This window comes from Dermacentor variabilis, chromosome 2 (genome assembly GCF_050947875.1).
Source record: "Dermacentor variabilis isolate Ectoservices chromosome 2, ASM5094787v1, whole genome shotgun sequence".
NCBI classification, from domain to species: Eukaryota; Metazoa; Arthropoda; class Arachnida; order Ixodida; family Ixodidae; genus Dermacentor; species Dermacentor variabilis.
Window position 1 is genome coordinate 96,670,496 of NC_134569.1, and position 51,954 is coordinate 96,722,449.

General features: G+C 46.1%; 1 protein-coding gene across 1 annotated transcript; it reads left to right on the forward strand.

Annotated features, from left to right (window-relative positions):
• The first annotated feature begins 8,628 nt into the window (after positions 1-8,628).
• LOC142572351 (sodium/potassium/calcium exchanger 5-like) lies at positions 8,629-49,710 on the forward strand. Its single transcript, XM_075681403.1, has 9 exons — positions 8,629-9,102; positions 18,136-18,339; positions 31,593-31,676; positions 32,037-32,143; positions 33,981-34,081; positions 36,824-36,914; positions 39,611-39,824; positions 41,247-41,582; positions 49,190-49,710. Exons 1-9 carry the CDS (start codon positions 8,895-8,897, stop codon positions 49,510-49,512), a joined length of 1,668 nt encoding a protein of 555 aa, XP_075537518.1. The 5' UTR covers positions 8,629-8,894; the 3' UTR covers positions 49,513-49,710.
• Positions 49,711-51,954: the final 2,244 nt, after the last annotated feature.

A 51,954-nucleotide genomic window follows, 5' to 3' on the forward strand; every position in this document is an offset into this window, starting at 1 on the left:
GCTTCGCCAGCACGTTAGCGTGCATACGCCAGAAGTATTACTGGCCGTAGCGGTTCTCGTCCGTTCAGCGCTACGTGAGTAGCTGCCGTGATTGTCAGCGGCGCAAGGTTCATCCTTCGAAACCTGCTGGTCTTCTGCAACCCCTGGACCCTCCTCAAGCCCTGTTTCAACAGGTTTGATTGGATTTTCTCGGTCCATTCCCCACGTCGTCCGCAGGCTACAAATGGATAGTCGTCCCAACGGACTACCTAAACCGGTACGCAGAAACAAAAGTTATACCCCGCGGAACCTGTACAGAAGTCATGTTCTTTGTCGATGACATCGTATTACGTCACGGGGCCCTTCCTTCTTAATAACAAATCGAGGAACTGCATTTACTGCTGACTTAATACAGGAGATCGTCACACTGACCCACGCCAATCATCGGAAAACTACGCCCTATCACCCACAAACTAATATACTTATGTAGCGCCTCAATAGAACTATCGCCGATATCATCCCGATGTACTTTGACGTAGAGTACAAGTTATGGGACCAAATTTTACCGTACGTGACATTCGCATACAATACGGGTGTTAAGGAAACCACCCGATTCACACCGTTTGAACTGGTTTATGGGCGCTGCGTAACAAAGCCAGTATACCCAGGGGCGCGTGCCTCGTTGCTCTTTTAAACACTAGTTCGTGTAATTGGATCAGGACGTCTTGGGTGCTCAGGTGCTGGCGGAATCCATACATGGTCGCCGGCATCTGACTTGTCTCGTCCAGGTGTGCTTGAAGTCTTCTGAGAACCATGCGTTCCATGGGAAATGGGTGCCCACAACACGGTGGAAGAGCTGGTGGAAGCACACCTATCCCAGCAGAGAGTAAGGCTGAGCCGGACAGAGCACGGTCGGGCCGTCCTACGCAAGATAGGATGGCAAATCGAACAGCTACCGACAACGGAGCCGCTCCCCACAACGTGGAGAGACATTATTAACACCAAGCCCCTCCCCCGGAACATGCAGCCGGGGAGGAACAACGAGAGACGCTCTGCGCGGGCCAAGGCACTGGCTCGACAGCTGGAAGAGGACCCCGAGGTCCTCTACGCGGACGCCTCGCTTCCCAAGCACGGAACCAGAGCAACGGCGGTCGTCACCGTCATTGATAAACTGGTCACAGGCGCGTCGATACGGACGACGAATACAGCCGAAGCAGAAGAAGTGGCCGTGGCCCTCGCACTCGCACAACCGGGAGTGAGGACCGTGGTCACAGACTCCCAGACCGCCTACGCAAGCTACCGCAAGGGGAACATCTCTCCCGCGGCACTAGCGATCCTCACCAAATGCAAATCACCGGGACGGGCCGTTGAGCTCGTGTGGGTCCCGGCTCACTCGCAAGTGGAAGGCAACGCACTCGCCGACCACTATGCCCGAGAACTTTCAATCCGGGCCGAGGACGAGCCAGAGCTACCGCACCCCGTGACAAGCTACAAAGAAATCACGCAAATGTACAGAAGCGGCAGATGTAGGCTTCCCCGTCGGCATCCGCAACTCAACCGAATGCAGCAAACGATCGTGCGACGCACGCAAGCGGGGTCGCTAGCGCATCCCGTGCTCTTGCACAAGATGTTCCCAACAGAGCATGACACTTCATGCCCTTTTTGCAGACGGTCAAAAGGCACTCTAGCACACATCCTTGCAGAGTGCACTAAGCTCAAGAACCCCCACCATCCCTACCCCCCACCCTCCCCAGTCCCCCGAGCGATGGGAGACCTTGTTGTCCAGCCCCGACCTACCGACCCAGCTCGCGCTGGCGGCAGGGGCCAGGAACTGCTGGACGCATATGGGACCTGAGAAGAAGGTTGCACCCCATCTGGTGCCAGCGCGCCAACCGTCACTAAGGGCTCAGCACAAAAGTTGATTCTCTCTCTCTCTCTCTCTCTCTGCGTAACAACACTTTTAGATGCCATGCTCCTGGTCGACAACGAAACAAGAAGCCACAATGCTGACGACATCGTCCAGAAGGCCGAAGAAGCTCGACAGCTTGATCGCAACCGCATCCGCCTCCAGCACAGTACTGACGCCCGCCATTACAACAGTGGCCGAAGGAACATCCAGTACGAACCCGGCGACTACGTTTGGGTCTGGACACCCATCCGTCATCAGGGGCTGTCGGAAAAATTACTGCGTAGATACTTTGGACCGTACAAGATCGTCAGGCGACTCCATGACGTGAACTACGAGGTAGTCCCTCAGAGTACTACTATGAGCTCGAGCCGTCGATGGCCACGAGCCGAGATTCTCCATGTAGTACGGATCAAACCGTACTACGCCCGTGAAGACGTGTCCGTCTGATAAACTTTCTCCCCCGCTCTCTGTCGCCCTTTACTCTCTCCGATCACCGACCGGGACGGTCGCTTTTCACGTGGGGAGTAATGACGCGACGTAAGCTGCCCACTACGACTCCCGATGGCCAGAAGTCAGCCGCCCACTACAAGCACTGATCGCCAGAGGGAAGACGATGAAGAGCGAAGTTGTGCCCCGAGTTTTTTGGGTGTTGGCCATCATTAAAAGAAGACTGTTTTGTTTCGGCGAGCACGTCTAAGTTATCTTCGTGACAATATCTTCTATTCTCTTATTCTCCCCCCGTCCCTCCCGCACCATTACCACGTGCAGAGTAGCCAATGGGACATAATAATATTTGGGGTTTTACGTGCCAAAACCACTTTCTGATTATGAGGCATGCCGTAGTGGAGGACTCCGGAAATTTTGACCACCTGGGGTTCTTTAACGTGCACCTAAATCTAAGCACACGGGTATTTTCGCATTTCGCCCCCATCGAAATGTGGCCGCCGTGGCCGGAATTCGATGCCGCGACCCCGTGCTCAGCAGCCCAACACCATAGCCACTGAGTAACCACGGCGGGTAGCCAATGGGACAGTTATACTCAGGTTAACTTGTCTGCCTTTCACTTCTTGTATTCTTCTCTCGAGTTTCGTGGCTGGTATTGAAGGGACACCAAAGAGAAAGGCTAAACCAATTCTAACCGACAAATATTTCTTTCAAAGCCCTACTTTGATGATTTCGCGGCAGGAGCTTGAATACCAGACGAGAAAATGACGGCCACACTTCTATTCCTTGAATTTCGCGCCGAAACCAAAGCGCCGGTGCGTGAGTGTGACGTCGCGGATTCCAAAGCGTTCCGTCTCATTTGAGCCTGGTGTGGCTCTGGACAAGTTCTCGAAACTCGCTAAATTCAGCCTTTGGATTTAATAGAATGCATTGTGTTTCATGTTTACCAATAAATGCCTTACTTTCATATTTACTAACACATCCGTCAATATCCACGACGTCGCGGCAAGCTGGAGCGGGAGCTTCAAGGCGGTGTTACGCAACCTGTGTTCTTCGTCTTTGCGTCTTTTCTGAATTATTGAGCCTCCTCCAAACGGCGAGAGCGGCTTTCCGGCATTGTACAAGGACAATTTATTAACACAGTTTAACCAATCTTTCCCCTTTAGCATCCCTCCAAGTTTTCTTTCTTTTTATACCCCAGCTCCTTCGAAACTACCTCTGGTTAACCTCCCTGCCTTTCTATGCATTTCTCTTTCTCTCTATCTCTCTCTCTCTCTCTCTTGGCTTCCCGTGGAAACGGCGCTCGACCAAGTCAGCACAGAGCGCGGTATCTGAGGCGAGAGACCATTGGATGCGCTTTGTTAGGCATATTGGTGAACATGATGTCGTTATGTTTTCTCTTGTGGAGCAACTGCGCACGTGAAGAGCGATAATAAACGTAGTATTTGAACAATGATCTTCTAGTTCGCCTATGTTTTTCGCTTCCAAGTCGACCTTATCAACGGTGAGCGAACGGAAGCGGCCGCTTTGTCTTCAGCGCAATTTCGTTTGCAGATTGGACAATGCTATCTTATCGATACGGGCAGGTGGCCTCTCTCCCAACTCTCTTTTTTTGATATTGCTACAATTTTTACTCGGCTAGAAGATATTAGTTACAGGCTAGTAGGCCGCGCTCAATGTCGACTTGTAGAAATTTTACGTGGCCAAGTTGTGCAGCTCGGGAGTGGAGCTAGTGATTAAGTGAGTGGATGAGTGAGTTACTTGTGTGCAGGCCTATAGCCTTACACAGCTATGCCGACACGGCTCCGAGACTACGTTAACTGCAGGCAAGCGCAATTACCATGAAATTAACTTTTCTGGCAGCTAACTCGTGCTTCAAGGTAATGATACACTCGGTAAAGCCTCAGCGGATTTACAAGCGTTTGCTAACGCACCGCGAGAGAATTTATATGCGTAACCCACGTTGAGCAAGTGCCAGCATTATTTGGGTGATTAAATAAATAAATTTATATATATATATATATATATATATATATATATATATATATATATATGTATATATATATATGATCTGGTTACGAGGCACTCCGCGAAATGCGAAGGTTGTGGGTTGGGTTCCCACCTGCGGCAAGTTGTTTTTTCATCCACTTTAATTTCCATTAAGTTATAGTTTCTTTATTTCATTTATTAAGCACAAGTAATTTCCCCTATGTTGTCCTTGGTGTCAGTGTTTGTTAGCTTCTTATATATATATATATATATATATATGTGTGTGTGTGTGTGTGTGTGTGTGTGTGTGTGTGTGTACTGCCAATTCCACAGAGGGATTATTGCAGGGAGGGCCAAAATGTACAATACGAAAATACAAATCGAAGAGTGAATATACAGGCGGACTAATTTCTTGTGGAGTGGTGAAAGTATTAGAGTGTTGTTCATGGAAAACATGCAATATTAGTCATCAAGAATACATCATCAATATGCACAAATACAAGGTGTCGTACAAAGTGTATTAGGCGAAAAAAATTTTTTGTGCATTATGTAATGTAGAAACCAAGAACCACAGATAACTTTTTTAGTGGTATTGCAACACAATGGAATAAAGTCGACGAGTCATGTTTGCGGGGCATGTAGGTGAATCTCATAAGATTGTAAAAAGGTTTCTAATGAGGGACAGGACAATATGTGAAGGTAAGTTGTTCCGTTCTTTGGTTGCGAGTGGAAAGAATGAAAATCTAAAACAGTCGGTGCTAAAACGGTAATTTTGTAGTGATTGGAGATGATTATGACGTGCCTGGCTATATTCAGATTTAGTCAAGTAGCGGGAACTATCTATAAACAACATCTTATTTAGTAGTTTGTAGATTACTTTAAGACGAGCTAGTTTGACACGATTTTGTAAAGTGAGTATTCCGGCTCTGTTAATTACTTGGGCTGGAGAGGAAGTTAGGCTGTACTCGTTGTAAATAAATTTGATTGCCTTTCTCTGCACTCTCTCTAGCGTTGTTATTAGTTTATTAGTATGAGGAAACCAGGAGACATTTGCGGGGTATTCTAGGATAGGTCTAACAAATGTGGTATAGGGGATTAGTTTAATTACTGGTGTAGTTTGATGGAGGCACCTTCGGCAGAAGGAGTCTTATCAAAGTTTTAGATGTTACGACTTCAACAGGAGAGTCCCACCTGAGAGTTTCTGATATTACCAGGCCATGTTATTATATTTTTAACTGCTGTCAATGGAGTGTTGCCAACTGTGTAAGGGTATGTAGAGACGTTCTGCTTTCTAGTAATACGCATGACGGCTGATTTGCTTACATTAACACTCATTTGCCAGTTGCAACACCAGTCTGTTATTGATTTTAGCGCATAAGTCAGTATATCATAATTCTCGGATATGTTGATTTCTTGATAAATTATTGAATCGTCAGCAAATAGCCTTATGTCAATACTGACAATACCAGGCAGGTAATTAATGAATATGAGAAATAAGATTTGCACAAGGACACTACCTTGCGGAATACCGGAGGTAACCGCGGTAATTTCTGAACACTCGTGATTCACTTCGACAAGCTGAGTCCTGTTAGATAGTTTTTAATCCATTTCGTAATTAGTCCGTCGCCTATTGTTAACTGAGGCTTCCTAATCTTTTTTGGATGGGATACTCCATCGAATGCTTTAGAGAAGTCAGGTCGGATTAGGCATATTTGCTTCTGGAGATCGATACTTGAGGATAGGTCATGGATAAACTCTATTAGTTGGGTGACTGTTTTGATATTTTCGTGCTTCAGAATCACTTCGCGTATAGTAGAGGACATTATGCTTGAACGTCTTTAAAAAGAATGATGCGCAATGCCATACACCATGCACAATGGGTTGAAATATCCTTGGTACTTTACGATTGCTGTTTGCTTCAGGGAAAGAGTTGCGGAGAATTTTATGAATAATCGTAGTATTTCTTGTTGGGCTAATCGGTGAAACAAAGCTATTAAAATACATGCGCAAATCGACACACCGTGTTCACACAAGTCCTAAAACTCATTCCTTAAAAATAGCGTTGTCTGTCCTTTCCAATGCATGTGTGTAAATTTACGCCTCTTGCAACAGAAATTTTAGGGGAGGTTCTTACGCTGCAGCAGGAGGGGCGCATGAAAGCCCAGATGGTTCGGGAGGTAGCATTTATTTCCCCGACACCACAACGAGTATGTCTGATTTGACTCACATCAGCGAATTAGTTTTGTCCTCTGTGTTGCGCGTGTGTTGTGTGTCTGTGCGTGCGTGCATGCGAGTGTTATAGTTCTACATATGCAACCTATGAAAACTGAAAACTGTTTACTGCATCCATAAAAAAAACGAGCAAAAGAAAACCTGATGTATTTTAACGTATTATTATTATTATTATTATTATTATTATTATTATTATTATTATTATTATTATTTTGCATTTTGAATTCGAACGTTAGTAGGATAGTTTTATGATCCGACATAAATATAACCATGCGAAAAACGCCTTTCGAACTTAACGTTTTTATTGCCTAGGCCGCTGAAGTCAAATTCTATTGCCTAAGAATTTAGGAGGTAAAACTTTTTGTCGCAAATTGGATTTTGTTGTTGAAGATGATTACAGGCTCTATTAGATGCTGCTCCATCACAGGCTAAGTCTATTATATTCGCGTTCACCAAGATTTATACAAGTTTTGTCTAAGCGTTGCGTCATCTCATGATTGATGAAGGGATTAATAAAGGCGAAGATAAAGTGCAACGGAACAAGTGAAGTTTTGATAAGTATGTCCCAGTTTTACTCATATTTGCATTAAAAAAGAACAACATCGTTATCACTTACTTTCAGTGCTCTTGTGCTTATCACGCAGTCCAAGGTCAGGTGACAAAATTGGAATATGAAAATAAGATGACCGCGTGGGGCTACTGAACATAAATATAGTACGGGAGCGCGGCTGTGGTTCCTGAGTCGAGTTTCGCTTTATTTGATTTTCTGTTACAGAGAAGGTTTGATTACAGAAAAAGCGATGGAAAAGCTAAAATATATGCGCCTGACAGTGGCTTTTTTCTCCAAATGCTGCCGGGCAAGTGTAAAAATGCACAACACAATGAACGTGAGCAGTTAACACTACTGCTATTACATTATTTTCTTTCGCTCCCTTGGATCTGCTGGCTCGATCGGCACTTATGAAAGGTGCTGTATATGGAGAATCGGATTAAACGACGGAATCGTGGGCCGTACAATTCGCCTCGATGTTTAGAAACAAAGTAGCCGTGACGCTACTTTCTCGTTGACCAGAAACGGTAGACGTCTCTCTTTGGCACTCTTCTTCATTCGGTTGGATGATGCTGTTCCTCATTGATGATTGACGAAAATGAAGCGGTTTAATTATTGGAATATTGTGTAAATTTAAACGCCTCTTGTAGTAGAAATTTTAGGAGGTCTTTTTATACGCTGCAGCATGCATACAGAACTGTCCACTATACGAGCTTTGCATGAACTTTACGCTCGTTCGTGCCGCCTTCCACAACCGCCGCTGTGGAGGATCTGTTTGTGAAGAAATGTCGTGACTACAGAGTTTTTGTTGGCTGACGCTTCACTGATATCAGAGAGTGGGGTAGTGAAGAACAAGCTTCCCAAGAACTGGTATGCAAAGTCGTCGTTTAAGCAAAGAGCATGGCCGTCAGGTATAAGCCAGCAAAATCTTATCGTTTTTTTATCACTGCAACCCGTCCCGTCATTTCGATTGCGTTATCCATTTCTGAACACTTGATTTTCTAATGCGCTCTACGTACAGACTACGAGTAACGACGCATTTAAAGCATTCACAAGTCTACGGCTTCACGTAGGTTTTTCTAGAGCGCGCCAACAAGGGGCGGGGGGGGGGGAGCGTATTCAGCAAAGAAAGTACGCTAGTATACATCTGACCGGGACGTAGGTATACTTGGTTCGAAGCATGTATGAGGTTCGCGTCTGCCCATTTGCGCGCAAGCACCGGCTCTGACAACCACGCACTAGCTCGCGTTCTTTGATCCGCAGACCAATGCTCGCGGGCTCCAGCCAAGTGTTACTACTCGGAGACCGTACTACGAAAAAAAGGAAACGAAATCGGCCGTCGAAATCGATGACGGCAGCAGCGGGACGATATCTGCGGCAAAGTCCACGACCCGATGGCGGGAGAAGGGCGGGCTCGCAGACAATGCAGCCTTGTGTTTGGAACCGCTCGACCATTTGAACCGCACAGGGTGCGAGAAGGCAGTTGGGTGCGAGGGGGGGGGGGGCGGGTTGTTGCGAACGACGGACGGCGGCCAGCGGGTATCGCATCAGCCCAGTTGATGACGCACTAGCGTCCGCTGCCATATCGTAGCGGGGACGGGAGTGGGAGCGAGCACGGAGGCACGCGCACGCGGTGTGGGCCGCGCTGTCCGGTGACTGCGAAAGGTAGACGCTGGTGCAGGCGTATGAGTCGCTCGCTACGGTGCCACAACGCATAGCAGCGCCGCTGCGGGCTTTGCCATCTGGGCAAGACGAAAATTTGGACTGGGCGTATATGGCCTGGAAGTGACCATGCCGGACTCGATGAGCGTTGGGACGCGAAGGACGGGGCTCTCGCGGCCCTCGAACCTCGCCGCCTCGCTGCCGCGCTTGAGCGGCAAACGACGACGCCTCCTCTGGCTTGTGCCCGTGTTCGTGATCGTCCAGTTCGCGTTCTTCCAGCGACAGCAGGCCTCGTCCCATGCGGCGCGCCTGGAAGACGGACAGCTTTTGACTTCGAGTAAGGATGCTCGCTACTTTTCCCTATCTCTTGCCGACGGCGGGACGAAAGTAGTCGTAATCTACTTCTTAAGTCGCGCGAGCATCCTATAAAGCTCTCGTTGAAGACTTTCGGCAAATGACTGCGCTTTTTTGTTGAAATGTTGATAATTCATTGTGCGTCTTGACTTGAAGGCCCAATTTCTTAAAAGAAGATTTCTGCCTTTCTTCTTTAACCACAAGCCAGGCCTGAACGTTGTACTTTGGTTTAGGAATGCAAACTGTGCAGTGGAACAACCGCGGACAGTATTTCTCATGCAAACATTGACAAAAATGTTGTCGGCAGAAATATGCCGAAGTTATAATCGTCGGGAGCGTGTAGATCGCGCCCCATTCTTTGTGTGTGTGAGTGTGTGTGTGTGTGGACGTTACAATGTTCGAATTTCATTGATATTGATGCGCATGAAGTTAATCTTCGCATGCACATTCAAAGGCATTTTAATATGGCCTACCACGAAGTGCAGATATCGTGAATTTGACGTTAAAAGAAAATGAAAAAGAATGCAATGTCTATATAATTTGAACGTCAAGAGATCGAATTGTGGTGCCTGTCCTGTTCGGAATGTTATTCAATTTTTCCCGCTGCATAAATTTAACGCAGCGGTAATTTGAACGGAAGAATGCTGTTTGCCGAGAGCATTCCAGGTTTTTCGAAACTGGTGCTCTTAACTGCTTCGTACCGGAGTGTCATTAATGTAGAGCGAACAAGAAACCTATACACATGCATACATACAAACGAGTTAGCACAAAATCGTATCGAGAAGTTTCACTGCGCCTTGGTGAGCGCATTCCATGTTCTGACGGAGACGCACGCTACGCGTGACGCTATACTTTGCGCGAAATTCCGGCGCTAATGCCACCGTGTTCTTTTTAAATGTGTTATTGTTATGCCGCTTGAGATAACAGTTAAGTTGCTATAACGAAGCTGCTATTGCAAGTGCAAGTATCCCGGCCACGGCGGCCGCATTTCGATGGGGGCGAAATGCGAAAACACCCGTGTGCTTAGATTTAGGTGCACGTTAAAGAACCCCAGGTGGTCAAAATTTCCGGAGTCCTCCACTACGGCATGCCTCATAATCAGAAAGTGGTTTTGGCACGTAAAACCCCAAATATTATTATTATTATTATTATTAAGTGCAAGTGTGTCGATGGGCTTTTCGTTCTTTCTAAAGACCAAACATAAAATGCGCTTTTACAAACCTGGGCGGCGCGCATCTTCGGTTGCACAATTTGCATCCATCGCAGGCGCGCACTTTCTTCGTTCGGCTAAGATTCAGCGTAACCAGTTCTCCCGAGAAACGAAGTTACGCACCAACTCCCGACTTACTTTAGTGTTATCGAGGCGACGCACTTTCTCCCGATCAGTTTTGCTTATCAGCGCGTCCGGCCCTCGGACCGTTGCCGATCGATTCTGCAGGTTGCGATAGAGCGAGGCCGTTGCAAAACAGGGCATGGGGCGTCAGCTTCACCACCGAGAACGTGTCCCGAAAAGATAGCCAGCTTTTCGATCAGTCTATCAATTTCGTAACGGTGCCGGCCATAGTATTCCGGAACAAACGCCGAATGCCTCCACGACTTCTCGTGATATCAGTGCGCGCTCGCGACGCCGCTGCTCGGGCGCACGATATACAGGCCGTTGTGCTGGGCGACTTGCAAGCGTTACACAAAGCGCGTGAAAAGCGCAGAAAATGTGTGAGAGAGAGAAAAAACCGCGCGCACGTTTCATAAGCCATTGCTCTTTTTCTCTGTATTGTTAATTTTGAATCGGCCCCTACGCGGGGATTATACGTAGTTGTCTTCGACTTCTGTTTAATATGCAGGGCAAATTCCAACGGTTCTCTTCAGACTTCGAAGCAGTTTGAGAAAGCGTGAAAGGGTCGAACGACAAGGAATGAAGTACCCTTTGCGTTGTGTCAAAAATTAACGTTAACCTATACTTGCCCAATTCTACACAGCGCTGCAGCTAATTTAGTTTGAGTGGATTTAGGAGGATTGCGATGAACTTTAATTATTTTGGTTGTAAGACTTTTTTGAAGCCCCACTGAAAAGTGCCAGGAAAGGGGTCGCTGAGGCGGAACCGCCACCAAATGTCTCGTTCGCGCAAGTATGAAGGCACGGGAAGTATTCTACGTCATGCCTTAGGCTGCATCCTATACCTTCAAAGTTCTCATCACTAACTTTCGCAATTGCACTAAACGAATACAGCTTACTCAGCAAGTCACCTAAGTCGTTTTCGATCGTCGGTCAGTACATTTATCGTTACCACGAGCAATAACGGCAACACATAAAATAACGGATGAAGCAATGCAAGGACACGTGGTAACCGGTTTGAGGCATTATGAGCATGATATACCGTAACTTTAAGGTAGGTAACTCTAAATCGAATGTACTTGAAGCTGGAGAGGAAATCCGTCTATAAATGTCAATACAACAACAAATACCAGTCACTTCAATAGCAGTGGCCCTCGAACAACTTCCTGAAGCGAGATGATTTGAAGAACGGGTTAAGGTGGTCTATTATTGTAGTACTGGTGCCCCAGCCTAAAATACCGCCCGCACCTTACCTTTTCCTCTCGTACCCTAGAAAATAGGGAGAGATTGTTTCGGAACTTTGCGGTATTGAAAAATTGTTGTCCAGTTAGAAAGCGCGGTAACTCTTTCAAGACTTGAAGGGGTAGACAAAGCTGCTAGAATTTACACAACCTAGTAGGATCCCATTCACCTGAAAAGCATAAGGTTTTCAAATGACGATTTCGGTCTGGCGTATACAAAAAAAAAACTAGAAAGAAAAGAGAGCGAAAGAACAAAGAAACGTGGTGAATCAGAGGTGGCGTCGGGAGCCGTTGTCGGTTTTCGGAAGACTCTGCAGCTGCTGTGATCTTGGATAGGAGTAAACGAAGTGATATGTTGTCACTACTGCAAAGTTCCTTTTTCCAAATTTTATTTGGACAGTGTAAGAAAATCTTTTTCTTAAATTTTTTTTTATTGGGTTTAACGCCCAGAAACTGCGTAGTGGTTTGTCAGGGCTGCTGTATTCGATGACTACAGATCAGCTTTGGCCACCTGGGGTTCTTTAACGTGCACCTAAACCTAAGATCATTATTGCATTTCGCCCGTACTGAAATACGGTCGCCGCGCACGGGAATCGCACCAGCGACCTCATGCTCAGCAGCAGAATGCCATAGCCACTGAACCTCCGCGGCGGGTAGTCTAGAGAAAGTCTACGGACGTTTGACGATACGGTTTACAGGTTTCCGGTAGACAAATCGTACAGACCAAATTATAGACAGTATATACTTAACACTTTACGCATGTTATTGAATGTTGTCCATGTAATGTCTACAGATAAACATCTACTGGCTATCTATATACTTGTGACCCTATATGTACAATTGCCTTTGAACTACTTAGCTCAAGCAACGAAATTAATAAGGTTCTGCATGCCCTGCGACGTGGTGAGTTGCCTTCCTCTTCTCAATCTCTGTCTCCGTGGTTTTATACAGCGTGAAAATTAATTTTCGTGCCTTATCTAGATGATTTCAGGTGTCGCCGACAGAGGGCTATACCATTCTTTCTTTCAGCCTTGCATTGCAGTGCGCGGAGCTTGTCAATCATCGGAACCTGAACGATCCGTCACTGTTTGCAATTTATGTAAATTGACTAATACGAGGGTGAACTGCCTAATTAGGTGGTTAAGACATATCCCGTCGTAATCCCGCTTGCAAATAAAACATTGGTGAGCCCCTTGGACCACCAAGGTGATGGTCTCTCAGCCCGCGCCGCAAACTTTCTCGTGCAGTGAGTGACTAGCAGGGCTTTTGACAACAGCGCTCTTTGGCGAGCTGTCGCTTCCATTTGTGCAGGAGAGAGCCTTCTAACAGACAGACAGACAGACAAGAAACTTTAATTGGTCCGAAGGGACTACGTTGTCGTAGTCGCGGGCCGCACCCGCGCCGGGGGCGGAAGACCGTGATCTAATGAAGTAAAAAAGAAACAAACAAAATTAGTAGATAGATGCGAACTTCCTATCTTTACTTATTTATCTCATCAGCAAAGATGAGATAGATAAGTAAATATCGGAAGTTCGCATGGATCTACTAATTTTGTTTGTTTCTTTTTTCGCTAGTCACTCACTGCACGACATAAAGTTTGCGGCGCGGGCTGAGATACCGCTTATAGTGTCCCTGTGCATCCTCCCACGTACACTCAGTGCTCACTCTCTCCATCTTTTCCCCTTTCTATTCCCCTTTTCCTTACCCCCAGTGTAGGGTAGCAAACCAGACTCTCACCTGGTTGACCACCCTGCCTTTCCCCCCCCCCCTCTCTCTCTCTCTCTCTCTCTCTCTCTCTCTCTCTCTCTCTCATATTTCTGATACTGGAGTCCACAGAAATCGCTCGTCTGCAGAAGTTTGAATTGAATTTATTGAACTGAATTGTGTGGTTTTACATACCAAAACCACGATTTGATACGACGCACGGCGTAGTACACGATTCCGGTTTCATTTTGGCCACCAGAGGATATTTAACGGGCCCCCAATCCACGGGACATGGGCGTTTTTGCATTTCGCCTTCATCGAAACGTGGCCGCATCGGCTGGAGTTTGATCCCACGACCTCGTGCTTGGCAGCGCATCACAACAGGCCTCCCTAAGCCACCACGGCAGGTTGCAGAAGTTTACGCAATGAATGCTAGAAACATTCTGCGGGACAGGACACCGCGGCGCCCGCTCTATCAAGAAACATAACCGCCGGTGGTTGAAATTTGTCAGTTGCTGTCTTCCATAATCTCCCAGACACGATGAAGAAACACGCCGGTGCAGGTGTTCTACTCATTGTTTGCAAAGTTTCAACCCACTGCCTGTACTGCCGTTGTTTGTGCGATTTCTCTGGAAATCGTCCCTGCACCGATGAAAACCGCATGGAGGACTCGCGCGGACAAAGCCTAGACCAGCTCATAACAACCGAAACTGTCACAAACTAGCGCAGAAATGTGAATCTTCCACGAGAAAATTCTAGAATAACAATAAAAACCAAACGTGATTTTCTTTTTCTTTTCACCTGCGGCATTGTCCACCATACACTGTCATGAGTGTGCGCACTACGGATAGCAGTGCTCACGTGTGCAGCATGGGGACGGCACGAAGCGGTGTCACTTGCGGTGTCGGTGAGCGTTGTTCCATTGACGGTGGCGATGTTATCTTCGGCGCACGCGGATTGTGCGCGTAAGCGATGTAGCGGCCGTAGAGGTGGCTATTCTATTTTCTGTCTGCTGCGCTCTCTTTGTCGATAGCTGGAACGGCGCTCCTGGATAGCCGCTAACGGCAAGCACAATTCGCCAAAATGATAGCGCGCGTGATGTCCGCACCACACCGGCAACTCTGCGGGATCGCACACAAGAGTACGAATGACGTAATAGGGTCCAGCGGGAACCGCTCTCTTATCTTAGGATGTTTGCTGTGGACAGTGGCCAGCGACGCTTGCAGAAGTCAAGGGTTCACTTCTGGGCTTCGGAAATCGGCCTTTTATTGCCTATCACTTCGTGCCTACGTGGAGTTGGCTCATAACGCACGTTCTTTGTTTTGCCGCGAGAAACGTGTCGAGTCGACGCTGTTTAAAATAGTCGATTTGCGATAAGAAATGGGATGCATGACCTCGGTCGCAAGAGAGTGCGCTATCACGTGGCTGTCTAACACGTGTATTTGTGGTCAGCAGGGACCAAACGAGAGATATTTCTCCTTTACTAGCTGGGAATTACCCGCCGTGGTTGCTCAGTGGCTATGGTGTTGGGCTGCTGAGCACGAGGTCGCGGGATGTAATCCCGGCCCAGGCGGCCGCATTTCGATGTGGGCGAAATGCGAAAACACCCGTGTGCTTAGGTTTAGGTGCACGTTAAAGAACCCCAGGTGGCCAAAATTTACCGCAGTCCTCCACTACGGCGTGCCTCATAATCAGAAAGTGGTTTTCGCATGTAAAACCCCATAATAATAAATAAAAAATAAAATAGCTGTGAATTATGGGCAGCTGGCTCCAGAGTAAGGGCCAGCTATCCAAAAATGCTATATATCTGTGAATTTTGGACATTGCCCCTTCAGCTATATGCAGAACTTCACCGCAGTGCACTGACCTAGCTCAGTCGGTTGCATTTTCCAAAACTGACATTTCAGAAAGCCACCCTAATTTTGACAACTTTAAGTTACGAACATCAAGAGCGTGCGCTGTTTTATGAAAATGCGTATTTACTGTACTTAGTCACTTAGTACTTTGCTTCGTTATAATATAATATTGGTCAGGATTAAAACTGCTATAACGCAGCGAGAAAGTTACAACAAAGTGCCGTAAATATGCATGTTTTTAGGAAGGCTTACCCTCCTAATAACATGCTGCCAACTCTAAGCTGTTGAAATTTGATCGTCCTTTTCAAAGATCCTTTTCAAAGAAATGCTGCCCATTGAGCTAGCTGTTGCATTGCGGCGAAGATCCACAGATGTTCGCGGGGGCAATGTCCAAAATTTCTGGGTATTGCAAACGTATTAAGAAGCAGACTTATGTTGCAACTAATTTCCTTGGGTTTATTGGGATAAATGCGTTTTACGATGGAGCATTAAACAAGGAAATATATGATTATTTTATGTAAACAACATAAAAACACCAAAAGAACAGTTTTAATTTTCTGAAAAGGTAAAGTAATGAGAAGCGTGTCGTTCCTAACCTCCCCGCTTAGTATTCCAGCTTAAACCTATATGTCTGTGGACAAACAAACACTACAGGGTAAATAATAGTCTCTTATGAAATAGTTCCGAATGCAATCCAATATATTACTGTTTTTCGTAACATTCTCACGGGAGCGATGTGGATTGATACCAGACTGGTATGATTTGGCCTTAGTGAAGTGCATGTGAAATACGAAAAAGGAAAAAAAGCATATTGGAGGGCATTCTACTGGCGAGAAAGAGAGAGAGAGAGAGAGAGAGAGAGAGAGAGAGAGAGAGAGAGAGAGAGAGAGAGAGAGGAAACACAAGGAGGTTAACTAGACTTTGTCAACTGACGATTTTCTGGTGGCCGTATGCGGTGTCCGAACGCTGACGAAAACACACAACGAAAGCGTAAGCGGCAGTTCTAGGCAGTTGCTTCCTCTCGAATGGAAACAGATGAAGGGAAACACACGATTTAACGAGGATTTCTTTGGTGAGATTCTCTCTAGACGCGGTTCACGCAATGCGATTTCAGCGAAGATCGACAATGGCTTAGTCTCTCTGGAATACGCAGCATCGGGCTCTAGCATATTTGGTGAGTATGTGAGATTACCGAAACACGTGCAGGCTGATTTGTTTATTTAACGGGGACACTGCACCTTTTTGACGGAATGTTTCCGTTGGCAAGCATTCATAAACGTATGCGAGGGGCGGTGGAGACGACGACGCAACGTATAGTGTGGTTCTAAGAACGATTTTCAACACGCGTGGAGTGACGGAATTTCATGCGTGTATGGACGGCTAACTTTCACCCGTAGTACCTATGCGCTAATGCTCCTTACATAAATTTTTTAGCTCGCTAGGTGCCTTAAAATAACAAAGCACGCTGTTCCCGCAGTCGTAATTGCTCTTCAAGCGGCTACTGCCAAAACGGCGCCGATCTTGTACATGCATCTTCGTACACTTCTTGTGAACAAGTGCGGGGAAGTGAGGTCATGAAAACAAAACAAAAAGAAATGTTTTCTCGAAGTCGCAAAACGAATGCGCCGATTGAAAGGGGCTATCTTCACGTGTGTGCCCGACCAGAAAAGTGGTCTCTGAAATTTCAAACCGCGCAAGTCTCTTGGGGAAGTAAGCTGTGATGCCAATGAGCGCTGTTTGTTGAATACGCGCATTCAAGTAGTTTAGCTGGCACTAGCCGTGAGCTCGTGTATGCCTAATATTAATAGCTCATATAGGAACTTAGTGTAGCATTTGACGCTTTGCATAGAAATAGGAAAGGCTCACAGACGGGGGCTGTCGACATGCACCGGTGTGTGTATGTTTTTCACATGCCGAATTTTCAGTAATCATTAGACGATAAGTCCCGTAAGCGTAAAATGCAGGCGCGTACACGTGAGGTCAGTGATCGACTTGTACTCACAGAGTGATGACGAATAAAAAGAAAAAAAAAGAAATGCTGATAGCTCCTATGCGTACGGGGAGTGGCTTTTTCGCATAATATTGGAGCTCAAGATGGCAGACCTTGGCGCAACTATTGCTTCCAAGGAAGGCTGATTTGAAGTCATTTGACGACTTCGACGAGAACAAATAAGCGTTATGCTTATAATGTAATATAACCTTCGTATGCGAAACTAACTTGTCCTGATGGCGATTGCATAAGAGCACATCATGAGCAAGGTAAGTGCAAGAAAAAGAAATTGTGGTTTTATGTATGTGGTTGAAAGTAAAGGGCCGACGGCATTTGTCCGCAACGGCTGACTGGCCTTTGCATTCTTGGTATTGATTGTACTACATTCAAAGATAACAGGCAAACGAATGTTTTGAAAGCACTTCTCACCAAGCGCTTCAAATATGCAATAAATAAAAAAACAAATTGGCCTCAAAAATTAAGAGCAAGATCAAAAAACTTTTTGAAAGCAAACCATCACCAGTAATACTTTTCTACAGCTTTGCAGAGTATGAGAACCATGGAGCTGTTATTGCTGTTTTTTATATGATCTCTTCCTTACTCCTATCATTCGCGCCACCTCCGATCAGTAAATGTGACTGATTATAGCCACAGCTTTAATGTAGCCTACCTTCCCATGTATCACGCTTAATGGATTGCGATACTGCCTGTGCGCAAAGCTCTGGTTAACCTCCCTGCCTTTCCTTTGCCTTTCTCTCTCTCTCTTTCCCGGTATGCACAGTTAAAAATAACATCTTGTTCATTAAGTTACATGCAGTATTGTGGAAGGAGTTGATGGACTTCGTAGCGTTATGCTAAACGTTTTCGTCTCTGATCGCCCACTGCCGGCACAGGTCGACGACTGCTGCAAGATAGCAAGGGTCGACCGGAATGCGTGCGGCCTTCGATCGAAGACTTCCCTGGTGACTTCTTCACCCAGGAGGAGCGGCGACAAGGAGGCGTGGTCATTCATTTCATCATAGTCATCTACCTATGCGGTGTCCTGGGATACATCTGCGACGACTACTTCGTTCCTTCTCTGGAGATCATTGCCGAATGTGAGCCACTTCCTTTTGTTTATGCGCATATTCGCTCATTTGTACGTTTGGTGCATGCTGTTTGTAACTATTATACGTACTGCCCGATGAGAGATTCACGAAAGGGAAAGGTGATATTCACTTGATGGTCACACGATGATGCAACGCTTTCATAATGCATCGTCTCTCTTACGTGTTTTTACACACTTGGTTTGGTTAGTCAACATTCCACGTCTTGACTTGTAAATTAATTCGCCTTCGCGCTGCCATCGGCTAGCCACTTGGTAAACTCGGTAGGTATACAGTGACTGCTCCAAAAGGAGCAAGAGTACCGGTTTGACCGAATATCTGTCACTAAACGTATGCAGACGACATTTGCATTTGTAAACGGGGACAAACAGTTTAGGTCATAGAAGAAACCTTGCAAGAGGCGCTTCACGAAGCAAATGAGTTCTCACAGGACTACAGAAACGGGGAATCAGCTTGCCTGCTGAAATTTCAGCTGTTCTAGCGTTCGCACTAAAAGGCCTTGAGAATTTTAACACCTGTCTTGATGGTCATGAGTCGGAAGCAGTCAAAATCCTCAAAATCTATCCCTTTCTTCAAGTTATGTTTTCTCTGCATTTAGTATGGACCCAACAATTGGAACTATAAAAGAAAAGCAAACCGGATTATTGCAATTCTAAAATATCTATATCAAGCTCGATGGGAAAACTTCACCGATAATCAGAAGATGAGTGCTAGCTATGAACAACGTTGTTCATAGTTAGCGCTTGTCTTCGTCTCCAATTCTATTTGTGTCCGTGTTTTGCTAAGCTACACAGATACTATTTCATGATGACCAACCACCAAGCCCATATCGCCACCCTCGTCGATTCACCGGTAACCTGTTGAAGATTCACGTCGCTTTAGCATGGTTAGGTTAAGGATATTGATTACCAGTACTCCATTGCATATGACGCTCAGAAGACAAGTTGCATCTATTGATTGTAAGAAGCCCGACTTTGTCTTTGAGTTGCCAAGATAACGTCGCGCACACTAGTCATCACAGAAGGATGAGAGCCTCCAGTCACTGAGTTGAGGGAAAGAAAGACTTTGCAGTATATTTTTTTTGTATACTTACTCAGCATCAGTGCCACACAAACAATTGAATTTGTTGCCACAGAGAAATTAATGCTCATTAAGAATTAAATAATATTCACAACTGGTCGGATGCGAATAAGTCGTTCCCGTTTTTTACCGCTATGATCTCCTGCTCTTGTTCAACAGCTCCTGGCAGACAGGTACGGTTCCCCAGGAATGGAAGACCAGTCGCCTAATTCCACTGCTCATGCCTGGCAAGTCTCCTGTAGAAATTGCATCATACCGACCAACTTCGCTTGCCATTTGCAGCGGAAAACAAATGGAGAGGGTGGCTCTAGCACGGCTTGAATGGTACCTCGAATATTACCAGGTATATCCAGATGCAATGGCCGGTTTCAGGCATGGCCGTACTTCCATAGATAACGTTATTGACTTGGTGACGTACGTCGAACACCAGAAGTCACGCAAACGATTATCTGCTGCCCTGTTTCTGGAGGTTAAATGAGCATACGATAACGTAACGCACGAAGCGATTTTCAACGTGTTGGAGGTAGTAGCACTTGACGGCAAGGCCTATTTCTGGATTAGTAGCTATCTACATAAGAGATCCTTTTTCATGCTTACCGAGGGTGACCCAAACTCCCAGCCTTGCAGTAACCGTGGGGTGTCTCAGGGCGGGGTACTGAGTTCAACACTCTTCAATCTAACAATTATTGGACTCGCTGACACCTTTCCATGCCCCGTTAGGCCGTCCATTTATGCCGATGACATTTGTATTTGGACGTCAGGTGTGACGCGACTGCAGGTTCGCGCGCGGCATCAGAAGGCAGCCACTTTAACATAATCCTATTTTCGAGAACAAGGACTTCATATAACATGTGAAAAGTGTGCAGTGGTGGCATTGGTGGTGGTGTCCAGGAAATCAATGTCGCCGTACGGGGTATTCGTCGACGGACAGCTGATCTCATACAGCGCAAGTCGTAGATTTTTGGGTGTGGTCATTGACAGTAATCTTCCCTGGACCTTTATGGGAATTATGTGAGAAAACGCCTGTCAGGAACTCGCCATATGTTTAAGTTCTTAGCAAGAAAGGCCCGGTGAGTGCCACTACAATATATACTACCACTATACAGGGTCCTCTTTACTGGATTCTTGCGGTACAGCCTACTGGTCATCCCCAACACCTGTAGAACTAACCTGAATATAATCCAAACCATCCATTCCCAAGCCCTCAATATATGCCTTGGTCTACCGTGGAGGGCGTAAACGACTGAAGTTATTGCAGTTGCTCAAGGTTACACCATTAGAACGCACATTGATGTTTGCGGATGCGAGGAGAACATTGACCACTTATTGTGCCATTGTACTCAATTTCAAACACAAAGACAATCTTTGTCCAACGCATTCAGGAAATTTGATGATCGTCCTCTGAGTGAACAGACATTACTAGTGCCCCGTCCCCACCGATCATCGGCTCAGACGGCAGCGAAGGCACTTTTGAGCTTTCTCAGAACGCCTGGTTTGCGAGAGCGGCTTTAACTCAAGTACTGTCCGTACACGTATCTACACCTTCTCTCTCCCTTCTCTCTCTTTCCCTTCTCCCTTCCCCCAGCGTAGGGTAGCCAACTAGACCCTTGACTGGTTAACATCCCTGCCTTCCTATATTCCTCTCTCTCTCTCACTACGATTGAGACAATGCGTGGGCACATAAGACACTGCGCTCAGACCCATACCCACCACCTCGCAAGTCTCCCAGCAGAAAGGCCCCACACGACATTCAGTGCAACTGTCTTCGCGTACCGTGCCTATCTCAGGTCAGGTTATGCACCTGCGGCAAGAGCTTCGATTCCTCCATGGTGTGTGAGCCGTATTCAGTAAACCTTACAATCTCAGGATTTCAGAAAAAGTCGGATTTGCCGTCATCAGCACTCAAGCAACTTACTTTAGTTCTCTTGTACGAGAAATAAAGCGACTACACACACGTCTATACTGATGGATCAACTACATCAACGAGTTTCAGTGGCGCTGTAGTTATGCCAACAATGGGACTAACCCGGCGGTTCAAGACTTGTCATATTACTACGTCTACAGCTGCAGAGCTCCCGGCTCTCCGCGACGCGCTTCATGTGAAAAATGCTGAAAGTCCTAGAAAATGGGCAGTGTTCTGCGATTCAAGGCCGACCTTGCAATGTGTGCAGTCGTTTCTCCGACATGGAACTCGCGATCAGCTCACGTGCGAAATCGTGGAACTTGTCCATCACTTGACATAAAAAGGCCATGATATCTCCCATCAATGGATACCAGGTCATTGCGGTATCACTGAAAATGATGACGCAGATAAGGCAGCTCGGACGCCAAAGAAGACCGCTGCGTCTCCATTCCTCTCTCAAGCACCGACGCTGCGAGAGAACTTCGCAGTCTAGCAGGTACACTCTCTTTAGTAGAGTGGAATACCGCACATACAAGGCGCACAAGACTGCACAGACTAAACCCTCCATAGCAACTCGGACCTCCAGCCGGGCGCGAAGCATCTCTTCTGTGTCGGTTGTGGCATAGAGTTGCCTTCACGAAAGCTTATTCAGCACTAGTTAGAATGGCTGATAGTCCTGCATGTGACGTTTGCAGATGCGAGGAGAACGTTGACCACGTTTTGTGCCACTGTCCTCCATTTCAAGCACAATAACAATCTTTGTCCAACACACTGAAGAAACTAGATGATCGTTATCTGAGTGAATAGACAGTTCTAGAGCACCGTCTCCACCGATCATCGGCTCAGAAGGCAGTGAAGGCGCTTTTGTGCTTTCTCAGAACGTCTGGTTTGCACGAGCGGCTTTGACTCGGTGACTGTCTGTGCACGTCTCTATACCCTCTCTCTCCTTTCTCTCTCTCTTCCCCTTCTCCCTTCCCTCAGCGTAGGGTAGCCAACCAGACTCTTGACTGGTTAACAACCCTGCCTTCCTTATCTCTCTCTGTCTTCCACTCCCTCTCTCTCAACGCTATGATGCACCAGTGCCATGCCAGATATATCCAGAGCTACGAGATTTTACCCGCCGTGGTTGCTCAGTGGCTATGGTGCTGGGCTGCTGAGCACGAGGTCGGGGGATCGAATCCCGGCCACGGCGGCCGCATTACGATGGGGGCGAAATGCGAAAACACCCGTGTCTTAGATTTAGGAGCACGTTAATGAACCCCAGGTCGTCAAAATTTCCGGAGTCCTCCACTACGGCGTGCCTCATAATCAGAAAGTGGTTTTGGCACGTAAAACCCCAAATATTATTATTATTATTAGCTACGAGATTTTGTAAACACCGAGGGAATGAAGAAAAAAGTGTGACGCTCCACCAGTCATCGCGGGAAAATTAGTACTATTATTTCAAATTTACAACTACCATGCTGGACCAAAACAGGCGCCCACACATGGATTGCGCACTAGAGGCCGTACAGCGTATGCTCTTTATATACCGACTTCAATAGTAGAACACATGTTTAATCTCTGTCGTGCTGCGGTACCGACGATGGCAGAACTCTACGCGATTTTGAAAGCGGCGAGGTTTCTTGCGGCAAGTCTATCCAGGTTAGTGGGTAGTTTACACATATTCGCATTCTGCTCTTGACCTTATTTTCAACGTTGAAGCAAAAAGTTCCCACAGTAAAATAACATGGAAGACTTGCTGAGTTAACACATGTTCAAGAACTCGCGGTAATGAAATTGCATTTTAGTGGGTTCCCAGTTATACTCTCATAACAGCAAATGAACGAGCGGACCAGAAAGAGAAAGAGAAAAGGATGCATAGAAAGGCAGGGAGGTTAACCAGATGTTGTTCCGGTTGGCTATCTTGCACGAGGGGAAGGAGTAGGGAGTGAAAAAAAGTGGAATGGGGAGATAGAGAGAGTGAAAGAGAGACGGGCACAAACAAACCGCCTGCGGTATGGAGCGGTAGGGGGCGGCGTTTTTAAAGTCTATCGTGAAGGCCCGTAGACCGCAGGAACCTTAGTAACGCGAGTAAGGCCTTCAGCTCGGTTGTTCTTTGGGAGCCCTGACCTTACGCTTTTAGTTCTGATAGTGGAGGATTGTTCAACTGGTCCAGCACTCTGCACATCACTTGTCTCTGGGCACTATATCACGGGCACACACAGATAATGTGTGCGAGCGTCTCATCGCTGCTGCATGTGTCGCACATGGGGCTGTTTGCCATTACAGTAAGCAATGCATATGAGTTCGTAAAAGCAACGCCTAGCAACAGACGGTACAGCATGGTCTGTTTACTTTTTTTTCCTCGCTTGTTCTCGTTTTTCTAGCGCCCCTTGTCCCTGCTTCGCGCTGTACCACACAATCTAAAATGGGAAACCAACTAGCCCACACTATCACCCTTCTAAGGCCTGTTCACGTCGTGTTAACCCTTGCGGTAGATGCATCCTTATATCCGGAGACAACGAACGCAAACGACACATGGTGAAAACGTTCGAGTCCTACAGGGGCAAAGTACATTCACGGGACATCAATCGCAGCCCAGACGCAGCGTCTGTTCGTGTAAGCGGAATGAAGACTCGTTGACCACTTTCATGCGCAGATCGGGCGGCTTCGTCGGCGTGCTCATTACCGCTGATTCAGTAATATTCTCGAAGCGTTGAAAGAGTATGTTGCGTCCCTTGTCATGGCTGCGAGGATATATATGTCAAATTTTTGAGACCAGTTGTTCATTGGGTCCATGGCGCATTGGGCTTTGTATGCACAGAAGAGCTGCCTTGGAGTAATTAAAGACCATCCATTATTGCGGGTGTATGATCAATGAAATCAAGTGCAGCACGGAGTGCCGCAAGTTCTGCACCCGTCAGTCGGGCCACACCTGAAGTTTTTATTTGATTTATTCAGATTTTGCCAGGAAGATGGCTGCAACAGCAGAGCTGTTGAGTTTCACCGAATCATCTGTGTAGACATGTTTGCGGAATCTGTGTACGTTGTGAACGTGTCCCAAAGTTGGTTGCTTCAAAGCTTGAAACGGCGCTCCAGCTTCCTTTTTGATGGCCGGAATTTTCAATTGCACTTGCGGCTGGTGCAGACGTCACAATGGGTCTCATAATAGTGTAGCAGGCGTTAATTGTGGTGGCGTGTAGGATTGATGTCTTACAATACTTTTGGCAAATGTTGAATCTTGCCTCTTTTCTATCAAGCATGCAAGATGGTGTGAGGGAATCCGATTCAGGTGTCGGATCGGTGCTCTCAGGACATCTGTATCTATACAGACTGTCAAAGGAGTGTCTCCAGCAATGGCCAGCCACTGTCGAAATCGATGACGTAGTTTTGGGGAGACCGAGACAAGTTTTGAGGTCTTGTGCTTGCGCACTTTGAAGTTTTCGGATATCTGTAGTGCAAGTATTTCCTAGTACAGGTGAGCTGCACCGCAGGAAGCCCAAAAAGAGCGATTTATATAGCTGTAGCATTGATGGTAGTGCAGCGCCCGAGGACACCCCGCCGAGAAATGCAAGAAGGTCCACGATGGCGGCTAATCGCTTTGTCATGTACGAGACTTGAGGGTTCCAACACATGTCCCTATCAATGATGACGTATTTCCTAGTACAGGTAAGCTGCACCGCAGGAAGCCCAAAAACAGTGCTTTATATAGTTGCATCAATGATGGTAGAGCTGCGCCCCATGACTCCCCGCCGAGAAATGCAAGAAGGTCCACGATGGCGGCCAAAGGCTTTGTCATGTACGAGTCGTGAGGGTTCGAAGACAAGTCCCCATCAATGATGACGCCAAGGAAGCGGTGCGTTCGTCTGTATCGTACAGTTTGGTCCTTAATCCGGAATGCATACGAAGCCATCGCTTTGCTACTAAGAGCAACGCGTGCACACTTCTCAGGAGAAAGCTCCAGGCTTTGCCTTCTTAGGTATGTTGACACGGCCGTTGAAGCCTTCTGAAGTCGTGCGCGAAGTTGTACGCTTGTCACTCCTGTAGCCCACACGCAAATATAGTTTGCATATTTGAATAGCTGTACAGTTTGCGGTAACGAATCGGCCAGAACGACGAGCACCAGGTTGAACAGGGTAGGGCTGAGTACTCCGCCTTGTGGTGCACCACGAATGGTATAGCTAGACGACGTCGGTCCATCTTAAGTCAAAATAAAAATAAAGGTCTTCCACTCAAATAGCTGCGTATCCAGCGAGAGGCATGTCCCCCAATCCCTACAGATCCTAAGGCGTTCATAATTGCATGATGATCTACATCGTCGTAGGCACCTTTAACACCAAGGAATAAGGCCACAGTGATTCGTTGTAGACGTTTCTTGTGCTGTACATAGGTTACAAGGTCAATAACGCTATCTACAGACAAGCATCCGCGTCGAAAGCCATCCATTACCTCTGGATAGACGTTGTAAAATTCCAAATACCATTCTAACCCTGTAAGGATCATTCTCTTCATTACCTTGCCGACACTGCTGGTGTGTGCGATTGGATAAGATGACAATTCCAATGGAGATTTGCCTGGCTTGAGGAGTGGAAGAAGGCGACTGGATTCACACGTGGTAGGGACCAGGGCGTCACTCCATGATGTGTTGTATAGGCCAAGAAGTGCATATCTGGCTTCTTGACCAAGGTTCGCAAACGCAGACTACGTGATGCCATCGGATCCTGGTGACGAAGATCGTCTGCGCCCAGCAAGTGCGGCCTCCAGTTCTTCGATGGAGAAAGGAGCGTCCTTACGAGGATCTCAGGAGCCAGGGGGGACAATAGGAATAGGTGTGCCGGGCTGGAACGTCGGGCCCGCGATCCTTGCGCAGTAATCTTCGACTATGTCGACTTCCCGGCGTCCTTGATGGAGAGCTAGAGATTTAAATGGACGGCGCTGTTGCGGAGCTGTTCCAAGTCCGAGGACTGTTTTCCAGACAACCGACAGAGGTTTACGCAGATCTAGAGACTCACAAAAAATTTCCAACATTGATTTCGCAGTACAGCAAGGCGACGCTGAATTTTCTTCTGAATGCGTCTCGTCTATCTAAGGTTGTACACCGATGTAGTGCACCTGTGCCGTCGTTCCGCTCTCCGGTGGATTGAACGGAGGCTCTGTATTTCTGCCTCAAAATCTGTGTATTTCTCCAATGCCCTAAATGAACGCATAGCATCTTGCATGGCCTTAACGATCTGAATGTCCAGTGTGGACGAAAAGCCTCCGCGGCATGAGTCTTCCATAAGTGATATAAAGACGGGTCAATCTACTGTTTGTTTAAAATTTGATGAAATCGATTTGATTAGGCCTTTTATCTCCAGGTAGGTAGCAATGGTGGTCGCTTCCGTCGATTTGTATATTTGCGTACCAATGGGCGCCGCGAGTGAGGCATCGTGAGACAAAAGTTAAGTCTAAACAACTACTGTTCGTTCGGCCGCGCAGAAACGTGAACACTGCCATGGTTTAGACAGCGATCCTCATGGTCGCATGCAAAGGAAACTAAGTTTCTTCCTGTGGAATTCACCTTGATGCTTCCCTAAAGTGAAAGATGTGCGTTAATTTCCCCAATAATAATCCATAGACCAGGACTCATATCTAAAATGTCACACAATCTCTGTCTGCCGAAAGACTTGATGGAGAAAGGTGAGCGCCCACTAGAGTAAGCGCAAGTTTGTGTCTTTTCAAGGTCAAACAGACATGCTGATTACTGTCATGAGGCCGCACTGGGTGAACAATATGTCAGTTCGCACCGTATGTAGACGATCAGCTTACTAATGTCATTACAAGTCGATTAAACATAAGGTTCTTAGCCTGAGAGCCGGGCGGGTTTCTGTAGGTTCGGCCCACAGATGAAAATAATGGGGAATCGATTGGCTAAAACGTAATGACGAAAATCAGCAATACGGGATATCAGTCCACGGGCATTCCATTGCATAATAGACGCTTCTTTCCTTGGAGTCAGTCGCACGGCAAGCATCAGCGCTGAGCTACTCAGAGCATTTTGCGCACGTGGTCGAATTTTAGAATATACCACTGACATGTCTGATCTTCAAACAATTACTGCATTGAAGTGATCTTGGAACGAAACGTCGCACTGAATGACGAAAAAAATCAAATTTTCACGTATGGCGGCAAACTTTCTCCCTTGAAGGTTACCTCCACACACCGTTATTCTCCCAGGTGAGGGATTTCAGTAATAATTACATCTGCCGTGGCGGGTTTAACCAAAATAGGCAGGTCGTTTTCGGTGATTGACTCATCGACATCATAACTCACACTTGAAGGAGTATCGCTGTCCTGTGTTATTATGTTGCGAACATTTATCTTGCCGAGCACTTTGACTGTACTCAAGATATCCAGCTCTGCTCTGTTCTTGACATCGACCGCGAGAATGTGTTTGCGGGTGTTAATTCTCACATCCATAATCTCACTCGGAGCAAGAGCCTCCAGTGTGACAGATATGGATTCAGATCGTTGGTCGACGTCTCGGGCAAGAAGAGGATGCTATAAGCCGTGTCAATGTTTTTTTTTATTGATATGATATAAGGAGATGCTGGCGCACACTTTAAGGCGCCGGCTACTCCACATCTCTTGAGTGGTTCCGTCATACATCGTACAGGGTTCAATGTTACATATCAAATAGTCTTTTCACACAAGCACCAGGGCTTATCACGCAACATTTCCACAGGAAGACTATGACGTACGGAACACATGGTACATACAATATACAATGTAAATGTCTCCACACTTATGTAGATGAGTCTCAAAAGTACAAAATATATTGTCGCCTAATAACACATTGTCTAGTCAGCGGGTGGTACATACATCGTGTCAATGCATTATCACATACAGTCACATGTTCTTTGCCATTGAAGTCATCCTTGTTGAAGACGAGGAGCAGTGACGATTCTCCTCTTTCCTTTTTTGCCTTACAACTGTCAAGTAGTCACCGTCATCCGACACATCTTCTGAAGCAGAGTAGTACAACACGGGGTTCTCCCTGCATCTGTCGCTCATGAGGTGATTGCGCTTCCTTGGAACACTTGACGCTGTGACGTCTGTCTCGTCCGGACGTCTAGCTGACTCCGCTTCCATCGCTGAAGGTCTCGCGTGCGGCGCCTCCCGAAAACACGCAAGTATACTCGTAAAATGAGAGCAGTGGAAAGCGGGGTTCCACACAAGAGCCATTTCTTCGACCAGATCGGAAAATGTGCATACGAACATAAAGAAGAATACACTATTCCGCTGTTCATCAGCGAGGTTAGAATGAGGAACACATTAAATGCGAAGCAGTCCTTTGCCTAGTTGGAGCCAAGGTCAGAACAAGGACGCGCCAATTTTGCCTAAAATATGCGGGCCGATCCCAGAGATTGTGCAGCTCGAAAAGGCGAGGCACCCGAAGACCAGGAGTGGGCCGTCCAGCGGGCCAGGGCCGTTGCCGAGGATCTCGAAAGATTTTCCTCGGGCGATGGACCCCTGGCAGCCTAGCCCCGGGCACCAACATCAACAACCATTGGACAAATAAAGTTTATTCCTATCCTATCCTTCATCCCTGACTTAAGAATTTTCATTCCTAGTGAAAGTATTGTGGGCTTCCTCTAGTGAACCAGTTAATGAATTACAGGGGTGATATTTGGCTATTTTTAAAAATTCTTTGCAGTCTCAAAAAAGGCACTATATATTTACGCCCAAGTAAAAAACTGATGTAAGTCACCGTTTGTACTTCAAAGCCTCGAAGCATATGTACGAGGGGATAGAAACAGTTCCCTGGACTATAGTTTCTTTATTGAAAATAGGGACCGGTTCCGACCTACTTAGTCGAAAGAATCAATAGACAATCGCCCAGCTGTCGCATTTTTCACCTGCGTGCGTAAATCGACAGGAGTAAGAGGCGCACAGTCGTTGGCAATCAATGCGCAAAAAGTGCACGAATGTCTAAATTAAACAAATAGGGATTGCTCAGAAATAAAACCCTGCAACTGAAGATGAATTTTTACTGTTTCAGGGATCGAATCAGGTTGGTAGGGTTAAATGAGGCCTAGCTGGTGAGGTTGGAGACGGCAGGACTCCGGCTACACTCTTTCACTTTTGTGTAAAAATAAATAAATGAATAAATAAATAAATAAATAAATAAATAAATAAATAAATAAATAAATAAATAAATAAATAAACAATGAAAAGCACCCTTTAGTGAGAGAGAGAGAGAGAGAGAGAGAGAAATGAGATGCGAAAGGCAGGACGTTAGCCAGAAGACAGGTATCCAGTTTGCTACCCTGTACTGCAGGATTGTCAAGGGCAGACACAAAGACAAAGCAAATATTGCACACACATAGAATGGGAGAAAGGAAAAAATTCACTGACAATTGCGATACTCCCTAATGAGAAATTTAAGCGCAACCCTACACGTGTTTTCATTTCGCGATATATTGGCTGGCGTGGACAATCTGTCTCGTGCGGCACATTGCAAACGGAGCGAAGCGTGGCGCGATTGCCTCGCTAATCAGGAGATCGCGGAATACAGCGCGTGGGTGACGTGTGGACGCGATTCACAGAAGCCGCTGCAGACAGACCTCCACTCATGCAGCGCTTTGTGTCCGTATATGGTATCGGTCGAGGCTATAGCCGCATGCCATCGGTGAACAGAGGACGACTCGCTAATCTGGGGACATGTCGTAGCGGTCGACGTCGCAGAAGCCGCCTTGCGCGGCAGTTCGCTTTCCTTCGCACCCTTTCGCCATACTCTTCCCACTCCGCTTTCCGCCTCATGTTTTTTTCACTGTAGCCTCCTTTTTCGCTTTCCTCCTCGCGCTCTCTTCGCTAGCCCCGTTTTTCATCACCCGCTGCGCTCCGCTTTCGCTCTTTCATCCTTCGCTGTGCTCGGTCCCTGGGTTACGAGGGACGCTGAGGCACGCCGACGCTCAATGCAGGAGCGGTCGCCTAAGAGTTGCGCTCTAAAACACGAACACACACAAAGAAACGCGTGAGTGTCACAGTTGGTCAGCTAGCTTGCTTGACCGGAAAAACTTCGTTTCAGCCTTGCTCGCCTTCTGATGTGAAGACCATATCAGCCGGCACTCTAAGATCGTCTGCTCAGAAAGAGCACTTTAACGCGTGCAGTCACTAACATATACAAGAATTAAAGGAAAAAAAAAGGATGAAACATCAACAACGAAGACCTCTACATAGGCCTCAAGGCCTTGTATATTAAACAGGGGGTTACTTCTGTTAGTTACCATTCCCCTCCCCACGTGTAGGGTAGCAAACTGGACTCAGTCTAGTTAACCTCCCTGCCTTTCCGTCTTCCCTTCTCTCTCTCTCTCTCTCTCTTTGTAGATATATAGCTTGTTCTTGCGAGTGTACAGAATTTTTAAGAAATCACCATTGACAAATAAGACCATTCTAATCCATGAACTGGATTACTCGAACAGGCAGACATTGCTTCCATGAAAACTGACAATACGTAATTGTCTAATTAAAATAAAAGCACTCAAGCTTTTTTAATAGTTACATATGGTGCAAACTGCAACTTACGCGTTGTAGGCGTTGAGTATGCAAGGCCGGCATATCGACTCGCAACGAATTATGACTATGGCACCAGTTTCGAGATGTGCGCGCTCAAACTTGCGGTAAATATGCCCTGCATGCTGTCCCACTTTATTTTTTTTTACAGAAAACGCCATCTTATGCATTGGAGCGCAAAATTTATTAAACGTCAACGTATTTTAGTCGCACAATTTGGTAGTGAATATATCCAAACTGGTGTCACTCTAGATAACTCATCCGAAATAGATACGCCTTGCGAACTCGTCGGCAACAATTCGTAAATTGCAGCATATGCTATAAATTAGTTCAAAAAATAATGAATGCAGTTTTGTTAATTGGTCAATTACGCATTTGGTTTCTCGCGCAAGTTATGTCCGTCGCTTCGAGTAATTTTGTTCTAGGATTAGAGTTGTGCTATCTGCCTTAGGCGATTTAAAAAAAAATCTGAATAATGACAAAAGGGACACCCCGTATTTAATTCATTCAATCTTCTCACAGGTTACAATAGCCACTGTATTGTCGCGTCCACATGATTTTGTAGTAAAATGGAGCACCCCGAAGCGAGCATTTTCTTTTCAACCTCTCCATCGGCTGCTCTACTTATTTTTACTCTGTTGGGCAAGTGATAGAACCATTGAACTTAGGCGCCATGATAAACGCGGTTGTGGAAGCCTCTATGATATTATTATTTCTTTTTCAGCTCTTAACGTTCCAAGTGATGTTGCCGGAGCGACATTTATGGCCGTTGGTACTTCGGCACCGGAGCTTTTCTCATCGATTATAGGTAAGCGGGCTCGTTTTTTATGCCGGTTCATAGCACTTGCGTAGAATAGTGTGAATGGCTAGCCAGGCCTAGGGCCATTCACGTTAGGTCTTCGTGGCTGCTGAGCACCAACAGAAAAGAAGGCTAACCATTTACGCTATATGAGAAATCTGGCAGTAGATAGCCAGGGGGCCAACTACAGCTAATGTTCGGAAATCATATACTTGCATTCTGACCTTAATGAAGCAGGTCGGTCGAATAAGTGACAATTCTGTGCGTCTGCTCTTGTCCATCCTATGTACCTTTGTTCCAAGCATGCAATATAAGCTGGCGCCGAAGCACTTCAGCTAACAAAAGCAATCAACCTCTCTTCACACCCAGGTTCTTTCATAACAGAAGGCGACATCGGTCTCGGCACCATTGTTGGTTCGGCTGTATTCAACATTCTGGGAGTCACCGGCGTTGCCGGTCTCGCCGTGTGGAAAAACGTGAGCGGGCCGTTGTCCTCTTGACGTTTTGGGCAGCCCTCTACTGCCCCTTACAACAGCACATGTATCGATTGCGTATGGGAAGCCACGTGCTGGCTGCCTTTGCAACAGGCGTGGGCCGGACGCAGTAGGCATGAGCTTTATATGTGACATGCGGACAAAACACGGCAAACCTTACCTGATTCTCTGTTGTCATCGTTGTAAGTAGATTTTCGTTAATTCGACCCTGCAGGGGCCGACGAAATTGATCGAATTATCTGGCGGGCGTACTAAAAACGAAATACAGAAAAAAACACCATAACACATCACTGATTCATTTGGCCCATTATTTGCCTCATTTTTTGAAAAAGCTAGCTTAGCAATTACATTAAAGCTTTTAAACGAAGGATAAATCTAGTGCGTACTCCATTAAAAAAAAAAAAAAGGCAAGGGTCTAATTTGTCTTGCGCAATGGTGGCCTGTTTTCTAAAGTCAGCTTCGCCGCACTATCTTTATTGTTAGCTTTGTCGCAGTACACAATTATTATGCGGCAAAGCATACAAACGTCGCAGAGGCGAGTTTTAGTTTTGTATCCTATTGCACCACGCAGACAGTTTTTGCCCAGTTCTCGTAAAAAAGTAAAGACGCGCGTTAAAAACGGGTAAGTACCGTAATGAGACGTTGTGAGCCACAGTTAGTGCTTAAAAATCTTCCTAGGACAGGCCGAAAATTGGTGTTTTAGACGGGAGATGACGTGTGTTGAACGCATTTTCTGTCCTTTAAGCTGCGCCGACACAGACGCTCCACCATAGGGGTCGCTATTGGGATCACCATAGGAATTAGGCGCGTACGTGCTGACTGGTTAAGTTTGAATTATCTGGAGAAGACAAATTTTAGGGTTAAATAACACAAGTTTGTGCCCAAGGAAATTCATGAGCGCCAGAGCTAATTTGGTCGGGACCAAATTAACCGAATAATCGAATTAACCGGAGTTAAATTCACAGAAGTTTAAGTATTTCTCACTGGGACTATTGCGTTGCCCAGCAGAGCACAAGATATCGGGTTCGATTGATGGTTGCGGCGGTCGCATTCTGGTGGAAGCGGTAGGCCAAAACGCTCGTCTACCACACTTTGGGTGAATGTTGAAAAACCCTGGGAGGTCAAAATTTATCCGGTGACCATCCCTGGTGGCATGTCTCATAGCCACATTGTGCTGCTTCTTGTCCTTACTTACACCACACAATGTAATATTAATTTATTTTTCTCTGCCATCAACACAAAAGCTAAGCGGTGGAGGATAAGGTCAGCAAAATTGTTCAAGTGCCTGCATGCAAGTTCTCGATAAAAGCTAACGAAACAAAACAAAAAGCTCAGTTCTGCTCTGTCAGATATTTTGTTTGACTTCCAGCAAGGCACAATTCTGGCATGGCTATTGCTGATTAGGAACATTCTTTCGGTGCATGTACTAGTATGCCATGATTTGAAAGTTACGGAGAGGTGGCAAAAAGGCGAACCCATTTAAATGAATATTTCAGGGACCTTTTTTCTATGCCAACGTGCCCTTCACTGTTTATATTTCTCAGTTTTCATCTTTGCATTCTGACTTGGTAAGATCATTGTTTATCACACAAGAATTTTTATAGTTAACGGAGTGTGTAAGGTTTTCAACTTGGCATATCCACATTTGTGGGCATCTTCCTACGTTACGAAGGATCCGTACTCAAGCAGGGATTGTGAGCAGGAATTTGAAGCAGAAATGCAGTTCCGCTCGGCTAACTTGATGTAGTCAGTTTAGAGGAAAGTCTTGATGGGTGTTACATTACAAATAACCATTCGATCTTGGCTCACTTTACTGCAGGATGTCCCCATCGACTGGTTCCCCATCACCCGAGACTGCCTAATGTACGGCATCACAGTGCTGGCTCTCATTGGTGTCATCAGCAACAATATCGTTGAATGGCAAGTGTATACCAGAACTGAAATCTGTAGATGAGGCTGATATGAAAGAGAATGCATGTTTTGCGTTCAGGGCCTTCGCTTGGTACTGCATTAAAGTAAAAAAAAACTGCTATGACGCAAATTGCTAAAGAGGGTAATTGCTTAGCAAGTATTAGCAACTGATGTCTAAACTTGTACTTCATGGATAATAGTGCTTAAGTCTTGTTCTAGTTCGTTTTTGACAACGGATTGTCCGACGATAAATGGTAAGGAGGAGAGAGAACTACAAAATTATAGAACAGCGTGCCGCTGTCTTCGGGCAGTGGTCAGTAAACCGGAGGACATGGACGTTGAGCAAGAACAACAGCAGACACAAGATGAGCACCGCTGCTATAGTGCCCCTGTGACAGACTAATTAGCCCAGCAGTGACAGGGAAATCGCATCTACTGGAAAAGCAGAGAAGTTGGCGTGAGCTTTCGCGCTCTAGCCTGCTATACTGCGCTGGGGGATCGAAAAAGAGTTGTGAAAATATTGTGATGAGGAGAAGGAAAGTAGTTGGTTGCGTATGTACCGTAACGACGCGACCCTAATAAATCCGCGCGAGAGTGGAATTCTAAGAACGCTTTCGTTGCCCATTTCGCCGGTGTGGTATCAGGCCATGGGCCGAAAACATCCAGGAGTGGCACGACGGTCTCGTGTTCTCGCGTCTTTCACGTTCGTGCAGACATGACTTTTAGTGAGCACTAAGTAGCTCGAGTAGCTGAACAGAACACCTTGAATGAAATGTATGCGCCGCAGCACTTGCCGTGAGCGTTATTTGCACGTGGCATTGTTGCCGGTGGAATGGAAAGAAACGATATCGTGACATTCAAAGGATGCTGCCCGCGAGCCAAACGTCGTGCTAGGTGTTACGCCTCGCGAAGCTATAATTTTCTCTTTGACTGACCGGCCACACAAATTCAGGATGACATTCACGACGCAATGACGGTAATGCCGTGCTTGCATCGTGTTTGCGAAACGCTCCAGTGCTAGGATATTGTTTTCGGTAAGAGTTTGAAGTTAGACGTTTATTGCTTTCTATTACAGAAGATTGGATAGCCGGTCGCATTTGAGCAGCTTAGCTTATGGAAGAAGGGTAATTTATGTAGGACGCACAACACGCATACATTTCTACTGAGGCGCGAAATTACGAAACTTTTTTTTTCTGAGGAGAGAAAGGGCAGGAGAGTAGAACTTGTTGCTGGGCGAGTTGGTTGGGATCTAATGAATACATTGTAGCGCCAAGAAGGAAAGTAATGACTTGGGAGGGAAAGTATGAAACGACAGTTCGAGCGCTGAACTTCAACTGATTTTATTCTTAGAACAGGGCAGGGAGAATGAACAAATGCGCATGCGTACATCAGCGTTGCCTAGAGCGATTACAGCGACGTTTTTAACAGCTGCATCTCGTTTTCAAACAGAAAAAAAACAGACGCATCACTAATACAACTCGTGACTCTCTCTTTTATGTGATGTGCCTCCAAACGTTCTCTTGCTGACGTAACACCATTCCTGCCAAGTACCTTTATCTCACGCAGTAGTGGCTGACATCTGACTTCCAGGCAATTCATGCAATGCGCAGGTAAATGCGCATTACCTTTGTTGATAACAGACAATTCATGCTCCCGGGCCTGGTCCTTAACACATCTCCCCATTTGTCCAACGTAGGACTTCCCACATTTCGAGTGTCCTTGTCGTTTCATACTCTCTCTCCCAAGCCCTTACTTTCCTTTTTGGCGCTACAATGTATTCATTTAAGGGCAGGAGGTTTGTGCTTGTAGCTGACCATGTGTCCCGCCTAGCAATTAAGGCTGGTAGTTCTTCTGAGCGCCTCGTGTGAATTGCATTGAGTGGGGACGGGAACTTATTGAATCAGTAAGGTACAGATTATGAAAAAGAAACTTAGTGGACAAAATACAACAGTATAGAAGTGGACGGAAATATGGCGGAAAAATATAGCCAGCACTGTATCAGTGACCTTGTGTGCACAGGAAGAGTTCACTCAATACCAATTACTCAACGTATTTCTCTTTTTTTCGTTAGGAGTTTGCTTTTTCATCGAAGCGTCTGTTCTGCTGGCGCAATTTATGATTGTCTGCTCAATGAGTTGGTTTACTGAATAGTTGAAACAACTATACGTTAAATGCGCTTTTTGGTGGCTTTTACACTCCTGTAAATTGTTAATGCTGAAACAAAAACGGCATGAGAAACAGTCATATTGTTGTCTCAGCTCTTTCTTCCCTTCATAGCGCAGACTGTAGATAGTGCATAATACATTGGCACTCACTAAGTATCACTCAAATATCAAAGTGCAGCAAAAAAGTGATTGTGCACATCCTGGAGTAGGTTCGGAAATAAAATCAAGATATTCTAGATTGAGAGCACTGGTGTGCAAAGGATGCTATGTGATGCCATACCACTTGCATTTTAGTTTACTTTCCTTCAATTTCATTATAGTATTTCGCCAAATTAGCAGCCAAAAGCCAGCAGGCTGTTGCAAGTAAAAATATCGGTTCGTTCCTGGAAAACATTCGTCCCGGAAGTGTTTCCGAGAGCTCGTTCTAAGCTGCTTCGTCATACCGTTTATTCATTTCAGTCATTCATTGAAGTCCCACGAAAAGAAAGAAAGCAATACAGTCTTTCATACTGACTTGGCATTGTCACCGGCCTTATCATTATTTTTGGTTTCGTTGCCCTCTCCCTTTCATCCTCTCTGCTGGCAGGTACGAGGCCTTGATACTGATGCTCATGTTCGGTGCCTACATCGTGGTGCTGTACTACAACTCGCAGATCGAGTATCTCGCGCTGCTTCAGGTACGCGAGTTGTGGCTTCGTGCCGCGGTGTACCAATGCGCAGGAGACCCTATCGGGCCGGGTTTGACTCCCTGCCCTGACGAAAGCTGCGCCAACGACACCTACCATTACCACTTCTACGATTGGCACATTAAGGCACGTCTCGAAGCACGGCAATGACCTCGCATGGCCGCAGACGACCACTGCGGCTACTCTTAACACATACGTCGGTCCTTCAACTATAATTCCCGCCGTCTGTCCGTGGTCTGCGTCACTGCGAGGCGCTGTGCTAACCCTTACTGTGCTAATCCCATGTGCTGCATGTATGGCCACTCACACTGAACTGTATAAATGAACTTTACTAACTTGCACCTAACCAGTGTTAGCCGATTTGCAGGTTGAATGAACGACTAAAGCTGTAGCCAGGTGTCACGTTGTAATTAAGCAGATTACGTCTACAGTCGCACTGACTTAAAAATTTTAAAAACTCTGGGGACAGTTCGATTGTCTTTGATCAGATAATGGCTTTGCAAGAGCTGCAGCGATCGAATAGTCAAGAAGCCGCAATGGCTTGCTTCCGGATTTTGCTTGCCAATCATTGGTTTGAGGCGAGTGAAGTTCAACTTATGCAGAACGACTGTTAGTAGTAGACAACATCATGTCCAAGCGCGTTGACAACTTGTTCAGTGTGTTCGTGTTATGTATAAACAGGACGATTTGTTTTCTTTGGTTCAAATCCAGTACTACCTAGGACGGGAGGAATCGATACGAAAGAAAAAAATTCAACGATGATTTCGATACTCCCAAATGCGAAATTTGAGCGCAGGTTTATGTGTTTTAATTGCGGGCGTCAATATTTTCTGTTATGGTTGTATAGTTACATGGTTTATATAGAGTAGAAAACGCTGTCAGTACGCACTTCGTTTCGATACAGATGACACGCGCTAGTTTGGCGCCATATCGTAGCCATCGTCGCTTCATAGCCCGGTTTGTGTGGCACAACGCTTTTCTTCTCATGCGTTTGTTCCCCCAACGACGAGAGCGACCCTTCGTCGCGGGGAAATCGTGCCACCAATGTCAGTGGCGACAACACCCAAGGGAGCGTCACATAGAGCCTTACTTGTAGCCGCTCACTATCGCTCCTTGCAGGAGCAGTGATCCCCGTCAGAAACGCTGGTACTGCGGACTGAACTCAGCAGCTAACGCTGCGGACGAGCGTAGCCCTCCCAACCTCAATCCACCCTGACCTCTCCTCGCCCCCTCGGAAGCGCAGATGAGATCTCCCACACGGCGGCGGATGCCGCGCCCATCGGCAAATCAGCGCATGCGCAGGCCGTTTACCCTCCGCTCCTCCTACACTTTCCGCCTCATGCTTGCACTGTACCCTCTTCCTCCACTTTCTTCCTTGCGCGCTCATCTTTCATTTCACGCTGCATTCCTCCTTCATCTTTCGGTGTTCTCGTTCGCTCGATTACGAGGTACAGCGCAGCCGAGGCACGCCGACGCTTAACGCAGGAACGGGCGCCCAAGCGTTGCGCTCTAAAATATGCAGGGATTCTAATCAGGACGGAAAATTCCGGTTGGCTATTATACTTTTTTTCTGGTTAACATCCCCACCTTTCTCCTTTATTTAGTATATCTCTCTTCTTTCTAAGTGGCACTGGTTTTTACTGAAAAGAAATCGTCCGGCCTGAGCCGGTGAATGTGAGGAGACTTGTAAAGCACGATGGCATGTCTTACATTTTCGAAAGACGTCTAGGGACATAATCTGCGCGCACGCACTTTAATGCAGCTCTTTGAGACTGCGTTCATTGCGACCCTGTTCTTTCCTCACACGCATTTACCTTGCGATTCTGGAATAAGTGATGCGTGCATGGTCAAATATTCAACATACCATGCCGCATCTACAAGCTCTATGTCGGTGCTACTTTGGGTGTTCCTCTTCTTTACACTAACAATGCGTGCTCTCTTCAATATGTTTCTCATTCGTCATTTCGGGATTTACCGGTAGTTTTTTATAATGAATAAAGCTAGCTTAATAGTCGTGATGTTTACAAAGTGTATTTTATGTATGATATACACTAAACGTAAAAAAAAAATGTTTCTATAGACTGCACGATTTTTAGTTGTCACAAACCGCGTTAGATGTTATTGCAGTGTCAATCAAATGTGATACTATAAAACGCATGCAGAGTGTGTGGAAACTGTTACAGCGCCTTGAAAAGCAAGAGCCATCGCATAGGTAGGACGTTCGCGCTGCCAGAAAATTGTTTGGGCTACGCAAAGCACTCTAACATTCTTGAGGCACGTGTCAATTGGATTTTCTCCCGTGTCTGTCTGTTTAATCATATAGAACGAAAGCAGATAAAGTTTAAAGCACAAAAATGATCGAAAGTTGACTTAGGACAATTGTTAGCCCATGGGCCGAATGAGCAGAGTTTCTTAAAATAATAGTCCTCTTAATAGTAAGCAGAGAGCGGAAAACTGAACAAGATAGCCACACGAAAGGTGGAGGAACATTCTTGTTGTGCTTGCGGTCCGGCTGTGTATATTGCGTCGTTGCAGTAACTGTCATTGGATCACGTTTATACTTAGGGAACCGCAATACAGAACTGCTGTGGGAAGTCGAGGACATTTAATGTGACGAATTGGAGAACGTGTTCACCACATAGCAAGACCACTGACGCGGTCACTGTTCTACTGGTTCCAAATCATAGGTTGAAGCATTACGGCAGAGGTGGTTCCCAGGCACCGTGGGCCCGAAACCACCAAAGGGGAGCCGCAAGTCCGTCGCCGAGGAAGCAACGCCGCTGCTTGGAGGTGGCGACGAAGAGGCGCCTGCAGTGCCGACGGCTCGCTCGAGGAGGGACTCGGCTATGTCCGCGGGAGAAGAGCGACTGCGGCGAGACAGCGTTCTCCTAACCGAAAGTGGTGAGTGTCGCCCGGATCTGTTTTTTTTTTCGAACCAACAAATTACCATGTCAAGCTAAATGATCCGGTTTTCGATAGGTAGCAGAAACCAAGCAGCACTGTAAGAAAAAATTGGAGCCTTCTGGTTCAGCGTTCTTCTGTCGTCAACTGCCCCTTGTCGCGGTATAGTCTCCGACACTCTTAACAAGCTTTTACTGTAACAGCAGTTAAGTGGTAGAAATTGCGCTTGCCTTGTCCGTACATCCATTCTATTACGCTGACGAGGACCTTGGTCATCATCGACTACGCTAAATTCGGCGTTGTCGTTTGTTTTCACTAAGTTCGGCTTTTATTGTTTCAAGGCATGCTAGCTTTGTAGTTTTAGCTAAGTTTAGTTTATTTGTTCACATTCGCAAGTGATAAATTTTTGTGAATACCGGCATCGAAAGCTATAGTATCTACCCGATCATGCTGCCTATGGCCGGGTGGCAAAGGGAGGCCATTTATTTTTGTAAGTACTAATTAACAAACACGTAAAGAAACAAACAAGAGGCAGTAGTAACAACGCTATAGAAAAACAAGAACAGCTGAAGTAAAATAACCGAGCTCGGCAAGACAGAAGAAACGATGGTAATGCGCTTAAGCGTTTCCATGCTGAATAATTGATTGACGTAAACTGGTGGCGACTGCCAAGAAAGTAAATGGGAGAATATGTGACACGAGTGTGTTCCGCAGTTTGCCTTTGGTAATGGTAACGAACAAAAATCATGCTTTTATCAGAGACTGGTTGACTCATTCGCTGCAAACCCGCCGTGGTTGCTCAGTGGATATGGTGTTGGGCTGCTGAGCACGAGGTCGCGGGATCGAATCCCGGCCACGGCGGCCGCATTTCGATGGGGGCGAAATGCGAAAACACCCGTGTACTTATATTTAGGTGCACGTTAAAGAACCCCAGGTGGTCGAAATTTCCGGAGTCCTCCACTACGGCGTGCCTCATAATCAGAAAGTGGTTTTGGCACGCAAAACCCCACAATTATTATTATTATTATTATTATTATTATTATTATTATTATTATTATTATTATTATTATTATTATTATTATTATTATTATTATTATTATTATTATTATTATCATTCGCTGCAAAATATATGTCGCAATGTACACAGTGTGATATGTTGAACCTCACTTCACGAGAAAAGAAAAACATGAACCTCAGGACCAGCGCTGGTGCTATGCGGTGTCCCTGTTTCACCGCAGTGATTCGTGCTGCTTCATCTGCACCATCTAGATAAACCAACTCTCTCACAAAACAACGTTGCTGCTGCTTCTGGAAAGCAATGGGGCGATGTAGACAGTAATGATGTCCTTTTTTTGCTTGAAAGTTGGGATAAGATGAAGCCAATGTTTTGCTACCAGCTCCTTATTTGCCTTCTCCCGACAGTGTGCAAGATTGTCGAGCAAGAGGAGCACGAGAGTGTGTGGTCGATGCCTGACGAGGGCTCGGTCAGCCAGATTCTGTGGGTGCTGTTCTGGCCCGCACGGTTCCTGCTGCACTTCACGGTTCCAGACTGCAGGCGGCCGTCCATGCGCAAGTGGTTCCCGCTCAGCTTCGTGCTATCCGTGGTTTGGATAGGCGCCGTGTCTTACGTGACCGTCTGGATGGTCACCATCATCGGCTTCACCCTTGGCATCCCGGACTCGGTGGCTGGCATCACGCTCCTGGCTGCGGGCACCAGCATCCCGGAGGTCTTCTCCAGCGTCATCGTGGCGCGAAACGGTGGGTGGCGTTCAAGCGGACGGCAGGTGTGATGTCAGGGCCCCCTCACTCCCCTCCAGAATCTGCTTTGGCTCCTCGTATGCTTTTTCGCCCACTGTAGCGACACACCGTACTACCAGCACCAAAACGCGTCATGCACCTGGCATGTATGCAGCCGGGCTCTATCTCACGCATCCCTTTTGGTGAGAGAGGGAAGGGAGAGGGAGGAGGATCCCTCTTGGTGATGAGCATGTTTAGAGACAAACATCCCTGGTAGTCTGGGAAATATCCGAAGAATGCTAATTGCTTTGAAAAAATAAGGTTATTTGATTTCAGTAACAAGGCACGTGAAAGTATAGGCACTGCGCTTTTGATGAAGACTTTCAAAACACGTTGGCGTACTTTCAGTGTGCCATTCCACGTGAATACGACGACAGCGTTTTCAGATAACATTGTGATAATTTTAGTGCCGATCAATTAATTGGACAGCGTCCGCAATGCAGGAAATGAAGAGAAAGGATCGAATTGTTGGCAAGATTCTCCAGCGCTACATCGCTGCAAAGGCTGTTAAGCAGACCGATCTCCCTATGACTTCGACTATACCCCGCTGTCCGAAAGTACGCTTATAGCTAGCCCTGATAAGGCTAAATGACAACCATGGAAGTTGTGGTGAAAGGCGCAGGCTTCGCCGATGAGGGCGACCTTGAACGGTATGCGCTACAGTCACACTCCTCGCGTGACGAACAGTAAACCTGAAACATTTGCTGGAGAGAAGGTCAGATAATGAGAAGTCTCTAGACATTATAATATGCTGTCAACGCATTGAAAATGCCATGCCAAGGTTCTGAGGAGATTGTGGGCTCCTCTATCCTGGTATATTCTTCATCTTAGGTTTTCCTGGAGCTACCTTCATGTCACCGCGTACCCCGCATCTCCGCCACTTGAGAGACGGAAGGCGAGCAAACTATTTTGGAAATGCGAGTGACTGAACGTGAACACGAAGATGAAAGGCGATCAAGGTTATTTACGTGTAAATAGTAAAGTGCACGCTTGGCGCTCACAATACATTTATCAAAGGAAATGTGTATTCCACTCGGCTATCGCCGTACACGGTTGCTAAAGAAACAGAGAAGTGTCGTAGTCTTTGCAGGTTACATTTTTTTTACCTTGGCATACCTCATTACCGTTTGAGCTAACACGGCAGGAAGGGAAGTTTTCAAAGATCCTGCAGCAAGAACAGGGTTTAGGAGATGCCACTACCCCCATCACCTATTAATTTTCTAGCAAAATCCGAAATTGAGCTAGCCTAAGCGTAAAGCTAGAGCCTGCCTTGAACCCAATTAAGTGAAGCGCAAAATGACCATCGGCACCATGCCGCAGGGAGAGCTTGTGACCTTATGCTCTGAACGTGCCGATTTCGGTCTATATTGATGCGAAGCTTAGCAAGAGCCTTAGACTGTCGTCATTTCTCTCGATCTTTCCCGTTTGATTCAACAGCGCTTTAGCAATGACGAAAGTTTAGTTTGGAAAGAGTTATGGACAGGAAGTTGATGAGAGGTCTTGACAAAAAATACTTCAATGTCAAAAGGATATTCAGCACGAGAGCGTGTACACGAAAACTGTAAAGGAGAAAAAAATTACTGGCTTAATGCAGCTGTGCATGAGAGGAGGGTATTACAGGAGTGCAGAGCTGCTGCAAAACATACACTTCTAACGCTTTTCACTATGGAAATAGGAGAAAACAGAAGGTGACCCCGGGTGGCCTCGCGCAGGTTTCCGTCACGCCACCGAGGCCATGGCGTGAGCACTCTCTTGAGATATTGATGGGAGCCGCTTTCAGTGATCTTGTTCGCTCATGAGGAAACGCCATTAAGGTGCACCACCGCGAAGGTAGAAAACCCCTGCTGTGAAACAACCTTGCGAAACTCTTGTTTATTTTAACTTCGCTCATTCCACAGGGCTCCAACTATGAGGAAACTTTTGTAGGAGGCGCTGAATATAAATTGGCGAGATACCCTAAGAATAAAAGTAAATGCTTTGCGGTGTTTGAAACAGATCGGGTGGTAGTTCAGTCTTTAGCATAGCGGCTAGTAGGCAAGCGCGGTATGGACTGGGAGTGACCCTTTTAATGTGAACAAATGCTATGGCCTGGGAGATGGATCGATCGTGTTCGCTCTTTCGTTCCGCGTGCTTTAGTTTATGCACAGCGCGACGCTAGACAAACGCACACCCGTGCGATCAGTTCATAGTAAAGGACATTAGAAGCACCACTGCATACTTGGAGTGTATCCCTAACCTCGGCGTAAACAGCTGTCTTGCCGTCTTTGTCAGGACAGCCATCAATTAGGTCTTGTCCCAATCATGACTTTGACGGTAAAGAAGACAGCTTTGGGAACATATCAAAATGTGTAACGATATATTCTACAGAGAAGTACCGCATTGGGGATCTATAGTTATGTATGCGGAATGGAGTGTATCAAGAGGAAGAGAGAGAGAGAGAGAAGTTAAATTTATTAATCCGGAAAGAAACTAAGGCCCGCTCCTGGTCTACCAGTAGACTCATGCCTTCTGGCTCAGAAAGGTCTTGACGTACTGCACCAGAAGCGGCCACCATACTTTTTCAAACTATCGTGGGCGAGTAGTACACTCTTCCCAGTTGTGGGACACTGGTTGGGCGGGGGTTGGGAAAGTATCGTCTTTCTGAAGATGGAGTTGTTGGGGCACTACCACAAAGTGTGTTTACTTGATGGATAGGCCCCGCAGTGTTTAGAAGTGGGAGAGCCTGGGTATCTGTTAACGTAATGGTTGTGGTGGGGTGTGTGTGATGTGTATTTGGTGATTTTCATATGATTGAGGCGTCCTCTCATGAATGCGTGTAGGATTGTATGTTGAGATGTGTTGATGGCTCCGTGCGAGACTTCAGGATATGTAGCCTTTCGTTCCGCTGCATTTTCCGCTCTTCACTAGGGTTACAAGTGTCTTCGACAGGCCAAAGAATAGGAGCTGATGTGCTCTTAAATTTTGTCGCAATTACTGATGGCTTGGTATCCATTGCATACGTAATGTAGGAAGGAATGCGCATGCATGTACATGCAGAGCTTCGTGCGTATCTGTAACGGAAGATCATCATTCTGAATGTCTCGGCAAGCGCCTTGGTTGTCTGTTCGGATCATAAGCGTGTCAGGCGTACGTGTCATTTGCGTTATAGCGAGCGTTATCCCCACCAATTTTGCGTCTTGTGGCGCTGGGACTCTTAAGTAACTTTTCACAAGCGTCGAGTTGTGCCCCATTACCGCTGTTTTTCTTTTTTCGGCGTTATGACTGGCATCTGCTTAGCATGTCTTTTTATCGTCTGTCTGCCGCGTATATTTATACTTCTTAACCGCCGTTTTTCATTCTTTTCTGGGTGCATATTCTTTGAAATACGATTTACTTTTATCCTTAGCAAGCCATCCGAATGTGGTAATGTCGGCGGAATCGGAGGTAAATTAGCGAGCCTGATAAGATGATTGAAGTCTCTGTTTTTGCATCTGATTGTGGATGTGTATTCTGTCTTCTAATGAGTCAAAGAGGCCGATTGCTTCTATGTTACGGTTGGGTGCGAACTTGGGAGCTCCCAGGGCAAGTCAAGCACACATTCCAATTGTGATGTTTTTTTGCGCTGCGTGTTGGTTATCGTAGAATATGGTAGATAATACGTAATCTTGAAAAAGATCAACGCTTTTATAACATTACATAGTTCGTGTTCTTTCATTCCTCTAGTTATTCTACCCATCATCACAGATCTGCACGTCTGCACCTATGTCGCTGTTTTGCCATTATCCTGCAGAAAGAAACCCAGGATCTTTATGGCATTCTTGCGGGGTAGGGGTGCGTGTATCAATCGGAGATTATTTCATATGTTCTTCGACTCGCTTGGTTATGTCTTCAACAGTGATGTCTCCTGAATAATGAATAATCAAGTCTCCTGCTAAGTCGATAGGCTATTTTTTTTCAGACTTTTCATGTATTTTTCGAGCCACTGAATGTTATTATTTGGCTTATTAGGAAACGATTAGGCATTTGTGAAAATTATTTTTCGCGCATTCTTCGGAATCCTGCATTTCATCGCAACGTGATCTTGCTCCTCTGTATTGAATCCTACCGTATCGAGTTGTACCACCGATAAGTCATCTGTAATTACGGTCACGCTCGGTGAGTTAATCTTATTTGTCTCCTTCCAGCGGTTTTTTTAATAGTGGGTTGCTGAACTAACTGGTATACTGGTACTGTTGTTATGCCGTTCGATTGCTACATGATTATATCAGGGTGTCTACGCCCTTGTACATTTGACTGAAACACCACCGTCTTTTTCTTCTTTAAAGCTCCGCAGTTCCATTGCCAGATTACTATTTCATTTTTAGATGGAGAGCTGCTTTTATTTCCGGTACTGCTATTCAGATTGGCTGTCATGTTCCTTATTGATCTTATTGTTCTCTGAGTACGGAATTCTTACCTTGTTATGTGCTTCATGTTGCGAGTGATGCTAGAGATCTTGGATGCGCTTTCTTTTCATGTCGAGAATTGCCTCTATGCAATTAATTGTACTCCCTTTCGTTCTTGTCTATTTATGATTTGTGAATTTTGGTCTGCTAATTTTTATTACAGCGGCCCTTTTCTGTATTTCTCCTTGCAAGTTCAAAATATTTTCCCGCATGTGAGTTGCTACAACAACGATTTGGTATAGTCTGCTTTGGACCTCTGCCATTTCTGTCGTATTGATACGATGTGTGCATTCAATCTTCGCTGGTGAATGTTTATGTACCTCTGAGATTGCGATGTCTGAGCTGCTTTCAATGCCTGACTATAAGAAGGGTGGGAATTAGCGGCGTGTTGTGGGGGCGGAGAAGACTTGGCAGCTGGCGAAATGTGTGAACCCCTCAGCCAGGTATGCTGTTATTCCCGGGAACATCTTTTGTCTGTAAGCGTTCCTGGAGTGGTCCTATTCTTTTCTCCGTTTCCTCTTGGTTTTCGGTGTAGTCGTGGTATCTCTATGCCATCTTCCTTGCTAGCTATGGCGCTCTTGTTCTGGTCGTTGTCTATGCTGCAGCTGGTGCTCCAGCCACGTTACTTTTCTGGGCTACTAAGTCTTTCAAAGCGGTTTGTGCTTGAGAGCTCAAGGACAAACCACTTGAGAGCTAAACCTTTGAAAGCCAAGCCGACTGCGTGTGCTACACTGGGTCAAAGGCAGTTTTGTGGGACCTATAATGTGGTAGCATTGGTGACTTTCATGATTACGGTGACCTACCGTGGTGGCTTAGCGGATTTGGTGTTGCGCTGCTAAGCACGAGGTCGCGGGATCGAATCCCGGCCGTGGCGGCCGCATTTAGATGGGAGTGATATGGAAAAACGCCCATGTGTCGTGCATTGGGGCACGTTAAAGAACCCCAGGTGGCCAGATTACTCCGGAGTCCCCCACTACGATTTGCCTCATAATCAAATTGTGAGTTTGGCACCTGAAACCCCGTAATTCATGACGATGGTGACATGCGCTTCAAGACGCTGACTAGTCACTCTAATGGTTTGCCAGTCTTGGCCGGGGTGTCCTTCGGCCTCTTGGATTTCCATCGTGCTCGCTGCTTTCCAGCGGTGCTGGCGACCGCGATGTTGGCAGCGCAACGGCGCGGGCGCTCGGTCTCGTGCAGCTAGCGTTAGCATGTCGAGGCCACCAGCTACGGTACAAAGTTAGTTCGTCGTTCGATGGGAACAAAGAGTGAAGGTCACTTTTCACGTTATAGTAGATCTGAAGATGTTCGATGACCACTGGTACGAAGATGGCGAGGTTTGGGTGGAGCAAACTGAAATTGCTGAATGTTCTCGGGAGCTCGAAACGAGCACGTCCGGAGGCATCGAGAACAGCTGGTGCCACTCATCAAGCGAAAGCTGTCGATATGTCTTACGATCTTGTTGAAGGCTACAGTAGGCGTGGCTGGGGCGTCTAAACTTTAGACATGAGGCAGTGCAGATAGACATGGGTCGGGCCTCCTTTGAAGTTTTGGAGAAAGACTTCGGAACATGGGTGAAATGAAATGGGCGGCTAAAGTGCACAAATACCCATCTCAAAAGCATGGACACAGAAGGGAGGAACAGGTCAAGAAAGCTGGCCCCCAGGGCCCACCAACGAGGAGTTGTCCACCAGGAGCCATCAAAAAGAAAGTGAGAGAAACAAACATAGTAAATTGGATGCAAAGGATGGAAACAAAGAAGACCACGGGAATTAACAAGAAGGACAAGAAAAATTAGAAAGGAGCGCCTGTGCAATAACACAAATGACAGTGTCTTACCATTTGAGGCCTGAACTTTAATGCCTAAGGACAAAGACATACCGGGGCAAATATTCGCGACTGGATGAGGCATGTGTGTGCTACAACAAGAAATCCGGAGACCACTCAGCGCATCTAAATAGAATGCGAAGGTATTTACCCAGCGAGACCTGGTGAGATATTCTGTAAGAGTCCACCTAGTGGACTGTCCATTTCGGCCGCTGCTGATTCGATGCAGCCGTACCAGCGAAGAGGAGACGAGCGGCCCAAGCCAATCAGCAGCGACCGAAAGGGATAGTCCACCAGGTGGACTCCTACAGAATACCACCCCTGTAGGAAACGTCCCGCATCCAGAAGCGCTGGAATTTAAAGTGGATGGAAGCGTTAACCAGTCAGCTGTCGAGATACACAAGAGATACTTAAAGTATTGGTGAAAATAAATAGGGAAGAAATTCTTAGGACCGAATGTGTTACAGGTATAGGGAACTATACAAGGTAGATATAGAGGCTTCAAAAAAGGCAGAAAAATAGAGGTGGCTGAATACCGAATATTTAGAATACGAATCGAATACCAGCAGTAAGTATAAAATATAGACTAGTCAACCGCAGATATATTTATGTATGTAAAGCAATAATAATAATTTTGCATAATTATGTACCACGCCTGTACTGAGTGACTAAAGAAAAGAGTTTACTATCAGGGACAAACGATCAGCTTTAAACACATGATTACAGACTGTCATTAAAAACTGCACGACTAGCCTCTAGACATCTTTAGAGCCTGGTTGCAAACAAGTATTCCAAGAATGAATGACTGCTGTATGGAATAGAGCTTTACAAATACGCCAAATAAATGGTTGCTGAAAATAAAATAAAATGTAGTTGTATAGAAAAAAGAAAGCTGGTGATCGAGCTACACGTGAAGGAGGGCCAGTTGCAAGAAAAGCATCTCTGGTCGTAGCGTAAAAGATAATTGCTGCATGAATAGAACGCAAAAACATTAAATATGTCACTGGGATTGCAGCAACTGCTCTGTTCTCGGTCTTCTTTTTTCGGGTTTATCTGGAAATGGCGAGACTTTTGTAGAGATTGACGAAATTCTTGAGAGCTAAACCAAGGAAGTCAGGTGGCGGAAATCTAGTGAAGATGCGGTTCTATTTAATTCAGGAATTTTCGTTGAGAGGTTCCACTTCGTAGAAAGCCGCAGGTCGGTTTAGGCAGCATCAGTGGCGGGGGGGGGGAGGGGGGAATGATTGTTTCGCATTCAGGTGCAGCTCGAATGTTTGTCAGACGGGTGTCTCATTTCCGTCTTGTTTATCTGCGCAGGACTTGGCAACATGGCCATCTGTAACCTCCTGGGCAGCAACATCTTCGACGTTCTCTTCTGCTTGGGAGTGCCGTGGTTCTTCAAGGCCCTGTTCGCCTCGAGCTCTCACGAGGTGTTCATCAACAGTGCCGCCATGACGTACACGAGTGTAACGCTCCTGTCCACGGTGTTCATACTGTTCCTCATATTCGTACTCACGCACTGGACGCTCAACTACAAAGTGGGCTTTGCCTGCGTCTTCATGTATGTCATCTTCATTGTGCTCGCATGCATGTACGAGCTCAACGTCTTCGGCGACTTCAACCCACCGACCTGCACATAGGTGGCGTGATTGTCGCCACCACTCGCGCTCTTGGACTGACCGTGCGCGCCCGCGCTGGACCCTGTTTGTTGGTACAATGCGTCGTCCGAACGCTGCGGCAGTATTTAAACGACGTTAATGTTTTGTAATATAACTACTAATTGTTTCGTTTCTTGCTTGGACTTGCATAAGTAAAAAAAAAAGTTGCAGGCAACATTTCGTACGCTGTAGCTTGCAATTCATTGGGCGAGCGACTGTGGCTAGAAGCGCGAAGATCGGACATCGTGATGCAATGAAAAGATCAACGTGTGTACGTGGTCCTAGACACCAGTTGGTATCTTTTCTTGATGCCGATGTGAACTCGAGGAAATTTGCATGGTTTCCTATGCCGTCACCATTCCTTTTCGTCAAAAAATCAAATGGCGGAGCAGCGCAAAGTAACTGTGAAAGCCCTGGCGAGCTTGAAGTTTTCTCCGTGCTGACGGAGAAACTCCTTCATGCTGTAACGAATTTCTCTGAAGGCTTCCCTAAAGTGGGCGAGTATTGCGATGTGGGGGGTTTTTTGGTGATTGACCTCGGGGAGAGTGAGGTATAGCGAACAAATGGTGCAACGGACACAAGGAGACATGTCAAACAGCAGTGTGTGCGTGTGTTTTTAGTGGGTCGTGTCTTGCATTTGTTCCATTCTTGCGCAGTACATCGCTTCTTTACAATATTTTTACAACCGGACATTTCTTTTCGCTTTTAAATCTATAGCACTCTTTATTGAGATGAGAACCCTCACAAGTGGCCGTGCAACAGGCGGGAGAACATCTCTGCCGATTAAGAAACCCGCTGGGTTCCTTGCGGTATTGGTATCCGAAACGGCCCTTTCCAGACGTCGAAATCCCATAATGGCCGAGCATGTGACCAGAAGCGCGCTTGTACTTACTTTATAGGTAGGTACTCAGTGCCAGCTTTAGTCTGCCTTTCGCAGCCTTGGTGGATGCTTTTCAACAAGGCCATCAGTGGTTGGACAAGAGGCGCCCAGGGACCATGCATATTAGTCTCTATTAGACCCGCTTTTGAGATGCGATCCCTTCCAAATAGCCAAGCACCAGGCAGGGGGACACCTATTCCGATAAGAAAAATCGGTAGGTTTCCGGAGGCAGCGAGATTCGAACCCAGTTCTTCCCGTAAACTAGGCGTAGGCTCTACCACTAGGCCACCGCTGAGCTATTGCAAGAAAGCCCTGTTGTAAATCTTGTTGCTTTACAACAGGTAATAGTTCAGTTGTAAACCTCGGGTGGCATGAACCGCTATTGAGATTTCCTGAGGTTCAGAACGCCTGAGCTTCGAGTTACCATGTAGTTACGTACGCTCGAGCCTGCGATGGCAACGACGTTCAATTTCGGGCATATTTTGCTTCGCAGCTTGCAGTTACCCTCATGATTTTTCGTTTGACATAAAGTTGCCACATTCTTTAAGCCTAACACGGAACAATTCCGTATCTTTCTACCTGACGCGGTAGCTGGAACCATGGAGCAATGACTTTCCATTCATTACCATACATATCCGGTTGCCCCTGCACTGCGCTACTTGTGTGTTTGCGGAAAACTACCTATTGAATGCTCACAGAATATTAGGTTAGAATAAATTTGAACCATATGCGCAGTAGAATATACTTCCAACGAAATCTGAATACTTTGTTGTCTTAAAGGGACATTTCCTAGATTTATGTGCTACAGCAGTTAGCTCTCAACACATTTGAAACCATTGGCATACAATATAATTGCATAGATGTGGGTATTGGTTTGGGGAATTACTGCAAAAGCTTGTACTTAAAGTCAAGATGTCCCGCTGCGACAGCATGTGTACTTTATGTATATACAAGAAAAACTGCCGCACATTGTCATTCTTTAAACACTGTAACGAAGTATTCTGAAGAGGTATCTTCTTGCTTGATCTTTGGGTATTTTTTTATTCAATTTAAGTTTGTACTTCGTTCTCACGCGCGATCCGTAGCCGGTCTTATTGTAATGATTGATTTCACGTTTCACCGTTCGAGCAGTTATCATAATACCAGTAAATAACCAACAGTGCCGTGGTTTTACATAATGCAAAATCATTTTAAGACAGTGTTCTGAATTAATTTTTCAAAGTGTTTGATACTCAGCCGATATGTTACTTAATGTTAGCTGAAGAATGAGGTGTTAGGCTTAATATTTGTTCCATGAACTTTATTCACACCTCGTGCTTCCTTGTATTCTACGGCCCGGTTTTAGCCTTACTTTATGAGACAAGGTCACATTTTTATACGGCTCCCTTAAAAAAAAACAAATAAAAAGCAGCACACTGGGTTTGAAACATAACTCTCACAGTAATCGGGGTCACCGCGTCTAGCTGCAGATGTGCTGGATGCTTAGGTCCGTAATTTTATATCCTTTTTTATTGTTTGGTAGTTTGAGGGCGTCATGTGCCTAT

What these genes read in the sequence shown, in the direction of transcription:
- LOC142572351 (XM_075681403.1), top strand. Translation starts at nt 8,895, where the DNA reads ATGCCGGACTCGATGAGCGTTGGGACGCGAAGGACGGGGCTCTCGCGG. An exon ending in CGGACAGCTTTTGACTTCGA is followed by an intron (nt 9,103 to 18,135) that starts GTAAGGATGCTC and finishes CTGCCGGCACAG; the next exon opens with GTCGACGACTGCTGCAAGAT. An exon ending in CGTCATCGTGGCGCGAAACG is followed by an intron (nt 41,583 to 49,189) that starts GTGGGTGGCGTT and finishes TTATCTGCGCAG; the next exon opens with GACTTGGCAACATGGCCATC.